General features: G+C 45.0%; 1 protein-coding gene across 1 annotated transcript; it reads left to right on the forward strand.

Annotated features, from left to right (window-relative positions):
- The first annotated feature begins 10,470 nt into the window (after positions 1-10,470).
- Positions 10,471-59,933, forward strand: LOC138487691 (nicotinamide N-methyltransferase-like). The gene is made up of 3 exons (XM_069614216.1): positions 10,471-10,664; positions 15,566-15,773; positions 52,691-59,933. Exons 1-3 carry the CDS (start codon positions 10,526-10,528, stop codon positions 53,124-53,126), a joined length of 783 nt encoding a protein of 260 aa, XP_069470317.1. The 5' UTR covers positions 10,471-10,525; the 3' UTR covers positions 53,127-59,933.
- The last annotated feature ends 12,156 nt before the right edge of the window (positions 59,934-72,089 follow it).

Here is a 72,089-nt window from a genome sequence, read left to right on the forward strand (position 1 = left end):
TTGTAGCTATTTTGCTCCTTGTTGCCTGTATAGAAAGGGAAGTGCAGTAGGCTGAAAGGGCGTCAATGAACACCCGCGCCTGGACTGTATGGGTGTTGCCAGTTCATTAATGAACACCTACCTGTGTTGTTAAGCAACATGGTGATGCATGATCATGTGAATAACTCTCTGTTTGGAGTTTAATTTCCGCCCCCTAAGACACTAAGAGGCTCATTACGAGTTAGGAGGTAGCCATGCCACTATTAGCGGCATGGCTACCCCCTTACCGGGTACCGGGCCCGGGTTCCTCAAATGAGGAATTACCTGGCCATTCCAACTTTGGAGGGCCCGGTAATTCCACATTCAAGGAACCCGGACCCAGTACATCCCCGTTCCCAGTCGAGCCCCCATAGGGCTCAATGGGAATGGGGAGCATGCTAACAACGGGCCCGTTAATAACGGGCCCGTTGTTAGCATGGTGGGCTGCTCGCGGGACCCGCTAAGGCCGCTAAAAACAGGCGGCCTTAGCGGGTCCCGCGAGCAGACCTTGTAATAGGGCGGTAAGGGGTTAACGGCTCTGGCACCTTTACCGGCGCCGTTAACCCCTTACCGCCCTCCTCGTAATGAGGCCTTTAAAAGCATAAACAATAGTATGCATAAAACAACAGTCAAATCTTGACAAAATATAATACAAAGAAGTAGTTCATACAGAATAATAGAGAGTACAATTTCTAAAAGATACTAGCTAAAAGAGTAACATTGGTTCGTTCAACCTGAGGCAGATAGTTCCACTTTCATTAAAAAGATGAGTCTAGCAAGTCTTAGCATCAAGCAGGCCTCTTACAGGCTTCACTAATAAAATTAGGGAATGCAAAAGGTATATCTTTGATGGTGGTTGACTTATACAATTTAGTGGTAGCGTTCTAATTCCCCCAGCACCCAAGCATAGCCGTAACCATCGCTTACTGATGGAGTAATGTAAACAGCATAGACACAGCAAGTGGCCCACGTTCTCCGTCTCATTCTCCTTTGTCGGTTCACATGAGGTGCACTTCTGTATTGCTGCTTTGCCTTTTAGCAGCATGACCAATTTCGGGATAACCAACAACCTAACTCGTCAAAATGTGCCATGGGGTTGATTTTCACCCCATCTACCTTGGTATAAAGATGCATATGTTTGGTCACGTGACGGACCATAGAAACTGTTTTGGCAAAGTTGATGATCTGCCTCTTACTCCTGTAGATGGGAGGACATCGGTCAAATTCCTTTTTGAAGGCCCATGGGCTTCCGGGGTACTTGGACATCATCTGTACAGAGTAACATACTGTCTCTCTCCACTCTACACTGATCTTTGTTGCATCAGCCTCCAATTCCAGGAGGCCTTCTGTAAGGTCTTCATGACATGAAAACAATGCGAATGGAGTGGTCTATATGGTGCCTACATATAATGATAATGGTAATTATGAGTTCATTTATATAGTGTTTACTCCTAAGTGTCTGTTATAATGTGTAATTCATGCCCCTTATGAAATAATCAGTTTAATGTCCTCTGATTTAACAGCAGAACACTGGGATACATTTTCCAAATGCCCTATACTTTGGAACCTGTATTGCACCTCGGACGAATTTCCAATTCCTAACCTCCACCTCCTTTATTTAATATGATCACGACTTTTGTTTGTGCATCACTTTTTACTTAACGGACCGTGCCCCCCCACCCTGCTCAATGATTTGGGAAAGAGCAGAGTTACGGTACAGGTGCAATATATTCAGCAATCCTTTATATTATTCGAGCAAAGCCTCCATTTGACAAATCCCTCCTGTGCCAGTATCTTCATATCAGTGTTAAGCAACACGATTCATTCATAGTGTCCTTTCCAGTCTTCAACATTAACGTATTTTAAGCTAAATGTATGAAACCTTGGGCTATGATATTTTGAACAGTTTTCTGATCAAAGCCCTTAAAAATCCAAAACATGAGTGTGATGGTCCAAGGGTCCCTTGCCTGTCAAGTGGTCATATTAGTTGTCAAGAAGTGCTTTGCAGAAATTAATTCAAAGTTACAAATGCCTGCATGCACCATGCTCCATTGATGGACATCAATAATTATGGTTTATTGGCATAATCAAATCCCTGAAAACCTGAAGGTAGTTGAAGAATCTTTCAGAAGAATTATTTGGAATAAATACCAGAGAAACTCTAAAAACATGTGGATGCTTTGGTTAAAGAAAAAACGACATGCTTCTCATAGATCACTAAATGTGAGGTGTGGTCTGTGCCTCAGACCCCATTGATAATGTATGTTAAGCCTAACAGATAAACACATAGCCCAACTTTGATCACAGTAAATATCTATTATGTGAACTTATGAAAAGGAGACATCAGTTTGTGATTTTGCTCATTTCGTTGGTCCTCAACACTGTATGGTGACCATCTCCTGCCTTCAGGCTCATTTTTAAAACTCTCTCTACGACTAGGACTGCAGATCCCATCTTTGATCCACAGAATATAGAACCGAAGAAACACTTTTTAAAAATAGGCATGGACCATAACACCATGCCTGCCACATATTTTTCTCTTTGTTTAGGTGTAGTATGGTACTGAAACGGTTGAAGCTTCTGCTAAACAAATTGTTTTTTTTTACCCTTTTGGCAGGACCCTGTTATGCTCACCTGGTATCCACGGGGATGCCACCCAGCCCTGGTTGGATGATTTGCACTCTTGAACCCTCTCCCGGTCCTTTGATAAGGCCTCTGGTAAAAGATGTGTCTGCAATATAGGAGAGCTGGATTGAATACCAGATTGTCTTTGTTTTCCCACCTCCCTTGACCTCAACTCCTTCCTCCCCCTTGGGCCCTCTCCTCTCCTTCATATTGTAAAAGGTGGATTCTCCATCCTGCTCCTCATGGCAGGGGCGCGTACATGTGGGAGGCAAGCAGCGACCAAGTTACTTCACTGGTGCACGCCCCCCTGTGGGAATCCAGGCCTGCTGCGACTCTGTAGGTTTGCTGCTTTACAGTCTTAATATGCAGTTCTTATGTTCCTCTTAGTTCGAATAATAATGTCTTGCTTCTTTCCTTTTAGGTATGGAAAGGTATTTTGGTGTTATTATGCAGTTTGAAGATGAGCATGGGCCGGTAGGAGAAAGCACGGTGTGCGAGATGCTGTCCGGTGAGTAATGCACAGCGTGTGGCACTGTTTCACCTTTTATATTGCGAACCTGTGTCTTTTCTCTCCTTGCAGGTTGTGATGTTCCTCGCTGAGCGCCGTAATGTTCCAGCAATGATACTGACCAGGAGATGACTACCCAGGTAAGAATTGTGTGGCTTTCTTCATTCGGGAGGAAACGTGAGTAAACACTTACTAATGCTGTCTTTCTTTCTCCTCTTTCCAGGTTATGGTATTCCAGGATGCATGCAGTGCCGGATGATGGAGTTCGTTCCTTCAGGTGAGTGGAACTGAAGTCGGCGATGGATTGAAGACAGGATACTGTTCCAGGTAAGTTTCATAGTGTTCTTTCTCTCTCTGCAGGTCCTTGGTATTAGGTAAGCTGGCATCAAAGAACTGGACACGGGGAGCGTTACGCTGCCCACAGCAGAATAACGTGAACCATGTGCTGCTCTTTGGGTGCGGTTTAAATAGTCTCAGGTAAAGTAGTCCAGGTAAAATAGTCCCAGGCCTGCCACACCCAAAGTAGTCCAGGTAAAGTAGTCCCAGGCCTGCCACACCCAAAAGACTAGACCGCATAGCTCAGTTCCTTGTAACTGAGCTATGTGTGTGCCTCCATGTTGGCTGAATCCCCCCCAAGTTAAATAGTCCCAAGTAAATAGTCCCATTCTAATGTTGGTCTTCATGATGGTCATGAGCCTGGCGCCAAAGAGATTCTTGGATGAGGTTTTATGGCCTTTGACCTGGTCCTAACTGGAAGGCTGACTTGCCAGTGAGGGCCAGGGGCAAGGGTCATGACAGCACTCCCCCCCAAGGCCCCTCTCACGGTGGCACTTCTGCCTGGTCCTGGTTTGGCTGGGTAATTCTGATGGAACTTTTTAATTAAGCGAGGTGCATGGATGTATTCACTAGGTTCCCATGATCTGTCTTGAGGGCCGTATCCCTTCCAACCATTTAAGTAATTCAGTTTAGATCTGGTGTATTTTGAGTCTAGGATATCCTTTACTTCAAACTCTGGTTCTCTGTCAACTAATACTGGTTTTGGTGGTGTTGTAACCCGAGTACCGGGTTGTACCGGTTTCAGGAGTGATACGTGAAACACAGGATGAATCTGCATAGTGAGGGGTAGGGCTAATTTAACTGCCACTGGATTTATTATGGATTCAATAGAATAAGGTCCCAGATATCAGGGATGAAAGGTATGAGTCCCTTTTATGGGCACATATTTTGATGTTAACCAGACCCTGTCTCCAATTTGATAGTCGGGGTCTTTACTACGATGTTGGTCTGTGAATTTCTTTTGTCTGTTCTTGGCTTGGAGTAAATGTTCTGCTGCTTCTTTGAAGGCCTGGGAAATAGTCATATGTAGGGTTTTAACCACTGGCATTTCCAAAAGGGTTGGGAGATCCAATTTTGTAGTACGTGGATATCTACCATATATAGTGTAGAAAGGGGTTTGTCCAGTGCTGGTGTGTAATGAATTATTATAGGCATATTCAGCTATCCATAACAAATCCTTCCAATTTCTTTCCACTTGATATAACATGTATCGTAAGTATTGCTCGAGGGTTTGGTTTGTCCTTTCTGTTTGGCCATCTGTTTGAGGATGGTGACTTGTGGATAGTCGAATGTCAATTTGGGCCATTGAACAGAATTTCCTCAAGAAGATGGATACAAACTGACTACCTCGATCTGAGATTAAGACCGATGGAAAGCCATGTAGCCGTACAATTTCCTCCAGGAACACTTTTGCTAAATTGGATGCATTTGGAAGACCCTAAAAGGAATAAAGTGTGCCATTTTAGAGAACAAGTCTACAACTACTAAGATGGTGTTGAATCATTGACTGGGAGGTAGATCTGTAATGAAATCAAGGGACAGTGTGTGCCATGGTGCGGGAGGAATTGCCAATGGTTGGAGAAGACCAGCTGGTTTCTGCTTTTGGGACTTGTTTTGTGCACACACACCACAAGATTGGATACATTGTATGATGTCTTTACGCCATGTGGGCCACCAATAGTTTCGTTTTACTTTAGCTAGAGTTTTGGCAAATCCAGGATGACCTTCAATCAGGGAGTCGTCATAACCCAAAATAACCTTCTCTTGTAAATCTTTACTTGGCAAGTATAGACGGTTCCTAAAATATGGTAACTGGTCTTTAATGGTGTAATGTTCTCGTGAGTACACCGCTGTTCTGAGAAAGTGGGATCCATTTGTCTTCTGGAATGATGGCTACTGGATCTGGAGTTATGTATACCTTTTCATCAACACCCATGCGGGACAAGGCATCAGCCTTTCCGTTTCGGACTCCTGGCCGGTAGGTGATCACATAGTCATATTCAGCGAAGTAAAGAGCCCACCGCAGTTGACGGGATGATTGAGCCTTTGCTGTTTTTAGGTATTGCAGGTTTTGATGATCAGTTATGACCATGACAGTATGTCTAGCACCAAGAAGATAGTGTTGCCATGCCTTGAAAGCTGATTTTATAGCCAAGAGTTTTTTGTCGGTGATAGCATAGTTGAGTTCAGGAGGTGAGAATGTTCATGACCAGAAGGCCACAGGGTGTAACTGGCCAGTTCATTGGTCCCTTTGTGAGAGAACAGCTCCCATAGCCATGCTAGAGGCATCTGTTTCAACTATATAAGGGAGGTCTGGGCGAGGATGCCGTAGATCTGGAGCAGATGTGAATTTCTTCTTAAGTTCTTGAAAGGCATTCTCTGCTTCTTCGGTCCAATGGAACTTTTTATTGTTTTTTCTCAATAGTGATGTAATTGGATGCACTATTTGGGAAAAATCTGGGATGAATCAGCGGTAAAAGTTTGCAAAGCCGAACATACTCTGGATTCCTTTAAATGAAGTTGGTGATGGCCAGTTAAGAATGGCATCTACCTTGTGCCTATCCATTCTGATACCTTTTGGTGTGAGGATAAAACCGAGGAACTCCACTTCGGTGACATGAAAAGAGCATTTTTCAAGTTTAGCATACAGTTTATGTTGGCAGAGTTTAATAAGGACGGAGTGGACATGCCTGACATGGTCTTCTTTGGTAGCAGACTACACTAAGATGTCATCAATGTAAAACACGGCGCAAACGTCAATTAACTCCCGCAAAACATCATTCATAAAGTACTGGAATGCAGTAGGAGCATTGCAAAGTCCAAAAGGCATTACCTGTTATTCATACAAGCCATATTTGGTACGAAAGGCGGTTTTCCATTTGTCTCCTTTCTTCCCTCGAACAAGATGGTACGCCCCCTATGGTCCAGTTTCGAATAGATTTGGGCGTCTTTGACTTGATCCAATAATTCAGGAATAACAGTTTTTTACTGTGATCTGGTTTAATGCGCGATAGTCATTGAAGTCCTCAAATCGCCTTCCTTCTTTAGTACGAAGAATAAGGGACTGGCTGCCAGTGATTTAGATGGGCGGATAAATCTATTTGCCAGGTACTGATCAAGATAAGATTTCAAATGGAGGTTTTCTGGTTCAGTAAGTGCATAGGTTCAACCAAAAGAAATTTGCGCACCAGGTATGAGGTTGATCTGACAATCGTAGGGCCTGTGCGGTGGTAGAGTATTGGTTTGTTCTTTCTGGAACACATCTTGAAAATCTTGGTATTCATTTGGTAGAGTACTAGTCACACCTAGTGCAATCGCTGCTATACTGGGAATAGCAGATGTACATAAGTCTGTTTTCTCCTTTTCTTGGTAATAACAGGTGCGAGCACAATCATCGGAAAAGGCCAACTTCTTGGCACGCCAATCTATTAGAGGGTTTGGAGCTACTAACCATGGCATCCCTAAGATTAGTCGAAACTGAGGAGCTTTGATGAGATCGAATGCAATAGATTCTGGGTGTCCATCCTGGCACAGTAGGGTTAGTGCTGCTGTGCATTGGGTTACTGGTCCGGAAGCTATTTCTGTCCCATCAACAGTAGTAACTTTTTCAGTAGTCGACTTAGAGCATAAGGGAAGCCACATCTCTGCTGCCAGATCTTGGTCTACATAATTCCCAACTGCTACGCTGTCTATGTATGCTTCGACAGCATGCATCCAAGACGGTTGTTGGTGATTGATCAAAATTACCGGTAATGCAAAGTGTGAGGTCTGTAGCTCATCCTTCTCATTCGACAAGTAGACCGCTACGCTTGCCGGGCTTGGTAGTTTTCTGACTCCTTGTTATTATCTTCCTTCTCTGTGTCTCCAACAGTTCTCCTTGATGGATTCACTGGACATTCTTTGAGGTTGTGTCCTGATTTTCCGCAATATAAGCATAATTGCTGTTGCCTTTTCTTGTCTCTTTCAGTTATAGTTAAAGGGGGCCGTACACCTCCGATTTGCATGGGTTCTACCGTGTTTTCCAATGTACAAGGAACATTATCCTTTGACCGGACATACACAGCTCGAGTGTCTAACCTTATCCGGTCCGCTTTTCGGTCTTGTAATCTGTGATCTAATTGCACCACAAGGTTGATGAATTCTCCACAGTCTTTAGGTGGGTTAACCACTTGAGCAAGGACATCCTCCCCTCGTAGACCCCGATGAAATAGTGTGGTACTTTTTTCCTCAGACCATCCAGCTTCTACGACTAGTCTGTTAAATGTTGTTATATATGTAAGCAAGTCTTGACTTCCTTGACCAAGTGACAAAAGTTTGTTGTCTAATGTTTGGCCTTGGGTATGACGAGCAAAGAGTTTTTCCATTTCCATGTAACAACGGGTTATCCTGACTTACCAATGGTACCGACCAATCCGCAGCACTGCCGCTCAGAAATGACAAGACAAAAGGAACCCGCGCTTGATCATTAGGAAAGGCCCAGGTCTGCAAAGGAAATGAAGATGACACTGGTTCATGAACGTTGCATACTTCTTGGGGTCCCCTGTAAATCGTTCAGGTGGAGCTAAAGGAAGGGTAATTTGTACTGGATTGGTGGAAGAAGTTGGTACAGGTGCTGGCGGAATGTTACCAGGCAATGGGGTCTGTCCTGCCTTTGATTGGAGCAACTGTCTACTTATTTCATCGGTTCGATCCTTAGCAACAATGAAATCCCTCCTAAGAGCATTGGTTTCTTGCAGGTCTGAATGTACTTCAGCGCGTAATTGTCCCAACAACTGAACTAACTGGTCAGTCTCTGAAGTCTCCATGACGCCCAGGTGGATAATATTATTGAGGCTTTGCGTTCTGTTACGCTTACCTGGTATCCACAGGGACGCCACCCAGCCCTGGTTGGATGATTTATCTCTCGAACCCTCTCCCGGTCCCTTGGTAAGGCCATTGGTTAAAGATGGGTCTGCAATATAGGAGAACTGGATTCAATACCAGATTGTCTTTGTTTTCCCACCTCCCGTGGCGTTAACTCCTTCCTCCCCCTTGGGCCCTCTGCTCACCTTAATATTGTAAAAGATGGATTCTCCGTCCTGCTCCTCGTGGCAGGGGCACGTAGATGTGGGGGGTGAACAGCGACCAAGTTACTTCACTGGTGCACGCCCCCCTGTGTGAATCCAGGCCTGCTGCGACTCCGTAGGTCTGCTGCTTTACAGTCTTTATATGCAGTTCTTATGTTCCTCTTAGTTTAAATAATAATGTCTTGCTTCTTTCCTTTTAGGTATGGAAAGGTATTTTGGTGTTGTCAAGCAGTTTGAAGACGAGCATGGGCCGGTAGGCGAAAGCGTGGTGTGCTCAATGCTGTCCGGTGAGTAATGCGCAATTTTCGGCGCTGTTTCGCCTTTTATATTGCTAACCTGTGTCTTTTCTCTCCTTGCAGGTTGTGATGTTCCTCGCCGAGCGCTGTAATGTTCCAGCAATGAAACTGACCAGGAGGTGACTACCCAGGTAAGAATTGTGTGGCTTTCTTCATTCGGGAGGAAACGTGAGTAAACGCTTACTAATGCTGTCTTTCTTTCTCCTCTTTCCAGGTTATGGTATTCCAGTATGCATGTGGTGCCGGATGATGGAGTTCGTACCTTCAGGTGAGTGGAACTGAAGTCAGCGATGGATTGAAGAAAGGATACTGTTCCAGGTAAGTTTCGTAGTGTACTTTCTCTCTGCAGGTCCTTGCGTTCAAGTAAGCTGGCATCAAAGAACTGGACATGGTGAGCGTTACGCTGCCCACAGCAGAATAACGCAAAGCATGTTCTGCTGTTTGGGTGCAGTTTAAATAGTCTCAGGGTAAAGTAGTCCAGGTAAAATAGTCCCAGGCCTGCCACACCCAAAGTAGTCCAGGTAAAGTAGTCCCAGGCCTGCCACCACCAAAAGACTAGACTGCATAGCTCAGTTCTTTGTAACTGAGCTATGTGTGTGCCTCCATGTTGGCTGAACCCCCCAAGTTAAATAGTCCCAAGTAAATAGTCCCATTCTAATGTTGGTCTTCAAGATGGTTATGAGCCTGGCGCCAAAGGTGCCAGGACTGACTCCTAGAGAGTCTTAGATGTGGTTTTAAGGCCTTTGACCTGGCCCTCACTGGAAGGCTGACTTGCCAGTGAGGGCCAGGGGCAAGGGTCATGACAGACCCATTATTCAGGCCAATTTTCCAAAACTCCAATATGCTTTTTTTAATTTTTGGTAAACTGTCATTTGCCTTTAGGACCTACATTTATACGTGTAGGATTTCATTTTCTAGATCTGAGGACCATCGGAATACCTGTACCCACACCTACTTTGTAGACACTTAATTTAAGAAGAATGCCTCATAACCTCTGCATGATAATGTCCCAACCCTTCAGAAGTCACTATCCTGCAGACATCCCCACCTACCAGGGAACCTTCCTGCAGTTTCATTCATTGTTTGGAATTGATGGACTCATCGAGATTTATAAAACGGGAAAAACTCTTTCAGATACCAAATAGTCTATCACCTTGCAGGGTCTTCAGGAAGAAGCAAACCATATTTAGTCACGATCATGAATGTACAATAAACACCTGTTTAATGTCCTTGGAATTTGTTCCAATGAGCAGGTAAATAAACGCCTCAGGAAAAAGTATTTTTTTTAAAGTATGTATTATTATAATATTCGATTGTTGACTATACATTTCAATTGAAGCTGTTTGTACATGGTAAAATGATGCCCAGCAGCGTGACGGTGCTTCAAGGTGCCAAAGACTGGCCAGGCACCAAGTCATAAAAATGCATTGGTGTTCAAATGGTGGAAGACAAACAAAAGCAGGGACATTTACACACACACACACACACACACACATGTACACACCGAGATGCACACACACACACAAACACAAACACACACACACACCTCTGCTAATAATCTTGTACAGGGAATAAAAACACACCCTACAACATGCTTCTAGTCAAACTGCATCGAGAGCAAGAGTGTGAGGATTGTCACAGGCAGTTGACAAGTCTGCAGACGCCGAATTGCAATTATGTCATCCTGGATATCTATCTACAAAGATCGTTTTGACTCTGAGAGAATTCTATTTGAGTTTTTCACAGAAGAGTCTGGATTTCTCCATGATGCTGTGCCACAGCTATTGAAACAAGTTGAGAGAGTCATTACTTCCGGTAGGTACAGCACATTCCTCTTTCTTTCTCTGTCGCTGTGTATTCTGGGAGTGGTTTAATGGGAAGTTCTGTGCACACCATTTCTGAATTTGTGGTTTGTAAAACTTACCACCCCATTCAGTGAACACTATATGCTATAAAAGAGACTAAAGCACCAGAGGTCAGATCAAGGCGGATTATACATTTAAAAAGGGTTTTTCAATAATTCAATGAAAGCATTAATAAAACAATACAAAATAATTTCCTGAAGTAGACGAGAAGCATATCCATTGAAAAGCAAACACTACTTAGTCTCCTGCTGACCGTTATCTGGGAGGTGTCAGGGTGTAGGCATATGAGAAGGACACAAGGGTGGCAGGTTTAACAAAGACTTTTATTACATTATAAAATGGAGGGAATTTGGAGGAACACCTTAACTGACCCTGCCTCAACAAAACTAGCAAATTAAAACAATAAGTGTCAGAATGTCCTAAAGTAAAGTCCAGCATCCTGTGTCCAAACCTAACCTATCCCTCATAAGCTAAACTAAGTATAAGGTGCTGGGGAAATGTCTCTTGGCTGTCCAACTGCAGTCCAGCTTTGAAGTTCAAAAACAAAAGTTCCAAAAGGTGTAGAAAGTAAACAGAAGATCCACAAACCTCAAGTGATTGGTTCCCTTTTCCCAGACTCTTACCAACCGTGTTGGTAGACCTGACTCTGAGGCCTTGTAAGAAGGATGGATGGCCTGGATACCGTTCCCATGCCTTCTTTGCAATTGAAAGTTCCTCAAGACTCAGGGGATTGTTTCCCTTTCCCCAGCGTCTTTCCAAACTTCTTAGCAGACCTGACTCCCAAGCCATGTAAGAAGGTTGAATTGCTTTGATACCTTCCCCAAGCCATGTTGTCGGTCCCAGACCCTTGTGAGCAGACCTGGATGTCTTTTCCAAGGTCTGCTGGGGTCCCAGATGCCTGTGAGCAGACCAGGTTTTCAGGTACTGCAACAAAGAAGAACAACCTGGATCCCTTTTCCAAGCAGTGTTGTGGGTTCCAGACCATTGTGAGCAGACACAGGTTCCAGGAATTGCGACGAAGAAGAACAACCTGGATACCTTTCCATGTTCTGTTGGGGTCCCAGACCCTAGTGAGCAGCACCGGCTTCCAGGCACTGCAATGAAGAAGAATGACCTGGATACCTTTTCCAAGCTGTGTTGTGGGTCCCAGACCCTTGTTAGCACACCCGGCTGTTACACCTTTCCTGCGATGGCAAATCCGGCGTCATTGGTCTCTGTGTGGAGATGTGTTACTAGGTAATTCTGATAGGGCAAAAGTGAACTGTTTCAACAGACTAGTTGTTCCACGTTGCCGGCAGAAGCACGTGACTGATCACCTGACGTCTCTTAAGGAATACGGAACACCGCTTTGAGGCGTTGCTTCTGTTCAATGTGATTCTCCGTAAGTTCGCAGAAGATTCTATCCTTGTGTTCTAAACCTTTGCAAGCTACCTAACTCACTCTCCTGACTCCCATTCTTTCTCTTATAGAATTGTGTCCCGTTTCGAGCTTCCCGCTTCTGTTACCTGTGTGATTCCCTTGACTTCTCCCGTTCGTTCGAGCTGGGGTTTCGGTTCAAACACCCAATCTGAGTCAGAGAAAGAATATGCTTTGCGGAAGTAAGTCCCGATCCTTTATTGATTCTTCCGTTCCTTTCTTGCTTTGGGCTATCATTAATTATTCTTTCCTTGGCAGTGATTTCTACCCTCTTCGGATTACAACGCTCCCAGCCACCCGGATTGCTCAAGGCAAAGGGTTTACTTCCAGTCACCACAGTTATTAGTAAGCGCTCTCACCCTCCCAGATTGTCATTTTCACACTCTCTTCTTCTCCCACTTACCTGTCATTCTTTCATCCTGTAGGACTCCTCCCTCAGTCTCTGCTTTGAGAAGAGCCACCCTTCCGAGAAGGCCAGTTCAAGACCTCCCGAGTCGCCACTCCAAGAAGACCGATCCCCAGACGCCCAGGGTCTTTTTCCCCAGAGGGTTTCTCTGGGGTTCGTGTTTCCCTTCGCTGGTGTCTACTTCCCAGTGTTAGGGGAGGCAGGAACTTCCGGGTGATTCTTTCCTTCTGCAGTTGATGCTTCAGTGAAGCTAAGGCTCAATCAGGTTAGTGTCTATTCCAAATTGTTCTCTTGTTGGGAATTAAGATAAACCATACCGTGTTGTAATCCTATCAGCTATAACACCGGCTTTCAGGTACTGCGACGAAGAAGACCAACCTCTATACTTTTTTTCAAGTTGTGTTGGGGTCCCAGACCCCTGTGAGCAGATCTGTACTCAATACCTCCTTCTTGATCCATTCTCCTGCCAAGTGGATTATAAAGTCATGAGTGCAAGTTTAGTGTTTCTCTTGATCACTATCAGAGTTGCACCTCTCCAGTGTGGGTTCCAGACCCTGTTCGCATGGCTTATTTTACAGTTCTCTCTGTGCCATTTCCTTTGTGTACTATCTGGCCAAGGTCTCTAAACACTGTTCACCAGTGTAAAGTTTTTGTCCCTTCTTATTGTGACTTGGGATGTCTTCTCCCAACCTGGGTCCCATCCCCCTTTATCGTGCTGCTGTGCATCAGGAAATGTTTAGGTGTCTTGCTCCTCAAGACCTCTGGTGTTCTCTGGGTCTCCCTAACCCTGGGCTGAGCCGCCCCAATACTGGTAGGGTTTTTCCAGTTGCTGACTGATTGCTAGGAACTTCTGCGACATCTCCGGCTACCTGCAGCCTTCTCTGGCCTTCCTTGAGTCTCTACAGCAGCCTGACAATGGGTCTTCTACACTCTGTCTGTCTCCACTCTCAGCGCCACCACATCCTCCTCTGCGAGAATTTTCCTGCTTCTTTGCATATTTGTGGGCACTTTCCTCTCCCCAACTGCGTCTGCTTCTCTGGTCCAAATTCGTTTGCATAGCTGGCCGCGCTACCGGTCCATGCTGGCATGTAGAAGACACCATTGTTCTGTTCCCTCTTCTCTTCTGAATGACAGTGGGTCAATCGGCGGATTTAAACAACTAAACCACATGCCTTGGTTCTTAGCATTGATCCTCATTGCTCTTGGCCATTTCTTCATGTCAGTACTGTTGTTGCATAACTTATGAATGTTTTCCGTCTCATTCATCTCTAGTTGTGACGTGCATCAGAAGTACATTGGAGTAGCTGATGGCAGGGAAGCAAAGGTTTTATAGGGAGGGCAGGAGGGTCAATGGGATTTGACATCCAGCCGCTAATTACCACCCTCAGGGGGAATATAGGGTAGCGGCCTCACCTCACTGGCTTCATGGAAAGAGGCTCCCCAATATAAAGTAGTAACACTACTTTGGGATTCGTCACAGAGTTTTCTCACATATTTAATGTGTAGGCTGGGACAATTGGTAAGGAGATTTACATATGTACTCGTTTCAAAGATTCTTAGACAAAGCTAAGAACAATATCACAGACTAATTGAAAAGCAAGTTTACAAATACCTTATCAACCAAAGTTGAACACTCTGAAAAATGGACAACAATTATAGGTATAGCTTTCTTGGCTTATGAATTGTTAGTTGAATTATAGTGACATGCATGAGTGAGTGAGCAATTAAAAGGGTACACCCACACACACACTAACACACGCATGATGATTTATACACACTTGCTATTACTCAAATTAAGTATATGAGTGTGTAGGTACACACAAGTCACTTAGAAAAGGGAGCGAAGTGAGTTTAATGAGTGGGTGGTGTGACACACACTCTGCCATACACTTACCTGCACTCACACACTCATTCAAACACTGAGACAAACTTATATGTATCTGAGTGAAAGACTGGGAAAGTGGCCGTAAAGCTTCAGCAGCAGCACTAGGCAGAAACCAGGCATTGATGCTGACATTTTCTTCACCCAGTGCAAATGTTGGCTTAATACCTGGCTTTGAGGATGACCAACTCATGAATTATGCAAAAGCTCTCCTGGCAAGGTATGGTGTACAAACCCAAACAGAATACGCATTGTGAAGCTCCTTGCAAATATTTGGGGTTGCCACCTACCGTGACCTTAATTTGCATGATGCATCAGTGGATTTTCTCTGCTTTTACATTATGCGCACGTAGGCCATGGCTGATGTAGCAGGATTTCTGTGTTCTGCTTAGAACGGGCTTTGATACTTTCAGCACAGTGCCCATATCCTATTATGTGTTTACATTTATTTTCTAACCTGTCAGCAAATAGCACAGAAACATGATTTGGTTAATTGCTGCTTTTCCAGTATTTAGTGGCTTCTAGTCTAGGCGCAGTTGTCAGACCACACTGTCCACCCATCACAGGTTACGCAACCATAAGCTTCCCTAAAGGCCGCTGTTCAGTTGCTGTTATATTCAAAACAACTCTTTCATTTCTTGCACATTATTCTTAAGGTGTTTTTCTGGCAGTGGCTTACTTGATACACTTGATTGTCCCATAATGTTTATGCAGTCTTTAGCATTTTATAATCTGATCAAATAACATCTTTCTTTTCATTCAATATTTCATAATTGCAGCATTCAACTAGTTTCACTCAACCCACACCTTTCCTGTCCTTTCAAAAGAAATGGAAATGTAACACTGGTCCAAAAAGTCAATTGTAGAATGCAAACTCATTTTAGTGGTTTGCGGATAAACAAAGAAATGTGCTGACTCACCTCACAGTTTGGTCAATAAACCTCTTTGAACCCAGTTTCCCAACACTGGTTCCAACACATTTTGCTTCTATAAATATTTTATAATGAGTGTTAATATGTTAACTACTTTAACCTCTTATGTCATAATCACTTATTGTCAATATAACACATGCACAACACTGATAACATACATTTAGCAGAAATTATTAAAATTAATTTTTACTGTTCAATGATATTTTCTTCCTCAGTCCCTCTGAAAGGGGACCTTTTGATCGCCTATGGGATAAGCACAGGTATCCATCTCCTTTTCGCTGCATGCAACAATTTTAAGGAGATCATTGTTGTGGATTTTCTAGACCGTAACATCCAACTAATAGAAAAGTGGCTGAAGAATGATCCAACAACATTCAGCTGGAAGGGTGCCATTGAGTATCTTTATGAAAATGAAGAAGAGAGGTAAGAAACTCCCACCTTAGCAACACCTAGTGGTGTATAAACTATTGGTATGTGTAATGGTAAATGGCAAATAAGTATGAATACACATAAGTGTATTTCCTCCTGTTGTATGATTCATTGAAAGGTGAACATGCTGTGTTTGCCAGTGTTGCAACTGTTGTCTCTGCTGTCATTTTAAAAACACTGTTATAGATGCCTGGTGTTTCAAGTACGGTGCACGGGCAGTCCAGGAAATGGGATGGGTAGGGGATCAGGAGTAGGGATGGGACTCCAGAGGGGGAGAAAGTGTTGAGTGTATCAATCAGTGATAGGTGACTGGTTCTTTAAAGAGTGGCGTCTTCAGGTCCTTCTTGAAGTGTAATATGGAGGCAGCCAGTCTTGTCTTCATTGGAAACTTGTTCAAGAGAGAGGGTGCATAGCAGTAAAAGGCCTGTTTCCTGTTTTTGTTCTCTTTTTCCTGTTTCCAGCCTGGCAATTTTTTGGCTTATGATCGTGCACTGGCCTGTGGAGATAACAGGTTTCTTGGCTAAGTTCAGTTGTGTTTTGGTTGTTGCAGGCAACCATGAACATGATGCTTGCTTGAAGGGGCAGGCAGTGCAGATCCTCAGGAAATGGTGTGATGTTGTTGAATGTTCTTATTCGTGAGTGTAGACAAGCTGCAGCATGTTGATGGCTTTCACAGGGGAAAAGGTGAAATGTGGGACTCCAGTAAGGACGGCATTGCCGACATGCAGGTGGGTGGTAACCAGTGCTTGGAGAACTATTCTGAAATGCAGGGCATTGATGAAAGGATTTGTGAAGAATCATGCAGAGTCATCACTGATTTCCCCGACAAGGATCTCCACCCATGTGGCCAGGGGACAGCAGACGCTACCTGATCCTGACCCTGGGGGTGGTATTATGAGGGAGGATCACATGGGAGGAGTCAGCTGTCGGGAGAAACTGGTGACCCCATCAGGGGGGATGCGATATTCTTCCCTTTCTAAAGAAGACTATCTCATAATTCCTATTTTCTTGATGGCTTGTTGTCACCATACACATCCATCTCATTGTAAAACCCAGAAACCCCTCCTTTCAAATCACTCTAGTACAGATATCATTCATACTACATACATACAAAACACCACACCTAACTTGTCCTGATTCTAATGTTTTTCTAAGTAAAGGTTCTAAATAATACCACTTTACAAACTTTAGAAATCGTATGGACTCCAACTTCCATAAAGCCTCAAGTACTGAGATGAGAACAGGGAGGAAGGAGTTGATACAGATTAAAGAAAACTTAAAGCTGAATGAATGGACTAGTTGTTTTGAAGAACCACGAGTGTGCAGGACATTTAAAAATGGTATCTGCACTTGAGATGAAGGCAGATTCAGAGAAGGAAGCGGTATGGGAAAGGACCGTGCTGGAGGAGATAGAAAATGCAGGCAATTCCAGACAGCAGGTAGCAATTGCAAGAGCTAGATACCGGCGTGGTGTAAGACCAGAAGAGATGATGCGTGCACTGTTGGTGGACTGTCAGAACACCAGCAGCAGCAACAGGCCTACTGGAGATGCGGTCATGCCCAGAAGTAGCAGTATGCGGTCCCGGTCACATAGAGAAGCCAGCGGGCGAGCGTTGACCTGCAGGTAAAGCTGGATGAAGGTCTGCAGTTTAAAGGAGTCCATCCTAGAGAGGAAGCTTTATCGCAAAGATGTGCCATGGCTCTGGAATGCTACAAATACCGATGTGTCTGCCCAGAACCATAGGGGACCCCAGGTCGTGGTAACATGCATGTAAGCCAATAAACCAAATAAGAGTATTTGAATACCAAACAAATAAAGTACAAAAGCAGAACTTGAACAAGTACCCATTATGAGATGTCGATGTGGGGAAAGTTGGAGCAAGTGTAACCCTTTAACAAATAAATACTAAAGAACTAATCACAATGGCACAACTTGAACTAGTCCCCAAGCATGAGATGTCAATGTGGGAAAAGTTGGAACAAGTAATATCTCAAGCCAATAAAAATAGAAACACAGTGAAGTAATGCAATTGTGCTATACTAAAGGACAATGAACCTGAGAAGAAGCCCTGGTAAAAGGAACACACCAGGCTGTGAACATTTGGGGGCACTATACAGGTAGAGAAGTATACAGGTGGGTCTGCAAGACCCTACAAAGGAATTCCTGGCAGGAGAGTATACCAGGGAATCCACTTAAAGTATATGGAAGTATAAGGCATTGTGGCAAGCTACCTGGCAGTGCAGTATACCAGGGGATCTAAACAACCTAATAGAGGATTCTTGGCATGAGAGTATATCAGGTAATCCACGAAAAGTAAATGAAAGTCATCAATAGTGCTATGCGTACCATCAACCTAACCACGAAAGAAGTCACATTTGCACAACCCTCCCACCTTGGTTGGCATGAGATGCCCACTATGACACACAGGCCACCTCAAGGCAACTAATCGGGGGGAGAGTGTTAGGAAGTTTGCGGATAGGTAAAGGGAATTAGGATCACTGCAAAGAGGGTTAGGAAGAGGTTATGGACAGAGGGGGTTCAACAGTAAGCTCAACATTCCAAACTACACATATTCACTTAGTGTAAGCAATTGGATACACTCAGCTCCTAACACTGATATGTCCAAACATGAAAAGGTCACTGAGCGGGCTGTACCATTTGGCTTGATACCTGGCCTGTCACTCCTTATCAATGTCCCCTGCCCATATACCACATCCTGTTGTATATGTATAGTACAGAGTTACCCACACCTGAATAATACTACGCCAGTCTTATACTCTTTGTCTCATAAATATCATAATGCATACACACAGGTATCACTACAAAAAGCCAGGAGGCTTGGATCAATGTTGCACATTCCTTGGTTTCCTGTATGCATCCCACCTCTCACCATATGCCCAGCCCAACACTCTTACACGTGTGTTTCCAGCATCTCATGAACTGCACTTTTCCTGCAACATATCATGAACTGCACTTTACTTTGTCCACACCCACGTGTCATTGGTTGCTCAGTTCAGTAACAACACTTATTCCCCCCTTTAGTCTGAAGGAGGAATTTAACCGGAGTCACTGTAGTATCCCTCTTTGTGTGTCAAAGAGAAAATGAAAACTGAAGATGATCATCATTCTTTTCTGGTTAGAACTGCAAACAAAAAAGAAACCCCACAACGGTGGTAATGCAGCTATGTTTTCTCAGGATCCTAAACATAAATGTAACACAACTAAGGCACACAGAAAACAGGTTTTCGTGGCCTCTGATCTCATGCACAAGTTTACAGGCAGATGATTTTGGGCATTTAACTCCCCCACGCCGCTGGCATGGAAAACCCTTCCGCAGAGCAGAGCACTGTTTCACCGCCGCCGCAAGGGACTCCAGAAATCTTCCTTCTGCAGTAGCTAGCTCTCAGGTCTCCGAAATCATTGCTACGACCTGGGAAACATTCAGCATAAAGAAAGCACACATGCAGCTTTGGCGTGCTCTGTGTCCTCCTCCAAGCTCATGAGTCTTCCGGTGTGAATCACAAGCACTCAGGATGGCACCCTGCCTGGATGTATTGTGCGCCACGTTTGCGCCACAGCCTTCTGTCGTCCCACACTGGTATTGAACTCTCCTGGCGGGGGCTACTCTACCCCTTCAGCCCCCTATCCTCACAAAAGTATACAACATTTTTGGCAAGATACCTGGCAGAAGATTATACCATGGGATCTGAAGAATCGATTAGAGAATGCCTGGAAGCAGAGTATACCAGGAGGTCCATTAACGTTGTATAAAGAAACAAACTTATTTTACAAATAATATGGTAAAGAAGTTTACCGGAGACTCAGGGAAGTGCATGGAAAAGATCTTAATAAATATATTTACTAAGTATTTGAAGTTATAATGTTTAACAAAGATGTTTTCATTTTGAGACCAAATTATCTGTCAGATGAGTATATCAGGTAATCTGCCAAAATACAAAAGAGGAGAAAGGAAACCTTATTTGGAATTTCTTATTTGAAAACAATCTCCCTTTTGTTAAATCTGTGCAAAGAAACTTAGGAAGAGCTAAATGTTCTTTTTGTACAACAACTTTTCTGAACCGAGTTTAAAGAACCAAGGAAAATGTTGTTTGAAAGAGATAGCTTTTGCCAATGGAAGTGATACAGGAAAGGACCATGCCTAAGGAGATCAAGAAAGAAGGAAAATCCAGGCAGCAGCTCGCAATTGCAAGAGGTACATTTTTTGGCCTGGCACAAGACCAGAAGAGATACTGCTAGCGCTGTTGGAATATCATTGGAACACCAGCAGCAGCAGCAGAGCTACCAGAAACGCGGTCATGCGCGAGAGCAGCAGTCTTTGGTCCTGGTCATGGAGAGAAGCCCGGGGTTGAGTGTGGAGCTACAGGGAGAGCTAGAGGAAGGTCTGCAGTGTGAAGAAGACCATACCAAAGAGGAAGCTTCATCACAACAACGTGCCGTGGGTCGGGAATGCTCCGAAATACCATAGCCATAGGGGAGCCTAGGGCGTGCTGACAGGCATGTAAGCCAATGAACCAAATAAGAATATTTGAATACCAAACAAATAAAGCACAGAAGCAGAACTTGAACAAGTCCCCATATATGAGATGCCGATGTGGGGAAAGATAGAGTAAGTGTAAATCTAAACAAATACATGCTAGTGAAATAAATACAGCGGCAGAACTTGAAAAAGTCCACATGCATGAGATGTCAATGTGGGGAAAGTTGGAACAAGTAATTCCACAAGCAAATAAAAATATAAACACAATGAAGTACTACAACTGTGCTATACTAAAGGTCAGTGAAACTGAGAAGATGTCCTGGTGAAAGGAACATACCAGGCAGTGAACATTTTGGGGTGAAGATCCCTGGCAGAGAACTATACGATGGGATCTGCAAGACCCGCGAAAGAGATTCCTGGCAGGAGAGCATACTAGGTAATCCACTTAAAGTATATGGAAGTATACGGCACTGTGGACAGATACCTGGCAGGGGAGTATACTAGGGGATCTAAAGCACCTAATAGAGGATTCCTGGCAGGAGAGTATACCAGGTAATCCATTCAAAGTATATGAAAGTATAATACATTGTGGCAAGATACCTGGCAGAAGAGTATACCAGGGGATATGAAGAAACTACTTGAACATTTCTGGCAGTGGAGTATACCATCAGGTCCATTAAAGTTTTATAAAGAAAAATACTCATTTTTTAGAAAGCATATGGTAATTAAGTGTACCAGAGACTGTGGGAAGCGCATAGGAAAGATTGTTATGAATAAATGTACCAAGCATTTGAAGTTGTAAAGTTGAACATAGGCCTTTTCATTTTGAAATTACATTATTTTGCAGAGGAGTATATCAAGTAATCCACCAAAATACAAAAGAGGTTTAAGGAAACCTTATATGGAATTTCTCATCTGAAACAGATCTTCCTTTAGTGAACTCAGTGCAAAGAAACTTAGCAAGATAGCAAGAGCTAAATGTTCTAGAACATATTGTTTGCATAAGAACTTTTCTGACCTGAGTATAAAAAACCAAAGGCACTGTTTTTTGAAAGAGACACTTTTGGCATCCTCAAGAAGCTGTCGTTTGAAAGACACGTTTGCCATCCTAACTAAATATCCAGGGGAATGGAACCACCCTCTGGATCCAAGGCTTCTGTTGGATTTATCTATTTGTTTTAATTATGAACACTTTTAGTCAAACATAAGTTAGCTTCATTTCCGTGTACCCTTAGTTGATCATTTCTAGTGTGAGGGTCAGATTAGTATGGTTTGGACAGAAGGCCATTTTTATAAATTTGATGACATAACACAGACTGATGTTTACTTTTAGTTTCCTAGGTAGAGAAACTTTCTTTAGGCTAGGGGCAGAGAGGCCTTCATACAACCCTTTTGGTTTTAATAAAGATGTGTGATGACAACCTCTCATTTCTGACGCCTCACAGCTTCATTTTGCAGAGGAGTGCAAGCTTGTACAATGCTTCTTGGTTCTTCTTAGAAATATGTGGTGCAAATAAAATGTCCCTGTCTATAGTAAAGCTGCAATATTTTGCACTGGGTGGGAGTTGAGGCGTGAATCCATCAAGCTTCATGCCAGGCAACCGATTCTGCATGGTTGGTGGGGTTTTCTAAGAGGATTTGCCCTTTGTAAGGTTGAACTTTAGGTAGAAATAGATATAGCAATAGGGTGGTGTTATTCTTAACAACATTTCAACTGGTTGGATGCAAAAAGCAAAGAAAAATACAACTTAAATAACACATCCCAGCTAATCATCAATTTCCTTTTTTGATGTATCTTCAAATAACGGATATGCAGTTGATTAAAAATTAAATAGTGATACAAGATTTGCAAAGTAATCCCATGCTCACCAGCGGTAAATATCTTTGAACAATTTATTATTCATATAGAGTGGATAATGTCCCGTAATAATGTGTATTATTTGCTTTCAGCTGAATACAATTTACCCAGTATTGGGTTGGTTGTTTTGTTTGTGAACATAATCTGTAATTTTTTATCAGACTGCCTTTTTTGCTCTCTCTCTCTCTTTCGCTATCTCACTCTCTATTTCCAGTCTCTCACTCTCTAAGTGTCTCTCACTCATTTACGTGTTACTCTTCATCAGTATTTAATCCAGTTTTAGTTGAATTGTAAGAGTACACTTCAGATATTGCTTGTGTTTTAATTTTAAGTATAAGAAAGTAAAGGATGCATTAGGCAGTAAGTTGAAGACTCGAGAAGGCGGCGCGCAAGGGAGGAGGTGGGAGAGCATAGGATTCCCAAGGGAGGTTATAGAACCAACTAAGGCACTCTAACAAATAAATAAACCCCATTCCAAAATGTGGTCTACAGTAAACTGTACACCAATATAGATTCCAAAACAGCAGGATTAACTTGCTTATATGTGTATATTTACTTATTTGAAGACTAATGTCATGGAACCTGCAGAAACAACAACAGATACACCACTTGTTGTCTCTGCCCCCTGTGGCTTCTCCTCGACTACTGTGATGTATTTACTTCTCATCCATTTTAAGAATGTTTCCATTTGGAACTGAAAATGTTCAGACTGAGAGCGTGGAGAGAGGGATAGAGAGGGAGAGAGAGAGAGAAAGAGAGACAGAGAGAGAGAGAGAGAGAGAGAGCGAGAGAGAGAGACAGTAAAAGGATGAAGGAAGAGCAAAAAAGAGATGCTGCGGCATCTTTGCATACATCCTACTTAAAGGTTGCTTTATTTAACTTACCTATTTCTGCAACTGACTGGAAGAGGTCTTTCTAAAATATGTGCTGGCAGTCTACAGCTCACTTTTTTCCAAAGAGGCTTGGACATATAAGTGTTTGGGACATGATGGGCTGCCAGAATATGAAGATGGGAGTGAAGTAAATGCATTTGACGCTACCATTATCAAATTAGACATGCACTTTGAAGGGATGGAACATAAGAGATTGACCTTTTACTATTTTCAAACCAGTGAACAGAAGGAAAGACAGACCATTGATGAATTTGTAAAAGCCCTCATGGGGTTTGCTTTAAAATGTGAATTTGGACATTGTCATTAAGAGCATTTAAGAGACAACTGATGATAAAGTGTGCAAACAATTTCATTAGGGAAGAACTGTGGAAGGAGCATGATCCCACGTTGGATAGGGCAATTGACATAGCTAAGCAAGCAGAACAAACTGAATCCTGCATCAAGAAACTTGAAAGTGACACTATAATGGACTTGAGGGAAGCCAATTGTAACGCTCACCTGATTCCCGCAGAGGCGCCGGTCTTGACTGGGCGAATACCGTATCTTCAAAGGTGATGTGTAACACACGGTTGGCTCTTTGGGCTGGACCTCTGTGCACTGTATGTCTGACTCGAAGAGTGAGATGTCTGCAGATAGAAAATATGGGATTCATGAACTGGGGTTATTGGGTGTCTCTCTCTTCTTCCCTTTCTCTTCTCCTGTAGTACCCCAAAGGTTAACGCTCTCACCTTAGGTAAGTGAACGCCGAGCTCTCCATCTGCCTCGGGGCAGGGTGCCGTAACCAGTTTCTTCACTGGATAAGGGTGCAGGCCTCTTGACCTCAGAGGACTGCTGTCCGTCGTTTACTGCACAAAGGGTAAGTTCCGAGTATTTCAAATGTCTTTAAAAGTCTTTTGTAATGATGTCTCTTGTTTTGCAGGGTTCCGGCGATGGCGGATGACGGGCTGAAGTGAGTTGAGGATGGAACCCGTGTGAGGAATAGCAGCGCCTGGAAGCACGTAAGTAAGCGCTTGTTGCTTCACGATGCGCACTAACTGTCCTTTTATCTTGCAGGTACAAGTTCGGAGCTGCTGAAGGGTGCCGGAATACCCACTGGGTTCGGCGTGGGAAGGAGTAATGGCATGTGAGTAATAAAGTTACCCAATGTCTTTAAACGCACCTTCTTTTGTCTGTCAGATGCGGGATGCAGCGCCGAAGGCCTCCGGAGCGTTCGAAGAGTTGGTAAGCTTTTGTCTTTCAGAAGCCGGAATGCAGTGTGAAGACCTCCGGAGCACGCGAAGAGTAGGTAAGCCTTTGTCTTTCAGATGCCGGAATGCAGCGCAAGGCGTTGGTGACAGCCGATGGACCAGGTAAGAGATGCGCTGTCACTGAAGACCGTAGTGCTAACCTGTTCTTTCTTGTCTTTATAGGTGTTGCTGAAGACTGGATTCAGGATGGTAAGCCTTTTTCCCTTAGGCCCAGGATCAGATGCAGAAGACACGATGAGCGTTCTGCTGCAGAGGATGCAGAATAACGCAAAGCAAGATTCATCCATCGGGTGTGGTTTAAATAGCCTCCTGTAGTGCTTAGGTGTCTCCTTCCACAGCCTCGCCTAGGTAAGAAAAGAGTTCCTGCTTTCCAGAAGAGTTCCAGTGTTCTGAACCTAGGGAGTGGCTCCTGCCCCACCCAACAGGAAAAGTAGTCCCAAACAGAAGAGGATCAGAGGCTCAACTGGCAGGTAAGTAAGCAGCATGGTCTTCTGCAGGTAAGTCCACCCAAGCATTGTGAGCCCGGCGCTTCCAGCGCTGGGACTGGGCATATTTATGAGCCTGGTGCCACTGGCGCCAGGACAGGGTCCAAAAGGTCCCAATTGGGACTGGTTGGCACTCGGAACCTGAGTTATGGGTCTGCTTCCAAGGGAGTTGGGTGAGTCCTGACCTTTTGGAAGCAGAGATCATGACACCAATACAGTGACATGAGTGGTCAAGCAGTATGGCAGTAGAGGCAATAGTATGGGACAGTGACAAGATGCAAGTTGTCGGTACAAAGATAGAGCGTGTAGAAGACAATTTAGTGCTAGAAGAGACCCACACAACATTTTGCTAAATAGAAAAGTGGCAGAAGATACAACCTATAATATCAAGGGATGTTATCAATGCAGAAGCACCAGCATTTAGCCATGGACAAAGAATATATTGCTGTGCATGTTGAATGAAGAGTGTCACAGGAGAGGTCATTTAGCGGGATGTTGAAGCTGTGTCAAGAATCACAGTGGTGGAGTGAATGAAATACCAGGTGAAAATGAAATAGAAAGAATATTTGAAGGAGTATATGAAGTTAATGTTGTTTATACAGTTGATGGTGGTAAGATAAAGAACCACATACAGCATTAGAATGAATGGAACTGGAATGTACATGTTAGTTGACAGTGGTACTGACTATAATGTAGTGAATAGCAAGACCTGGAGGTCCGAACTGAAGTCCACATTGTAAGAGTCTAGCATCTGAGACACATGAATATAGGTATTATAGGAGAGTTAGAAGCAAAGCTGGAATTTCAAGACAGATGTAAGAGTTCAATTATATATGTGACCAGCTTTGAGGTAAATCTACTTTCATGGGGCAGTCAAGCATAACTTGGGATACAATTAGATTCTAATGCTATGAAAAAAGTATACAGCATAACAGGGGAAATTCAAACCAAGGTCGGGCATGAAATGGGTGAAATTGCAGATTGGGTTCTAGCAGAATTTAACAATAAAAGAGGATGTTTCAAAGGGTTTGTGCACACAATCAGATTGAGAGATGAAACACTATCTGTAGTGGCAAAATACATTATTGACAGTATCCTTGGCATTGTGGAGGGAAGTAGAGGGAGAAATAATGAAGTGACAAACTGACCGAACAATAGGGCCTACTGATGCTTCAGAGTGGGTTAGTCCCATTGTAATGGTGAGAAAATCCAGATGCATCGACTTGAGAGAATAACATAAAAAATATTGTTTCAGGGAGTTTTCCATTACCTAAAATCAATGAATTGGTGTTGGAGATATAAGATACAAAGATGTTTCAATATTAGACCTTACATTAGCATATCATCAGGTGCAGTTACATCCTCCATCTTCATAATGTACTACATTCATTACACATGTAGGATTTCCAAGTGTGTGAGCATGATTTATGGTTTGGTATCTGCCGCTAGTGTTTTTAAAAAATTATTCACAAGATGCTTAATGGACTGAGAGGAGGAAAGTTTTATTAAGATTATATATTGGTCTGTGATTGTGATAAGAAAAAACTCGATGACAGATTGAGTGAAGTGTTAGAGCGATTAGGTGAGTTACTGCTGGTCAAGATATGTGTAGGATCAGACTCGCAAGGATAGGTTGCTGGTGATGGGTGGGTCATAGTGAGGATAAGCTGTGCTTTGTGACATGGGAGTGATGCATTCTGGTGCCTGTGGTGCATTACATGTGCCTGCACTTCTGTGCCCAAATTGTGCTGGTGTGTCCTCCCGTGAACACATGTGGTACATGCCATTCGTGGGCACCAACTCTTGCATGCAGATTGTGTCCCTTCATTTGCATGGTGTCTGTGGGCCATGCACTGGTGACAGTGAACACCTCCCCACATGCCCCAGTACACATTCAATATGGTGTGTATGTTGATCCTTTTAATCATCCAGTAGCCAGGTACGCTGTCCACCTTAACGTGCCGTGTACCCAGGAAGAGTGCTATTGCACAGGACCATGGAGTCATGTGTTGAACCCGGGAAGTGTGCGCAGCAGTTTGTGATTGTCAGGTCTGCATCACATACGACCTGCACATGTATTGAGTGATACAGCTTTCCATTCTGATACACCTCCTCTTTGGCAATAGCTCAATGTGTTTGCAGTCCACTGATCCCAATACATTAGGCATGCCTGCAAGGGCATGGAAGCAGACCTTGGTGGCTTTCACCTGGGCCTGCGTCATTGGTAGGGCATCCAGGACCTGCACAAGCACTTTTGAAAGAACTGACTGGCTGGGAGATGCCATGCAGCTCCACGACTGTGTGCTGGAATGTGCCCATTGTTCCTCTGCATCCTCTGCCTCCTCCTCCTATTCCTTCGCCTCTCGGTCTGTTGCCACTTTTGCACCTCCTGCTCATAGAGCTCCATGTCCATGACTGCTGCTACGAGTGGCAGCATGGTTGTATAGGAAGGTGCTTGTGGTGTGGGTGTGACCCTTTTCAGGAGTCCCTGTGCTCACTGTGTGCAGCTGAGTCAATTGGGAGCACCTGTTCCTGCACACCTGGGCATGGTTACTGCATGCTCCATGGTGCCATTGTTTCCATCACATTTTTCCATGTGGCATCTGCATTTTTGTGCCAGTGTTTCTGGGAAGTCTGCTGTAGTAATGCTGTCTTCTTTCCATGGTGCTGGAGTTTACGGCACTGGTTCATGAGGGTAACGCAGTTTCAGTTACCTGTGCTTACGGCAGTGGTAGCACTGTGTATGCTGTTACCAGCAACATTGTTATCAGCATCGAGTCTTGTAGTGCAGCGGTGCGGAATGAGTCCCTGTAAACCAAATTACCGGCACGTTGTTTCTGGACCGCCACACTTGTAGTGAGGGCCAATATCTGTGACTCAGCAACCTAGCCATCCTGCTCCTACTTGACCAGTCAGCAGCACATTGTTAGTATGACAGAGAGATTCTGAATACGAATTGAAATGATAATCAACTCAATGGATTTGAAAAAAAGAATTATTATTGATATAATTATATTTTCAAATCAATAGACTGAAAAGATCACAAACGTATTGGCAGTCACTCCTGCCATCTGTCTTTATGCACAAGAAGAGCATACAAATAGCTGCAAATTTAGTGCATATGTCTGAAGTCCACGTAATGCTATTTGTGAAAAGTGTATTGAGAAGGAGAAGAAATCTTGGAAATGCATGACTCATCCACTAATCATCCCTCTTGTCAGGCAGGGGGGAGTAAGAAATTAAAAGAAGTGCTGGATAGAGGACCCACTGCGAAGCCCAGAATTGGCAACAAAGATGGCCGTCAGCCGGAGTGCCAGATAACGTTGTGGTACACCCTTGCAGGTTGCCGGGTTGCGAAACGCTGCATGGGCGCACTGTACAAACCTGCATCGGGGTGCGAGCACTCTCTGGAAGATTTTCGGCCCCAACGTGTGCAGCGATGTGCGGTGGAGCACATGCAGGGCAAGGAGCAGAGTGCCACGATGTGGACACCGCAGTGGGTGGTGCTTGCGCCTGATCAGAGGAGGAGTTGGAGAAGATCTCGTGATCTGGAGGGGCCCTACAGGGCAGGAGTACTGGAAGCTACGTGGGACTTGCAAGCCTCGTCCTAGCGATGAGTGGGTCTCCCTCCCACTTTGTGGCTAGACGGGTCAGCCCGAGCTGTGCTGCGCGTGAGCAACAAGAGAAAGCGTGGTAGGTGAAGGCAATTCCCTTCCCCCCACATATTCATAACAACATTTCCCATTATGACCGGAACATTGGAGCAGCAGCAGAACGCTAGCTAGTTGCTACCAGTTAATAGGTGCAACAGATGGGAGAGGTACAGTCATAATGTGAAGGCCAGGTGAGTATGAATGATTCCCCTTTCACCTGACGGGCAGGATGCTGCGCCCTGCTGTTGGGAGTGCCTGGGTGGATTGTGCAGCTTGGAAGTGCTGCAAGACATCAGTGGAAGCAGCGACTTGGCAGGAGCATTAAGCCCCCTCTCCACGTCTTTCATGCATAGCTAATACTGCATTACACACAGGACAAAAAGATAGCACCTGGAGGCTGTGAAAGGTGCTGCACATAGACTGTGTCGATTACAAGGGGACGCACACATGAAGTAAAGGAGCCCAACTAGGAGCTAAAACACTTCCATAAATACAAACAGTGAAACTGTAACAGAAGACACAAGGCTGGCAGACGTGGGGTGAACAGTAAGAGGCGTGCAGCACATCTGACACAAGTTACAGTGAAGGGCATAGCCATGTGAATCCTGGTTAGACTAATAAAGTACTTCTAGCTTTTTTTCCCACAAATACACCACTAACGATCCAGTAATACAAACACCCAGTGTGGACCCAATAACTCCCTGGGGCCCCACACATGTCATCCAAAGCACCAAGGCAGAAATCCAAACAGCCCGCGCTGGATAACTTTGTGAAAACTTTGTGAAAACAGAATGGAATAAGCAGGGAATGATCAGCAGATCCTAGCGGCAATCGCTGACCTTAAATCTACACTAGAATACAAAATCGACGAAATTAGCCTGGATATTAACCTCTTGAGGCTAGATGTGAGAGTGCTGTCGGACAGAATGGGGTCATTCGAGAAACAGGTAGACACAAACACGACACAGCTCCTGGACTCCATGAAAATAGCATCCATAATGCAGCAACAAATATAGAACCTGGAGGGGAGAGTGGAAGATGCGAAGGGGAGAGCCCAGAGAAACAATATTAGGATTGTAGGCCTTCCTGAAGGGAACAAAGGAGCGAACCCTATGAATTTTAGAGAAAACATGTTACTGCAAAAAATAGGCCCTGGGTGCCTGACGCAAAGCTTCACAGTAGAACTAGCACATAGGTCCCTAGCTCACAAACCTCTGCCAGGGGCACCTCTGCGTCCCTTAATCGTGAGGATCCCGAATTACAAAGGCCGAGAAAAAAATCATGGACTTTTTTAGGTCAGGAGGCACGATACAGCAAGCTTCAGCAAAAATCATGGCGTACCCCGACTACACCCTCGAGGTACAAAAATCCAGAATGCAATTTGGCTCTATCAAGAGGATACTACACAGGTCCACTCTGAAATATATGCTGTTGTATCCGGCAAGACTTAAAATAAAGGACATGCTGTCTTCTTTGATACCCTGAGGACGCCCACAAGTGGATGGATGGAGAGCGCCTGCCGTCGAGGACGGATGAGAAGTTTGACGAGACAGCTAAGAAGTAACCTATTGACTTCAAACTGGCCCGACAAATGTCGGCATTGAACTCAAGGCTCATGATGCTCAGAGACACAGGAGCTAACACTGTGCACCCCCTGGAGTCACAGTGGCAGACGTGGTGAGGAACAGACATCTCCCCATGAACAAGGTTGGTTTCGTATACTAGTGGTTCCTTATCCGCCTGCTGCACAACCGGCATCCTAGGCGGACAGGTTTGGTCGGTGCGGAAGTGAGAAGTGGGGATGCATGAGCATGGGAAATATAGCTGGGCAATTGTTGGGGGGTTACGGGAAGTTGAGGGTGGGAGGAGCAGGGAGGAGGGTAGGGAAGTTGGGGTTTTGGGGAAATATTTGGAGCTGTCACAGTCGCTAGACATATTGAAGACATGAGAAAGAAATGCGTGCTGCTTAGAGCGAACCGAACCAATGGCAGGGGACCTTAGAATGATTACGTGAAATGTCAGGGGATTGAATAACTACATCAAAAGGAACCGCATAATGACATACTTACACCGACAGAAGGTGGATGTTGACCTCGTACAGGAAACACACCTAACGCCAGAAAGACACACAGTCCTTCTCTCCAAATGGAGAGGACGAAAACAGAAGAGAGCAGGGAAACTCTATACTCTGGACCAGAGTATTATTGTACCACAGAAATCTGGAAAGATTGTCCAGAGAACAAAACTGTGTTGCTTACAATTGTATCAATTTTATTTAGTCATTATACAGGCATTTGACAATTGATCAATTAATGACACAGTGCTTTAAAGAACATGTTATTTCATATCACAACAATGGAGGTACATATAAAACATGGCTAAAAATTAGTCCATCACACAACCCATTCACAGTGCAGCCTTCAACCCGTACAACATTCAACGTGACAATCATCCAAACAACACTAGCTAAAAAATTACAAAGTTAATTCATACTAGGGAGCGAGCAAAATCCTCACCTCCCATTTGATGATTTTAATAAAAAAATTTGATTTTGTGAAATTAATAAAACACACAATAGAAAAAGTTATTAAAACAATCTATCTCAAGGGCAGATCTAGAGATGAACATGTAGTGTAGATCACATCCCTTGGAGGCAAGACTCAACCGGTTTCGCCGTGGTATGTCTATTGTACAACATCTTCATCAGGAGGCATGGAACAGAAGACTCACATAGTGAGCCAGGCACTGGCACGATAAATGAACGAGGTGTATATGCTGGAGAAAACGCCCTGCAGTACGCTAGGGTTGTCCATAGGCTGTCAGAACAGCAAGGCTGTGCTTAATGATGCCCATAATAGTGGACTCTGGTGGAAGGACCTGCTGGGCCCAGGGTACGGGCAAAGGACATTAGTCAGCTTAGAAGGCCTGGGTTAACAGAAGCGGGACGCGCTGGTGTAGGAAATCAGGAAGCTGTAAACATTAGCAGCCAGCCTGCTACTGAAGGACTGCTCCGTCACGTCCTGCAGGCAGCGCCGCGCGCGAGTAGCACAGATTGTCAATCACGTGACCAGGTGAGGTAACATGACAGGGTTGCCCTACAAAGCTTACGCTAGAGGGGTACTCATATGGATTGCCCCGTCAGTTTCCTTTCGAATCATCCAAATGGTAACAGACAAAGAGGGTAGGATGGTCTTGGTCCATGGCTTCTTAGTGAAATGCAAGATGTGCTTTGTCAATACCTATGCCCTGAACCACAATGCTGTAGGGTTTTTCGATGCTTTGTACCCCAAATTAGGCCCTTATAGGCACAGCACGATGATCTAGGTATTTTAACTGTATGTAAGATCCTACGCATGACAGGGCTGATTCTAAATACACACATCCGGCCCCACCAGCTAAAGCACTCAATACATTAGTAGAAGCCTATGACCTAGTAGACATTGGGTATAGTCTTCACCCGCAGACCTGGTGATATTCTTACTGTGTAGTTGCACTCTAGACTAGATGATATTTTCACAGGGGTGGAAACTGTGATTCTGGAAATGCATCAGAGAGACTGGGCTTCTGAACCCTTGTCCTTTATTGCCTTATCATGTATGTTCTGACTTGTTTTTCCGCGCAAGAGTTCACGTGGGACTCCTGGTGGAGCAGCTCTTCCTGTATTTGGTTTGGTAAACAGACCCTTGGGATACCCTTATGGCACCCATGGGTGGGAGTACGACCCTGTACTCCTAGTGTATGTTTTTGGGCACCTGTCTGTGGCCCACAGAGCAGGGTACGGGCTGGTGTCAGCTCCGTGCTGAATTGACATGTGCCCTGTGCATCCTCCATTTTGGGATGCCCAGGCACTGTCATTGGAATCAGTGGAATCCTTATAGGAAACACGATGGCCCCTGTGGCCTCTTGCTTTCTATCACCTGTAACCTTCTTTCCTGAAGTCCCGGGAAGCCCTGACTCTGTCCCTTACCCCTGACTGGCTGTCGGGTGGAAGTTCCATATGGCGTTGCGAGGAAGTCCAGGCCAGACTGGCAAGCGCCTTCCCAATGACTGTATGTTTTGGGTACGCCCGTGGGGTGGGACCTGGGTGAATGGAGTGTGTGACATATACACATTCTATGTTATGTGTGTCTAGTATCTGGTGGTTGACACAATGACTGACACAGCCCTGCCCGAAACTGGTATGAATGCAGTGTGTAGTGCTGAATGACTGAGTACTTGTCAGAATCTGCATTCTGTGTTGTGAGTGTCTAGATGGAGAAGAATGGCCTGAATGCACAGTGTGCCTGATTGGCTGACTGACTGCCTGAATGCCATTCTGAATGATTGGTTGCCTGAGTGTGACCCAACAGAGTGAATGGGAGTTCAACAGTATATCTGGGGGCCTCTCACTGCTAGAAATCATTCAGAAGCTGAGGTGATACTTCATGCTTATTCTTGAAGCCGAGCCAGAAGAAGAAGGTGAACCGCTGTTCCCTTCTGTGTAACCTGAAAGCTGCGGTGGCTTCAAGATCTGATCCAAGAGTGGACCTGTTAAGGAAACCTCTCCCCGAGCTACGAGGGATCACCCTGTACCAGCTGATCTTTGCCAATGCTCCCTGGTAGACAGACCTACGAAAGGCTGCCAACGGAGAAGGGAACTGCCGAGGAGAACGAAGAGAAGCACTGGACAGCCATCCACCACCGACGACCACTGTCACCGACAGGAGCCGCAGTGCTCCCTTTGCCTAAGATAATTTGATCCAAGGACTCCCTTGTTCATCCTCGACGACCGCTTTCATCCTGCCGGAGAAAGTCAAGGCTCCCGACGACCGAGAAGAATCCGCCAATGGGTTTCCCGCCACCCGAAGACCTCAGAGACGCTGATGAAGCTACTGAATCCGGCCATGGTTACGTCCCATTCGCCAAAGTTCTTCACTAACTCTTTGCGGCAACGAACCATTGTCGTTGAGGTGCACCACATGCCTCCACTGTTGCAGGATGTTCTCGATCACTCATCTACGAGCACCGCAAGGACCGAATCTGCTGCCTCTTTGACAACATTCACCTTTTCTTCATCTTGGAAGTTCGACGACATGTGGCTCCTGCTTGAAAGGAAGTGCATTCAAGAAGGGCCTGTCAATTCCCCATCGAAGGAGTCTACACGAACAGGTACATTGGTGTTGCAGAACTATTAGAAAGACCTGAGACTATATTAAGTATAACTAGACTGGGCTTGTCAAATACGCTTTATTTACAAGTTGCCCAGGTGGGGGATACTCACAAAGAACAGTCTCTTAAACGTGGGATAGACTGTTCTGCCATTGCTTGATTTAACCTTGCTTTCTTTCCGTGTCAATCATTGATTCATCTTGCCACCTGATTCGTATGTCATTTGAACTGTTAGCAGTTGATGCATTTTAAAGGAATCGATAGTTAAGAGTGGTACCACATAGACCTGTATATATTTGCCATTATAGTATTGCCAGAGTACAGAGTGTGTTATTGTGATTGTGTATATAATGTGAACCTTATTTATATAAAGACTGTATTTTAACTAATACAGTGTTTGGATATTCCTTTGTGGGTGCTTGGGGACTACATTGTACTTAAGAACCAGCCCACATCACCTCCTGAGAGCTGAAGACTTTGATTGCTCGACTTTGCTACCACATAGAGAATCTTGGCTGGGGTCCTCTGTGCTTCTCCTCTGCCATATAGAGAGCAGGAGTGAAGACACCCCCCTCGGGTCCTTTACAGTCTGTGTAGTGCGCCTGTGTTGTGTGCACCTGATTACAGCAAGCCCTTTATCATACAAACTGACACATCCGACACCAGAATTGAAGATGTCTTGTCCCAGTTGGATGACAAAGGAAGGGAACATCCGATCATATTCATCAGTAGACAACTCAAGGGTAGAGAACCTAGGTGGGCTACTGTTGAAAAGGAATGTTTCAGTATAGTTTGGAGTCTTAGGTGTTTTAGGCAGTACCTTACAGGGTCTACCTTCAATGTCCAATCAGACCATAAGCACCTAAGTGGCTTATGCAGATGAAGGGTGAAAACCCGAAACTGCTCAAGTGGTCCATTAGCCTGCAATGGCTAGACTTCACCATAGAGCATAGACCATGGAAGAGTCATGATAATGCAGATGGCCATACCAGAAGGTATGTTGACCGTCTGGATGAGAGCGTCAATCTTGTGGGAGATTAGACACCCTAAGCTCAGTCTGGGGGGGGCGACTCTGATGCTGGAAATGCTTCAGAGGGACAGGGCCTCAGAATCCTTGCCCTTTACTACCTTATCATGTATGTTCTGACTTGTTTTCCACGCAGGAGTTCACGTGGGTCTCCTGGCGGTGCGGCTCTTCCAGTATTTTATTTGGTGAACAGATCCTTGGCATACCCTTATGGCACCCATGGGTGGGAGTACAACCCTGTACTCCTAGTGTATGTTTTTGGGCACCTGTGTGTGGCCCACAGAGCAGGTTATGGGCTGGTGGCAGCTCCATGGGAGCTCGGAATTGGGCGGTAAGGGATTACCGGCACCAGTGCCCTTACCGGTACCAGTAATCCCTTACCGCCCGGGTCGTAATGAGGCCCAATCACTGAGACAGCCCTGCCCGAAACTGATATGAATGCAGTGAGTAGTGCTGAATGGCTGGGTACTAGTCCGAATCCAAATTTTGTGTTGTCATGGTCTGGATGGAGAAGAATGGCCTGAATGCACGGTGCGCCTTATTGGCTGATGGAATGCTTGAGTGCCCTTATGAATGATTGGTTGCCTGAGTGTAACTCAGCAGAGTAAATGGGAGATCAACAGTATATCTGGGGGTCTCTCACTGCTAGAAATCGTTCGGAAGCTGAAGTGATACTTGATGCTTATTCTCGAAGCCGAGCCGGAAGAAGAAGGTGAGCCGCAGTTCCCTTCTGTGTAATCTCAAAGCTGCTGTGCCTTCAAGAACTGATCCAAGAGAGGACTTGGTAAGGAGACCTCTCCCCAAACTACGAGGGACCATTGTGCACCAGGTGATCTTTGCCAAAGCTCACTGGTAGACAGACCTACGAAAGGCTGCCGACCAGAAAAGGGGACTGCCAAGGAGAACGACGAGAAGCACCGGACAGCCGCCCACCGCCGCCGACTGCCATCGCCGACCGGAGCAGCAGTGCTCCCTTTGCCTAAGAACATTTGATCCATGGACTCCCTTGTTCATCCTCGTCGAGCACTTTCATCCTGCTGGAGAATTCAAGGCTGCCAGCGTTCGAGGAGAATCTGCCGGTGGGTTTCCCGCCACTCGAAGACCTCAGAGACACCGACAAAGCTACTGAAGCTCACCGTGGTCACGTCCCGTTCGCCGTCGCCAGGCGCTGATTACTCGACTCCCTTGCTGCACCAAAGTTCTTCACTAACTCTTTGCAACAAGGCACCATCGTTGTCGAGGTGCTCTGCACACCTCCCCAGTTGCAGGACGTCCTCGATCACTCATCTACGAGCACCGAAAGGACCGAAGCTGCTGTCTCAACAACATCGTTCACCTTTTCTTCATCTCAGAAGTTCGGCGACCCGTGGCTCTTGCATGAAAGGGAGTGCACTTAAGAAGGGCCCGTCGATTCCCTGACGAAGAAGTCTACAACACCAGGCACATTGGGGTTACAGAACTATTAGAAAGACCCGAGACTATATGAAGTATAACTGGACTGGGCTTGTCAAATACGCTTTATATACAGGTTGCCCAGGTGGGGGAATCCTCACACAGAACGGTCTCTTAAACATGGGATAGACTGTTCTGCCAGACTGTACAAAGTGTTTTATTGTGATTGTGTCCATAACGTGAACCTTATTTATATAAAGACTGTGTTTTAACTAATACAGTGTGTGGACATTTCTTTGTGGGTGCTTGGGACTACACTGTACTTAAGAACCAGCCTGCATTACCTCCTGAGAGCTGAAGCCTTTGATTGCTCGACTTTGCTGCCGCATAGAGCATCTTGGCTGGGCTCCTCTGTGCTTCTCCTCTGCCATATAGAGGGCAGGAGTACAGACACCCCCCTCCAGTCCTTTACAAAAACTATGGGTGAAATTACACAAGCAGATTACAAAGCAAAAGTACTATCGGATCACGCGCTGCTACTGATCACATGGAAGATAATCCCTCCAAGAGCCCATATTCCGACGTGGAGGCTTAGAGGGTGTGATGCTGGAAATGCATTGCAGGGACAGGGCCTCCATGCCCTTGTTCTGTAGTCCTTTTTCATGTATATTCTGTGTTATTTTCTGCCCAACAGTCCATGTGGGACTCCTGGCAGTGCAGATCTTTCTCTTTTTGGTTTGGTGTACAAATCTTGGGATACCCTTTTGACACCCATGGGTGGCAGTACAACCCTGTGTATGTTTCCGGGCGCCTCTGTGTGGCCCACAGAGCAGGGTATGGGCTGGTGGCAGTTCCATGCTGAATTTGACAGGTGATCTGAGTTTCCTCCATTTTGGGATACCCAGGCCCTGCCATTGGAATGAGTTGATTCCTGATAGCAGACAAGATGGCCCCTGTGGCCTCTTGCTTTCTGTTGCCTATTAACTTGTTTTTCCCAAAGTCCTGGGAAGCCCTAATTCCGTCCCTTCCCCTTGACTGGCTGCTGGGTGGAATTTCCATATATGGTATTGTGGGGAAGTCCAGGCCAGACTGGCTGGAGCCTTCCCAGTGACTGTATGTTGTGGGTACACCCTTGGGGTGGGACCTGGCTGCATATAGTGAATGACCAATATGCACTTCTCTGGGTGTCTAGTTTCTGATATGTGACACAAAGACTGAGACAGCCCTGCCGGAAACTGGTATGAATGCAGTGTGTAGTGCTGAATGGCTGGGTACTTGTCCCAAAACACAATCCTTGTTGTGAGTGTCTGAGATGGAGGAGAATGGCCTGAATGCACTGTATGCCTGATTGGCTTCCTGATTGCTGAATGCCCTTTTGAGTGATTGGTTGCCTGAGTGTGACCCAGCAGAATTAGTGATAGTCCAAACAATATATCTGGGGGCCTCCCACTGCTAGAAATCATTCAGAAGCTGAAGTTGATACTTGATGCTTATCCTTGAAGCCCAGCTGGAAGAAGAAGACTTGCTGCTGCATTTTCATGGACCCGTTCTGAAATCTGTCGAGTTTATCGAGGACTGATTAGGCAACCTCTTCCCGAACTCCGAGGGAACATCGAGCACCACTAGCCTTCGCAGAAGCTCCCAAGAAGTCAGACCCTCGACAGGCTGCCGAGGACTGCCGAGGAGAATGAAGAGAAGCATCAGACATTCCGTCCACCATCGTCGACCAGGGTTCGCAGGTTTGCTATAACCGCTGCAGGCCCATCAAAGCCGTGTTGCCCCAAACCGGGATCTGCTTGACGCCGTGCCACTGACGACCGGATCTGCAACACTCCATTGATTAAGACAATTGAATCCAAGGGCTCCCTCGCCAGCACCGCCGACCGCTTTGTCCTGCCAGAGTTTTGACTGCCTACATGCAGAGGAGAATCCGCCGATGGGTTTCCCGCCACCCGAAGACCTCAGAGACACCAGACGAGTCGACGGTCTTGCTGGGCCAAAGTTCTTCATAGACTCTTTGCAGTAAGAATCTATCGATGCTGGGGTGCACCACATGCCTCGTCTTTGAAGGATGTCCACGACCGATCGTCGACGAGCACCGCCAGGGACAAAGCTGCTACCTCAAGGCCATCAAACTTTTTTTTCATCAAGGACCATCAATGCCGAGTTCACCTCCTTTGAGGACTATCGATGATCTGTGGCTCCTGCCTTAAAGGGAGTCACTCAAGAAGTATCCATCAACGCCTCTTCGAAGAACTATGCTATTCCAGGTACATTGGGGTGGTAGAAACATTTTAGAAGGAAATACGACTCATTGAACAATATATGGACTGGGCTTGTAGTATATCCTTATGTGCAAAACAAAAGAGTTGATGGCTGGAAGGTTTAGAATGAATCTTAACCTCTTGCATTGCTCTGGGCAACCCTTCAGACCATCGTTCTTCGCCTGCCAAGCCATTACAGAAGGGGAAAGACCATATGCAAATCAGGCTTGGCCCTACCCCCAAAGGGGAAGTCCAGCCCGAACTGCTAGGTCACATCCCTTCTGCACGAGACCACAAGCATCCCCAGACATGTTTCAACCTTGTTGGGCGTCATCAGTGAGGAGTAGCTTGGGTCTCTAGGCCCAGCAGGCACCGGACCCATGTCTGGGCATACCCGTCCCACTCGGGGTGACAAGAGCAAAACAAAAGAGGTGATGGCTGGAAGGTTTAGAATTAATCTTAACCTCTGGCATTGCTCTGGGCAACCCTCCAGACCATCGTTCTTCGCCTGCCAAGCCATTACAGAAGGGGAAAGACCATATGCAAATCAGGCTTGGCCTCACCCCCAAAGGGGTGGTCCAGCCCGAACTGCTAGGTCACATCCCTTCTGCACGAGACCACAAGCATCCCCAGACATGTTTCAACCTTGTTGGGCGTCATCAGTGAGGAGTAGCTTGGGTCTCTAGGCCCAGCAGGCATGGGACCCACGTCTTGGCATACCCGTCCCACTCGGGGTGACAAGAGCAAAACAAAAGAGGTGATGGCTGGAAGGTTTAGAATGAATCTTAACCTCTGTCATTGCTCTGGGCAACCCTCCAGACCATCGTTCTTCGCCTGCCAAGCCATTACAGAAGGGGAAAGACGATATGCAAATCAGGCTTGGCCCCACCCCCAAAGGGGTAGTCCAGCCCGAACTGCTAGGTCACATCGCTTCTGTACGAGACCACAAGCATCCCCAGACAGGTTTCAACCTTGTTGGGCGTCATCGGTGAGGAGTTGCTTGGGTCTCTAGGCCCAGCAGGCACGGGACCCAAGTCTGGGCATACCCGTCCCACTCGGGTTGACAAGAGCAAAACAAAAGAGGTGATGGCTGGAATGTTTCGAATGAATCTTAACCTCTGGCATTGCTCTGGGCAACCCTCCAGACCATCGTCCTTCGCCTGCCAAGCCATTACAGAAGGGGAAAGAGCATATGCACATCAGGCTTGGCCCCACCCCCAAAGGGGAAGTCCAGCCCGAACTGCTAGGTCACATCGCTTCTGCACGAGACCACAAGCATCCCCACACAAGGTTCAACCTTGTTGGGTGTCATCAGTGAGGAGTAGCTTGGGTCTCTAGGCCCAGCAGGCACGGGACCCACGTCTGGGCATACCCGTCCCACTCGGGGTGACAAGACCAAAACCAAAGAGGTGATGGCTGGTAGGTTTAAAATGAATCTTACCCTCTGGCATTGCTCTGGGCAACCCTCCAGACCATCGTTCTTCGCCTGCCAAGCCATTACAGAAGGGGAAAGACCATATGCAAATCAGGCTTGGCCCCACCCCCAAAGGGGTAGTCCAGCCCGAACTGCTAGGTCACATCCCTTCTGCACGTGTCCACCAGCATCCCCAGACATGTTTCAGCCTTGTTGGGCGTCATCAGTGAGGATTAGCTTGGGTCTCTAGGCCCAGCAGGCACGGGACCCATGTCTGGGCATACCCGTCCCACTCGGGGTGACAAGAGCAAAACAAAAGAGGTGATGGCTGGAAGGTTTAGAATGAATCTTAACCTCTGGCATTGCTCTGGGCAACCCTCCAGACCATCGTTCTTCGCCTGCCAAGCCATTACAGAAGGGGAAAGACCATATGCAAGAGGGTATGTGAGAGAGGGTATGCCCAGACTTGGGTCCCTTGCTCGCTGCACCATAGGGAACCAGGCTGCATCTCACTGAGGAGGTCCAACAAGGCAGAAACATGTCTGGGATTGCTTATTTTTCTGTGCAGAGGGGACCTGACCTAGCAGTTCGGGCTGGGCTGCTACCAATGGTGGCGGCAGCTGACTGATTTGCACATGGCTAGACCCCTTTTGCAATGGCGCAAACAGGCTAAAAAACAGTGGTGTGGAAGGTTGCCCAGAGCAATTGCCAGTGGTTCAGATTCATTCGAAACCTTCCACCCATCACTTTTGTGCTCACAGTATATCCTTATGTTGCAGGTTGCCCAGGTGGGGGGATCTCCGCACAGAACTGTGTCTAGGTAATGGGGGCAGTATTCTACCTATTGTTTTAACCAACTGCTTTCCTCCTATGTCTATTGTTGATTCCCTTTATTAATTGATTTGTGTGACATTTCACCAAAGTAAAATTGATGCACTTTATTGAAATCTAATATTAATTGTACCACGTAGAACTGTGTATATTTGCCATTGTAGATTAACTGAGCACAAAGTGAGTTATTGTGATTGTGTATATAACCTTGAACCTGAATTATATAAAGACTGTGTTTTCACTAATACAGTGTGTGGACATTCCTTTGTTGGGGTTTGGGGACTACAATGTACTTAAGAGCCAGCCTGCATCACCTCCTGAGAGCTTAAGCCTTGGTTGCTCGACTTCACTAAAACATAGAGAATCTTGGCACGGGTCCTCTGTGCTTCTCCTTTGCCATATAGAGAGCAGGAGTACAGACACCCCTCCTCCAGTCCTTTACACTGGTGGTAGTGGTGGGATCTTTATAATTTTAAGAATCAGTGTATAACCTTGCCTTTTACAAAATACCTCCCTCCAGTCTTTGCAAAGGGGGGGGCCCTTAGGGATACTGTATTTAGAGAACTTCTTCGTGAAGGTATAGTAGACTACTTCTCACACAACACAGGCAGCGTAGAGTCAGTGCAAATATTATGGGAGGCATTTATGGTAATGATACGGGGACTGGCTATATCCAAGATAGGTGGAATAATGAAAGAATTGGCGAGGGCAGGAGACGCATTGGAGGAAGTGAAACAACGTGCAGGGGATACAAAAGCCTGCACTTCAGAATCCAATACAATAAAACATTGGGACAGGCTAAGTAGACTAAGTTACTCAAAATATGGACAGAAACAACACACTGAAGAAGACACACCGGGCAGACTGCTCGCTTGGTTGTATAAGAATGATACGCAGCATCACACGATTGGTACAGTGGAGGGGGACGATGGTACCTTGCGTGTAACGCAAACCGAGATCAATTAGAGTTTTGCAGTTTATTATACGTCTATGAATGCCGATGTAGTGAAGGTATCAGACATGGAGGAAGCCCTCATGCAAATAGAACTTCCAACCTTAGATGCCAGAGCAGCAGCTGAACTACTGCAGGGGCCCATAAACATAGAAGAATTAGTTGCCACAATCAGGGAACTCCCTACAGGCAAGAGGCTAGACACCGATGCGTTGCCTAGCAAGTTTTATAAAGAATACATTAAAGAGGTAACACCTCCATTATTGGCCTTGTTAAGTGAGGCGTTCGCGGTAGGAGCCCTCTTGACATTGCGAAGGGAATCTATTATTATACCCCTTCCTAAGCCCAACAACCAGACACGGACCTTGGGTTATATAGACTGCTCTCCCTATTAAATCAGGATGGGAAGATACTAACTGGGTTGCTGGCGAATAGGTTAAAAACCTCAATAGCCACACTAATGCACTCAGACCAGACAGTAAACCTGCCGGGGAGGAGCATTACATGCAACCTGCATAGGTTGCATCATATAATAGACCAAACCAAGGACAGTACGGACCCTTACGTGGTGGCTTCACTCGATGCAATCAAGGCGTTTGATTCAGTGAGATGGAAGTGGCTGGTGATCACGCTGAAGAAGTTTGGGATAGGCCCCAATTATATCTAATTAATCCAATTATTAGTCAGGATCAAAACAGGTAACCAAATTTCAGAACAATGGATATTAGGAAGGGAACAAGACAAGGGTTTAAATCCATACTCATACCTTACCAACCAAACAGGCTTCTTCGATCAGCCAATCAGACTTTGCTGATCGTTCCTCAATTCCAGCGAGCATGAGCTTTAGGTAGATCCTGCTCTGTGAAAACCCTTCTGTTTCAATTCCTGACATGCAACCTCACTCTCAGAGCCTTGACGCTGTTTGGTTTTGCTGCACTCTATAAATATCAATACAATACAATACAAGGATGCTCTTGTTCACCTATGCTTTTTGTCCTAGCGCTAGAACCAGTAGCTGCGTATCTCCGGAAGGAATTCAAGGAAGCAGGGATTCATGTTCAGGGCGAGTGGCATTCGGTATCTCTGTATGCCGATGACATGCTGCTATACCTACAACATGAAACTAATCTAGAATATCTACTAGAATTATTGGAACGCTATGCAGAACTGTCAGGCATTAGAGTAAGTACACAAAAGTCGAGTCTGTTTCCAATGGCAGGATATGGTGGTACGACAACAAGATTGCTTCCTGTAATCCCGATTAAGTGGACGAATGGCACGTTCTGCTATCTGGGAGTGGAAGTCTACCATGACCCTAGAGATGAACCTGCACACAAAATGCGGAGGGTTGTTAAGGGGCTGTCACCGGTGGCCATTACAAAACACAATCCATTGCAAACCTCAGTCCAGAGGAGTGTTACTCAAAATCTGAGCACCTACAGACACAGAGGATCATGTCTGCAAGGCAACCTGTCATCCGTCACTGCAAGTCCAGGTTCAGTGAACCAGAACTGAACATGCTGGCTGACACCCTTGTGGAGCATGCAGATGAAGTATTCTGAACAGATCTGCGGTGCCAAGCCCAAATACAGAAGAAGGCCATATGGGACGATGAGGCCCGTAAAGTCTCGGCAGTGGGGACATCACCCGGACTGTGCAAGACTATAAGAAGAGGTGGGATGACCTACGTCTCCATGTCTGCAACCTCCTTGCCACAGAGCAAGGCCAGGGCCTGGCCACAGGAGGGGACGCACCATCCCCCATTAAACTGCAGGCGTGGGAGGAGACGTGCAGCACCGTCCTGCACATGGAGGCCATAGAGGGAGTTGAAGATGCTGAGGCGGGATCTGCGACATCCGAAGATGCCGGTGAGTGTCCGTAACCCCAAAGTCACATGACACATCTTGTGGCCCCAATGCTAATGAGCAGGTCCATATGTCAAGTATGTGGCACATGATCCCTGCTGCCTTTCCACCCACCACAACCTCGTTTCGCACATGTAAAATGTACCTGTCAGCACCACCAAAACCAAAATCCACTGCCACACCCCACATGTCCCCTGTATTGGCCACACAAATAGCATCTGCAAGCACACAGACACACATCACCCAGGCAATGTCCAACTGCTGTCATCACTGCCGTGCCACCACATGACCAAAGCCACTTCATGACAAGATGCACACATCAATGACACCTGTCGCACACTTTCCCACTGAATCACCTTCAACACAGCAACAGCCACAAGTGAAACACATCCATTTCACAATCAAAGTCAACATGTCACACAGCTCGTGTGGCATGCCAATAACACCCAAACCAGTAATCACCATTGGCTGCACTAAAAATATGCACCCACACTGCATCCCCACCCATTCCATGCCATGCCCACCACCATGTCCATGACAATGCACATGACTCTGACTGTACTAGCATTGATGTCTGTCTGATGGATCCACACCCATTACTGATGCCCTGCCTCACTGTCCCCCACAGGCACCTCATCTGACAGTGAAGGGGAACATACAACCACATCCAGGGGCACTGGAGCACGGCCCCGTGGCAGGAAATCCACCACCTCGAGCCAGGAGCCAAGCGCATCCACCACAAGACCAGAGCGAGGCCCCTTGCCAGCCACCAACACCTGCTGCCAAGCAGCCACCAACACCTGCTGCCTAGCAGCCTAGGCAGACACCAACACCTGCTGCCAAGCAGCCATGCAAGCAGGATGAACATGTTACCCCTGACCCCAGCCAGCAGGGTGAACCTGTTTCCCCCAACCCCAGCCAGCAGGATGAACCTGTTACCCCTGACCCCAGCAAGCAGGATGAGCCTGTTTCCCCCGACCCCAGCCACCAGGAATAGCCTAGCATCCAGCCAGCAGGATGAACCTGCAACAGCAATACAAGTGTCTGGAATCCACAGCATTGTGGAGGCCAGTGTGCTGGATGCACTCAGTGATGGTATCCACGTGGATGATGCAGTGTTCAGTCCCACAGACGCTAGGAGCCCACCACCCATGCCACTACCTGGACTCCGTCATATATGGGACATTGAGGGGAGCCTCACCAGGATGGAGGAAAGGCAGTAGGCAATGAACGCATTTGTGACCCAGTACCTCACTAAGGCATAATTCACGCACCAGACCTGCAGGACACATCACAGAAGACTGCAAGAATGCTGGGCCAAGCCACGGAGTGGGTATACCACCTGGCGAGGCGTGTGAGGGAGGGCAATAATACCATGTCTTCAATGGCAGAGTCCATCAATCTGTTGGTGAACGCAATAGCAGAACAACGCCACATCATCACCCCTCTTGCCCCATTCTCAAGCACAACACCAACAAGTTCCATCCGAAGTAGCCCTGTGTGTCGTTCACAGCGGCTAAATCGCATGCCAGAGGGGCACCCCCATCAACCTAAATGGGGGCGTAAATAGGCCAAGGTCCTTGTGCATGTGGGGAGGGAGTAGTGGGGAGGTGGTGTGAGGGCAGTTTGGGAGGGGGCGTGGGGCAGTTGGGGAGGGGTTGTGGGGTCAGTACAACAGGGTAGTAGTGGTAGGCAATGTCATACACAACTGTACATAGTCAATCCTGTTGCAATACACTTGGTGTTTCAAACAAACATGACTGGACATTGCTTAGTTATTGTGAGTGTATTTAATCATGTTCAGTGTCCAGTGCTCAGTGAAATCCATGTCCAGTGCTCAGTGTGACCCATGCCCAGTGCCGTGTCTCTAACAGTCCATCAAAAGTAATGTTGAATTAACTCTTGCCGTGTGGCAGGTGCATCATTGCCATTGTGGCGTTGAGTATTTCCTACATCTTCCTCATCTTCATCCTTGTCCTCTGGTGGCATCATGTCCATGTCAGGGGGCAGGGGGACATTGCGCCGGATGCACATGTTGTACAGCATGGTACATACCAGCATGATTTTCCCATCTTCTGTGGCCCGTAAATGAGTGCTCCCCCCAGTCTGCTGAGGCAGCAGAACCTAGCCATCAACAGACCAAACGTCTGCTCGATGGTGCAGCAAGTGCGTACATGTGCACAGTTGTAGGCATCTTTGTGCCTGTCGTGTGGTTGTCTGATGGGGGTCATGAGCCATGGCATCAGGGGATACCCGGCATCACCTGCAAGGGAGCAAGAGAAAGGGTACTTGTGATTTATTTGGTCATTCCATGTCGGCACAGGCTGTACAGTGTTCATTTGAAAAGTCAACTGAGCAGAGGGATGTATTACTGTACATGGCATGTGTTATTGGCTATGAACCCGGTAAGTGAACTTAAGGCAGATGCGTGGGGGTGGGGGGGTTAGGTGCAGTTCTGTCACATGGGGCATTCACTGTGAACCTGCACTCTCACAAATCAAGTACAGCTGACAACAATGCACTTATATCTCATTTATGTGTTAGGGATGAAAGTGGACTGTGCCTATACAGTGGCAACTTACACATTTGCCTAATTTGAATTTGTTATACAGTGGTCTTCTTGGTATGCATTCTACATCTACAGGTCTTCATGTACATATCCATCGACATATATGACTAGGTCAGATATCCATTGGTAGTATGTATCACGGGTAAATGGTTAAGTAACAAGATTACAGCTCGGTGGGTGTTAGCATGGTTGAATGTAGCTACATTCGTTGAGGCCCGTACCTCTCAATCATGTATTAGTGGTAGTCAAGGTTAGTGGAATTCTTGGATTTTGGAATTCACACATTCTACTTGAAGGTGTCCCTGAAGGACATGACAGGCATACTGACCAGCGGTGTACCTGTGGAATGTGAGTGCAGTCACTATTATTTCAGTGTGGCAGATAGTTTTCTCTCTGGCTGAACATCATTACTAGTGAATTACTGAATTACTGTACTGTGTTTTTGAATGTAATTCATTGACACTACTTAGTGAAGCATTGTGGTACATGTGGTTTCAATTTTGTAATGATCCTAATACATGTGCTAATGGGAGCACTGTGTCTGTTCAATGCAAGGAGACACGGCTGGGAAGGACTTGTGCTTCGGCATGCTATGACTGTGTTGCACATTCAGTTACATTAACAAAATACCAAGTTTGAAGGCACTCATTACACTGTGTTTGGTCATGTTCCATTCTATGTGTGAGGTTTGATGTTGTGCAGGTTGCAAATGATGAGGTTGCTTGGTGTTATTCCTCATCTAGCCTATTCAGTCTCTGTGCACTTCAATCAATACTTGGTAATGGTTATTGCATATTGCAGAAGGAGTGATGATGGATTCATGCATGCAGTGTGCACATCTGCTCTTTATGCATGCCATGCTGTGCTATGTTTGAACATTTCTCATGGCCTTGTAGTTAGGCTCACACAGGAGGCAGGTTGCCTATGCAGTTCACTGCCCCCCACCCCAATTCAACACTCCTCATGGCCCTGTGGTTAGACTCACCCAGCAGCCAGGTTGCCTATGCTGTTCACTGCCCCCCAATTCAAAACTCCCCATGTCCCTGTGGTTAGACTCACCCAGCAGGCAGGTTCCCTATGCTGTTCACTGCCCCACCCTCATTTCAACTCTCCTCATGGCCCTGTGGTTAGACTCACCCAACAGCCAGGTTGCCTTTGCTGTTCACCACCCCACCCCTATTTAACTCTCCTCATGGCCCTGTGGTTAGACTCATCCAGTAGCCAGGTTGCCTATGCTGTTCTCTGCCCCCTCCCTTATTCAACATTCCTCATGGCCTTGTGGTTAGAGTCACCCAGCAGCCAGGTACGATGTCCAGCGTGTCGTTCAATGTAGTGGGGCAGCATCGAGTTGTGCAGCGCCATGGAGTCATGTGTGGAGACATGGGGCCTCATTACGACCCTGGCGCTAAGGGATTACCGGTACCCGTACCGGTAATCCCTTAGCGCCTGATTACGAGGTCCCTTTGCGGGTTGGAGACTTTAACACCTGCTTTTTGCAGGCATTAAAAACAAACCCTCCAAAGGGACCTTGGTGCTAAGTACGGTGCCGCAATTTGCGGCACCGTACTTAGCGCCTTCCCCATTCCCATTGAGCCCTATGGGGCAAAAATGGGAATGGGGAAGGGCCATGGCGGCATGGAGAATTACCGCCCCGCCAACCTCGGAATGGGGCGGTAATTCCCCATTCCGCCATGGCGGAGTCGGTAAGTTACCGGCATGGACCATGGTCGTAATGAGGGACCAGGGTCGTAATGAGGCCCCATGGTCTCATGTGCAGCAATGTGTGATTATTCTATGGGCATATCACACACCATCTGTACATTGAGAGAACGGTACAGCTTCTGTTGCGGTACACTACCTCCATAGCATGCCGGACAACCAGATCCACGTGTGTGCAGTCGGCCGCACCGATTACATTAGGCATGCCTGCAAGTGCATGGAATGCTATTTTAGTTGCATCCACCTCCTTCGTAGTCTGTGGTAAACGAATGTGGTCATGTACGTGGGACATGAGTGCATCTAGCACCTAGGTGAACACACAGGAGAAACAGGGTTGGGAGATTCCATGCAGCTGACCCACTGTGTGCTGATAAGTGCCTGTGGCAAGGAAATGTAGCCTGTGGCTGTTTGGATATTTATTAGGCTCACCAGGTCTTCATGTATGAGGTCCAAAATCGTGGTGATGGTGTCCCTGTCCAGCCGGTACAGGGTGCGGATCAAAGCAGGGGTGAGATTGAATGGGGTGGCCCTTAGGCAATGGATTGCTGGTTGCCTGCAGTGTACAACTGCCTGCACATTGTGTATCTGCTGGGCCATCATGGCCCTCCTTCTCCTCATGCGCCTCCGTTGCATCCTCTGCCTCCTCAATGAGTAGCTATGCAAGCATGTCCTCCAGCTACAGTACTGCTAGTGCTAATGGCAGCATTGTGGATTTGGAAGGGGTGTGGTCCTTTTGTGCTGTGCCACAGTCCATTACCTCCACCTGTGCTGATTGTGAGCACTTGTGGCACGTTTCTACACCGTCCAGATTCCTATTAATTCATGGTCCACGATGCAGGTGTTTCCGGCATCATTGTACCCGTTATTACCAGCATGTGCATGCCTGTGGTTGCATGTCCGTACACCTCTTAATGTGGACTTACTTGCGCCATGCCGGTATTACTAGCACGGCTGCTGCTTGTCAATGCTGATACCGCCAACGGTGTGGCCGGGCACGGCAGGTCCCTGCCTATGCCGGTCACACCGGTATCGCGACTTGGACTACACCTGTCCGGTAAAGTTTGCTGGTACGTTAGAGAGAGGCCTATCAATGCAATTTGGGAATCACAAAATGCAGTTCCGGACCAGCGGACCTGCTAAGTTGATACACCTGTATAGTGGGAGAGAGGCCTATCAAATTTGAGACACCTGTACAGTGGGAGAGAGGCCTGTCAATGCAGTTTAGAGTCGGACTACACCTGTCCGGTAACGTTTGCCGGTACGTTAATAACAGCAACGCTATTTCCGGACCGGCATACTTGTAATGAGGCCCATTGACAGTTGGAGAACTATGCTTCACAAACTGTTTGAAGATTAGTAAGAACATACAAGGGGGGACCCACTGGTTTGGGGCCTATAGCAGGATGCAAAATGACCTTGAAGTATGGTTGTTTAATGAAGGTTGAACCTGCAGAGTGACACTACTTACTGTGACAGCTGGGGAAGGGGGAGGGACAGTGCTTTAAGTGGGCCGGGGCCTGCCGGGGCTGGGCCCCGGCAGTCTCTATAAAGTGGAGCTGAGCCGGGGCCCTGCCGGGGCCCCCGAGGCCCAAACAACATTGGTGGTGGCACTTCTGTCAGTTAGTGTAAGTTCCTCTGATGACCCCTCATCAGGGTCATCAGAGGAAGTTACTGTCCCTTTGTTTGCCCTCCCCAGGTCACTGACCCTCCTGAACCCGCGGGCTCCATGATCTAATATGCAGATTAGATCACGGAGCCCACAGGTTGGCAGAGGGTGAAAGACGTCTCGGGCTCTGTGATCTATCTGCTCTGAGCAGAGATCACTGAGCCCGAGGCGCCTTTCACCGTTGGCAAAGCTTTATAAAAGATGCCTTGAACTGTGTACGTTTCAAGCCATCTTTTATAGATGTAGAAATAGTTCCATGTTCATAAAAACGGCTTGAAACGTACACAATTCAAGGCATCTTTTATAAAGCTTTGTCGACGGACAAAGCCATCTTGGGTTTTGTCCGTCATCAACGCTTTAAAAAAGATGCCTTGAATTGTGCACGTTTCAAGCCGTCTTTTATAAACATAGTAATATGTTATTAATGTCTATGCTTATAAAAGGTGGCTTGAAAAGTACACAAACCATCTTAAGGTAAGCACACACGTGTGCGTAAATTACTGTGGTTTGTGCACTTTTAAAGCCACCTTTTATAAACATAGAAATATGTAACATTGCTACGTTTATAAAAGATGGCTTGAAAAGTACACAAACCATAGTAGTACGCATACAAACATATAAATGCTCGCAAACATTTACATATTTGTTTGTGCACCTTACTATGAGTTGTGCACTTTTAGGCCATGCCCACAATGAAAGCCACATCCCCAAATGAGGGCCCCCCTCAACTTCTTACCCCACTTAAAGCACGGGGGAGGGACAAGAGGGGAGGGAACCTGAGCATGTTTGCAGATGTAAAATAATGAACAGTTATGTGTCATGGCTTAAGTTGCAAATTAATAAAAACAAATTTAAATGTTAATGTTAATGTTAAAGGACATTTGTACCGTGCACTATCACCACCGGAGTGGTCCCCTGACTCTCTGAAAGAGGAGGGGAGGTTGAGTTAGTGGGAGGAAACAGAAAAAGTGCAAGAGAGCAGTGATGTGCTGTTGGCGGCCTCAGCCCGGTGGTCCATTGGCTGGGCCTGGGGTGTTTGCGGCCGGTAGTCGTTGTGTACTGTTGTGCGAGTCTATCTGTGTTTTTGTTTTGTTGTTGCAATGTAGTGAAGTTTGTGAGGTTTGTTGTGCTGTAGGTTTTGGTTATGTTTGGTTTGGAGTTTGAGAGGTGTATGCAGAAGGGAAATTGTTAGTGGGGTTGGTTAGTTTGCATCTCTGTCCTGAATTGAGGCGCTCGGCTTGCGTAGCCTCCCCTGATGCGCCTCTTTCCTGATCTGGGTCCGTCTGGCATACAAGATTCCTTACTCCTCTAGCCCCCACCTCTATCATGCTCTCTCATACCCCCCTGTCCTCCCTTCATACTCCTGTGGCCAGTGCACCTGCCAATGTCAACATCTCAGGTAGTGTGGTGATTGCCAACATCTTGACAACACTGTGGTACCTGGCGGTAACTAAGGGGCGGGCCAAAGTGTTGGTGGGGCTGACTGGGGTAGTTGACTCAGTCTCCGTGCGTGTCGCCTGTGTTCCAGTCTATCCGGTGTCACCCGTCCAGGTGCCGTGGGAGCTTCCCTGTCGGTTCGGGGTTGTCCGTGTCCTTTCCAGTTTAGTCATCCTTTTTCCTGTTTCAGTTTTCAGTTTTTAGTCTGTGGTGTTGAAGAGCCAGGTTTTTAGTGATTTCCTGAATTTTAGGTGATCTTCGGTGTTACTTTTTTCTTTTAGGATGTTGTTCCAGGTTTTTGCAGCTAAGTGGTAGAAGGAGGTGCCTCCAAGTTTTTTCTTAAGGTATGGTTTGAGTTTCCAGGCGTATTTCGTTGCTTGATCAGAGGGGTCTCGTTGGTTTTTAGACTGTTATTTTCTTTTGTAGGAATTCTGCTCCTTGTCTGCGGCTTGCCCTGTGCGTTATGCACATTGTTTTGAAGGTGATGCAATGTTTTACTGGGAGCCAGTGTAGTGTTTTTTAGGGCTGGAGGGATGTGGTCCCTTCTGGATAGTTTGAGAAGTAGTCTTGCTGCTGCATTTTGGATCCGTTGCAGTTTCTTCAGGAGGTATTCTGGTATTCCGAGGTAGAGGCTGTTTGCATAGTCGATTTTTGACATGATTATGGCGACGATAGTGAGTGTTTTGTGCGTGGAGGAGAGGAAAGGTAGAATTCTTCTTACCGTATGGAGGAGGAAAAGAATTTCTTCACTGTTGCATTTATTTGTGGTTCTAGGGTTAGGGTGTTGTCCCAGATTTTTTACTAAAAATGCAGTTCCAGACCAGCGGACCTGCTAAGTTGATACACTTGCATAGTGGGAGAGAGGCCTATCAAATTTGAGATACCTGTACAGTGAGAGAGAGGCCTATCAATGCAGTTATGGGATCACACAATGCAATTTGGGCACAGAGGCTCTGCTAAGTTTGAGACACCTGTATATTGGGAGTGAGGCCTATCAATGCAGTTTGGGGATCACACAATGCAATTTGGGGTAACGTGGGGTGATCACATTGTTAAATATTGGTTTTGCCAAGTGGTCAGGTTTATAGGGTAGAGATGTACCTCTCCCCAACCCAAGCCACCCTACCTTACTGGTCCTTGTAGTTGTTGGTTGACGGCTGGCCACTGGCGAGAGGGGACAGAGACCAGGAAGAGGGTGTGGGGCAGGAGAGGGATGCTCCGGGGGCCTGGGTCCCTAGTCATTGGCCCAAAACACAAACGAGTGCCCAGAGATGGGCTGCCTCACCTCCGCCGGCTTCCTTGCAGTGGATGCAGGGGCCGGTGTGAGGTGGGTCGCTAGTCCCTTTCCACCAGGGCTCGAGGCCCAATCAGACCAGGGATGGGCATGTCAGGAGGTGGGAGGGGACAGAGACCAGGAAGAGGGTGTGGGCTGGGAGAGGGACGCCTCGGGGGCATGGGGGCCTAGTCTTTGGCCCAAAACACAAATGTGTGCCCAGAGATGGGCTGCCTCACCTCACGCCGGCTTCCTTGCAGTGGATGCAGGGGCCGGTGTGAGGTGGGTCGCTAGACCCTTTCCACCAGGGCTTGAGGCCCAATCAGAGCGGGGATGGACGGGTCGGGACAGCGGGAGGGGACAGAGACCAGGAAGAGGGTGCGGGGCGGGAGAGGGACGCTTCGGGGGCCTGGGGGCCTAGTCTTTGGCCCAAAACACAAACGAGTGCCCAGAGATGGATAAAGATATTTAGCGCTACTCTTTTGCAATATCTCTGTGTGCCAGATGGTTGAAGACATTATGAAAGACATTCAACAAAACATGGATTTGAAAGAAAAAAAAATGATATATTACATTTCCAAAGCATGCGTGTGAAAGCAGGAACATACAATGATACACACACTAAATCGCTCCTTCCATCAGTCCTTAGGCACAAGATGATCATGACACTTGAACAATGCATATAGCTGCAAAGTAATAAGTTTTATATTTTATTTTAGGGAAAAGTGGTTTGAGAGGGAGGAGAAATCCAGAAAAATCATCAAACGAGCTGTGAAAGCTGAATTTACAGAAAAGGCCATGCACCCTCCCCCATCTCTCCCACAGGCCGATTGCCTCTTCAGCCCCTTTTTCCTAAATCACCTGTGTCCGACCAAGGAGGCCTTCGCCACCAGTGTGAAAAATATGTCATTGCTGGTGAAAGTCGGGGGACACATGCTGATGCATGTGTTTATAGGCGCCACCTTTTACATGCAGGGGAACTTCAAGCTTCCAATGCTCTGCATCGACGAGGAGTCTGTGAAGAAGGGCGTGAGCAAATCAGGCTTCGTTATTTTGGAAACTGAGATGAACAAAAGAGTAAACGATAATAAGTTTTCTATCTTTGATTTTACAGCTATCATGTTCCTTCTTGTCTCTAAAGAAAGGGATGTGTAATGGGAGGAAATGGCAGCAAACCAAACCCACACCTGCAATGTATGGGCTCAGTCCACTCAATAATAAGCAGCTGCATAATATACTTGAAGATTATGATTACGTTTTAAAATGCTCTGATCATTTATATCCATTCTGTTTTGCCTTCAGCTCGCCTCTTTTTAGTTTGACGTCGATTTAGTGCTTATTAATATCCATCAGACCATTTCATCATATCAGTACATAAAATAATAAATGATTGTTTCTGGAAATGTCTTAGATTCTCATATTGAACTTAATCTAATGTACTGGTGCAAATAAAGAGACATGCAGCCAACTTCAATGCCACAGGGCCATTTGCAATTGATACGCAGGGCTCTAACGCTGGGTTAATGCCCGCAGCCATGGGAGGACAGTGGAGTCTAGAGTAATGGATAATTACTGCTATGATGGTGGGGAAGCCACCTCTGATTCAAAGGGTCACACACTTGCCTGTGGTGCAAGAGGCACACGTGTATCACAAGTGTTTCACAAATAATTCACTATTTCCAAAATAACGTTTTACCCCATCCTATTTTGAAAAAAAAAAATGTTAATCTGACAGATTCAAACTTTACCATCTCGAAAAATTGAGTTTTTGAAATAAAGAGGTGACTAATTCAATATTTACTGCAATGGCTTTCACGTACTTACCTTTTACATTTACATTTTACAGAACTCTCCAATTGTAATCAAAGTTAAGCATAGCTAACGTGAAAGAAGCAAAGGGCTGCTGCCCACATTCAGTGTGTAATGAGAAATTAATGCTTTATGAGAAGCCCACCTAGGGGTACTATGAATATCATGAAAAGGAAGCCCACCCCCCTTGGCCCAAGAGGTGGATATTCCCTTGGAGTCAATGAAGGAACACAGCATATCGGTAGAACCATATGCCATGAAAATAGCTGGACAAACCCAGCTGATAAGAGCAGGATTGGATTCTTTCTGTCACTGGTGGGCCAGACCAAAAGCCACAAACATGGTGACTGAAACCCTAAATGGAGAAATGTTGAAGAGTTAAAATATCACTGATCTTCCAACAGTCAGAGACGAAAAGGGACCTGCAAACCCGAGGGACAGTTCTGAGTATGAGAAAGAACCTCACTCTCCTCATGAAGGTAAAAGTCAGGTATCACCTTAGGGACAACACAAAGGGAATGTCAAAAGATGTAAACCCTTTAGAAAGAAGCGAATGTAAGGTTCAGTGCAAAGCAGAATTCCTGGATTCCATTTCTTATAGCCAATGGATAGACTAAGAAAATGAACTTGGTTGACAGATGTCTTCAAGGATCCACAGAGCAGTAGAAGCGTAGTTTGCCTAAGGGCCCTTAGGACTAAGTGGGACTTCATCCTGTATTTGCAATGGTGAAATTCATTGAATACCTTCTGAGTTCCCATGTTTCTGTGAATGCATTAATGGCCGCCATCAGGACCCCGAGGGTGGACACAGACCTGAAAGGAAATCTTCCTTGAGGAATTCAAGGATCCACAGAGGGTCACAGAAAAAAAGAGGCAATATCATCAAGGAAAAATATGTAGAAATGTATTCCAGTGGTGGGCATGTAATTTGAGTGTGGACGGGCAGTGTGAATGTTGGAAGGAGGTGGATAACTTTCTGATCAAGCACTGTGCCTGAAGTCACAGTTGTTTTAGTTGTTGAACCATCAACCTAACATGCAGGATGGAACTGTCTGGAAAAAGTGGAAAGTAAACTTGGAGTTAGGGAGGAACAGCTCCGGCTCTGCTAACATTGACCTTTCCAAGGGGAACCGTACTTCTTCTGCCATGTAAAAACCAAAAAAGTCACCTCTCTCCTAATCTTGTGCCAGGTTCTGGGAATAAGTGGAGTGGTATGAAAGACAAACAAGAGGACCTTCAACCATACCAAGAATATGAAATCGAACTCCAAGGGAGACAGGGTCAGCAGTAATGAAATTACATTTTGTGAGAGAGTGGTTGTCCCATGAGGTGAGCAGATCTACCTGTGTGGAAATGAAATATTTGCATATCATCGACATCATTTCCGTCCTGATAGGGAATTCCATGGAGATAGGAAAGATATTGCCTGTGTGTCTGCTTTCACATTCACCACTCTGATGTTTAAGAGGCAGATAGAAAAGAGATGCAGCCCTGCCCAAAAGCAAATTTGATGAGGCCTTCTCTGTCCTTGCCATAGAACAGGGGTCTGCAACATAAGGCTCTCCAGATTACAGCTCTCATGTTCCTTAACCATTGACTTTGCTGCATAAAGCTCATGGGAGGTGCTCTAAGAAACATCTGCAGAGCCAAAGGTTGCAGACCCCTGTCCTAGAAAGACTCACTCTTTCTCTTCACGTAAGCATGGGTTTTCTGTGTGGACAAGATCCACTCTCCACTCCATGGAATACTCAAATATCATTACAGCAAACAGGATACTAATCTGAAAACTAGTGCTACTCATCCTTGATTTTTCAAAGGTGTACATCATTATTGATCAAAAGCTACTAACATCTTTTACACTGGTTAGATCCTCCCTGCTGAGCCCTCACCTGAATGATGTCTTCCTGTCCAACACAATAAATACTAGAAACAGGTTAAACCAGCTCCATACCTCCCACTTAATTAATTATTAGATTACAGAGTGCAAGAGGGCTTCTTGCTTGTCCATCTCCATTTTAATGAATGCACGTGCCGACCAGCAGACATCATCAGGAGCTTTAAACAGGAGTACCGGATGTCCGCACATGATACCCAGCTTATAGTGCGTACCAGGCAAGTAAAGTTTAGTCAATTCAGAAAGCTTTATTCACTGTTCAATTCCCTTCTGGGTTGCTTCAAAGTAATGTGATGATGGGTAAAAAAACAAAGCAAACCTGTACTGAATGGCAAGACATCAGAAATCCTTGCCACATGAATTGAGCCTGTCAAATCACAACCTGGGAATACTCTTTGATGACAAGCTCTGATTGCATTACCAGAATAATCATCTTTCCGAAAGCCTAAAACCACTACCTTCAACTTGGCCGAAACATTACTCACCATGAGTATGCAAACACCCTCTGCATTCACCTTCAACAATCCTCTTCATTCAATTTTTGGAGCAGGCTAAACACAGCAGCCATATTCCACTATGACTTCAAAGTCCATTGCCAGACTTTGCAGTCATTGCCACAACTGTTGCTGCCTTAACTCCATAAAATCCCTGTCTCCTCCTGGAATAAATTCAAGAATTTCTGTCTCATTTACAAGTCGTGTCATGACCAAAGTACAATTCCTCTTTGAAATTGAATTATTTGTAGAACATTTGTCCAACCCTAAGTATTTTCTAATGCCTTAATGCTCATGATTGCCAAATCATGCAAGCACTGATTGGGTTGACAATGGTTCCTATGCCAAGCCTTCCTCCACTGCAACTGTTTGCAACTTGGACAAGAACAGGACTACCACCCATTCCATCACCTATTATTATTATTATTATTATTATTATTATTATTATTATTATAATGATTACTAGAGAATATTTTGAGCACAGAGCTAGCTTCAGGAAGCAACAGATCACTTTCCAATCATAGGTGGGATGAACACACTGAGGGAAGCACAGAAAGAATAAGGAGCATGACGCTAACAAGAGAGGTTGAGAGTGGGTCATTGGCAGCAAGAGATCTACAAGCAACCGGTGGGGGGGGGGCATTGGGAAGAATATTACTGTATCTCAGGTAGAGTGGGGAGTGCAGGGTGTCTGGACCTAGGTGGTAAGAAGAAGCCATTCTTTGAAGAGGAAGGTCTTCACTCTTTCCTGAACTGTAGAAATTATGGGGCAAGTCTGATGTTGATGGGGAGGAGGTTCCAAAGTCTTGGAACATAGACAGGGAAGGCCTGTCTTCTGTTTCTTTCCTTCCTGCACTGTCACAATTAAAGTCTGCATATTTCCTTACTTCTGCTGGATCGCAAATATTCGGAGATGCTGAGTTTCTCAGTGAGGTTGCATGGGGACTTCAGGATGACAGCCCATCCTAAAGATGTATTTGTTTGCTTACTTAATCCAATCCCTTCTGTATTTTCGCTCCTTTCTCATTCTGCCGTTTTTCATATCATTTTCAGATTTTTATCTTGTTTCTAGCCACTGTGCTCCCAAGTGACCAAATGTGGAGTGATCCAATCATTCATTAATATTGATATTGATATTTTATTTCTAACGCACTCGTACACAAGTGTTTCAGAACGCGAATATATTTAAATTAAGGTTCTGGGTCTCATTTTAAAAGCATAATTATTCTCACAGAATTTGCATTTGTATGATTCTGCAGATGTCTTTAGGATTTACAGGTTTACTGATCGAAGGAACCAGAATCTGGGTGGTCCCAGTTGCCCTGCCCTTTTTGTACCTTGGCCAGCAAACAAATGGTAAAACTGGGTGCAATGTTTGTGCATGGCGGCCGGCATTACAATGAATCCCTTTGGGTTGTGCCTGCTGTTTGCTTCACAATCTCTTGATTTAGCATTGGACATACCTGAGGTCTCTCTGATGTTTCATAATGCTTGCATTTTATGTCCATGTTTGCCACTGGTTGGCATTAGAATGTACACTCACAATACCTGTTGGGTCAGTAACATTTGTACATTTCTGAAAACGTCTGTATGTAATGTTTGGAATTAAGGACTAGTTGAGAGTCTAGAATACCCATTTCACTATACCAAAGTCTACTAGATACTCCTAGATACATTTCCTGTATCCACATCTCCAAGGCACCTGTCCACTTCGCTATCCATAAAGCGTGGTACCCCAAATACCAATTTGTATCAGCCTTTGTTTTTATGGCTACTCACACATTATTTATCCAGGTACACTACCAGGGTAACACTTGCACCTCAATGCAACCCCTCTCCTCCTAGTGAAATACTTTGCCGTTATCCCATTTGTCCTCAAGTTACTTTTAAAACGGCATAACTCGCATGCTTGCAGCTAAAGAGCACTTCTTTTCATCATTCTATTTTCAATACCTAATATCGGCACTTACATCGGTAGTTGGATTGTTTACATCTTTTCGCGCATGCGCGAGTGATGTCACAACATCGTCTGACGCCGCTAACGCATGCGCGAATGTCGTCATAGCTACAATTATTATAAATGCACGGCCGTGTATTTACAAGCTCATTCAGGTGCAGTTCCCGACCGCATCTGGACGCCTCTCACCTTGCCGGTTCTTATTTAGTAAGTACTTCTTTTAGCCAACATCATTTGGCTTATTCTCTGATACCTTTTAGCATACTAATTTCTTGGATCTACAATTTCCTTTTATAGACTAGAAGATACTTGGCTTGAACAAGATTACTTTTTAAGATTTCTGCATCTCGTACTTGTCAGATGTTTGGAGCTTCTTCGGCAGTCTCCAACCGCTACATCCATCATTTTATGCTCAATTTGGGCTTTTTTTGGTAAAATGATGACTCTTCATTCCCATAAACACTATTCATCCTCACTTTTCTCTAACAGGCACGTTATCATTAATTCGTGCACTTTCCATATTAACCCTTCTTTCCATCATCCTTGATTTGGATATTCACTCTTCCCACCGAATGTAATACAATTTTTAGTATACCGCGCACTTAGCATAAGGATAGGACCTACTAGCCCACATATGGCACATATAAATATAAAATGTGTAGAAACTTCACACCATTCAATCAAACGTTCATACAATGGAATACCGCTCCACGTCAGTATTCGCTCTTCTCATGATGAGTAACTACTGGGTCACTAATGAAGACAGATGACAGGATGTTTTGTCACAAATAAGGCATAATGCCTTTTAACTGGATATCATGATTTCTTACTTTGATGTTAAATGGATTTACAAAAATTGCTTCAAACAAATACTAATGTATTGTTGTATGTATTCTTCTTTGTAGACTTTAATTTGTTGAATATGCTGCCCCTGATGGAGAGTGTACATAACTCGAAACGCGTTGGGCCTACCAAGATACAAATAAAAAGCAAAAATTGTTTTTTTTATGAAACACAAATTTATCATTGAATTCTTTATTGAAATCGCCTTCATAAGAGTCTATAAGTGATTATAATTGCTTTAAAATTTGTATACTTAATCTCCATTAGGCCATTTTTTGGCCTCTTAGAAAGTGTGCAGTGGACGTAGCTATCCTCCTTGGATTCCTCTCTTGTTCTCTGTATGCATCCAGCCTAGATACCAAGGCTGTGTCTTTCTCCCCCGCACCTTGAACAATTTAACATAATGCTTATTTTTTTGTTTACTTTTTACTGAACTATATTGACCTTGGTGTGCAAGTGTATTCACCCGTGTTGGTAACCAGCAAAATCAGAAGCAGGTGGAGAGGCTGGACGTTTTCCTGCACAGACTATGAAAACACACGGACTGGATGTTATGATTCACGCCCCCCCCCACCCCTCCATCTAATGAAGCCATACAAAATTGTCCGGATCATAAAATACTGGCAGAGAGCTAGTCACCTGTTTAATGACAATCTCATCCCTCAATCAAAATGAGGTCCTCTGTGAGTGGAGCAGATGATGGACAGTACTGCAAAGCCATGTCATGAAACAAGCCATGTATGGAGTGATCTCTATTTTTTTTAAATCATGTATGTGCAATAACTATGAAAATTCAAAAGCACTCACAGGTCTCTTTCAGATTGCCATGACACGCCACATGAATCATTCCTGTTTCCTATGTCACTTCAATATTATAGATTTCACTATGAAATGGTCAATGCAATGTCAAGTTTTAATGGTTTATTCCGTCCCATTGTTCAAATACATACAAGATTAAACAATAACTGGTTGACACTATATTCATTTTGAGACAGGTGATGGTGTTGAAAAAAATGATAAAGTAAACAGCGGTAAAGGAGGGATTTCCCCTTACTCGTCTTTGGTAGGTCAAGTTTTGAATTTGAATGGACGAGTATGTTAAAGCTTGTCGAGGCGTGTTATTTCGGTCATTATGTGTTGATAGAATTAAATATATCAAATGCTAAAAACAATATGTTTTAATATAAAGGGTGTGGCACTCATTTTCTATGCACAGGGTTAAGATTTAGATTACGATTGTAGCAACATCTATATTTGCCCCTGAATCGATTGGGGGAACAGGTGGGGGTGGGGGGATTGTGGAGACTAGCTCCCTGACAAGATGGCTGCATAATGCAAGGGCTTAGGTGGCAGCTCAGGGATAGGTCCTCAATGATACAGACCTCTGGTGTTTCTCATGCTATGACCCAGAGCTGCAGATGCAGGGACATGCACAAGCATCCATGACTCCAGCCATGCCCATGAAATTCCCCCCTCAATAACCCAATGCGACCTACACAATGCCACAGAAGCAATGCCCGCAGCAGCATGATGGCTCCACTTAGATAAATTCGGTCTTGCAGAAGCCTTTCTTTATCAGATTATTATACACAAACCCCAGAGCAACAGATATTTCTAATAATCAAATATCCAACACTTTCACAATAGCCGCAAGAATGAGGCAAGGATGCCCAGTGTCTCCCTTGCTGTTTTTCCTAGCACTGGAAAGCCTTTCGATGCCTCGCCGAAGCAGTACGGAGATAAATGCAGAGGTGCTACCAAATGATGCTTTACACATTCACCTTCTAATGTTTGTAGATCCAGAACTTCCATGCAAGCCCTTATAAATACAGTAGGTTTCTTCTCATTGTTGTCAGGTTTCAAAATATATGTGCCCAAGTGTGAGGCACTTCTCATCTCTCGTGTTGCTACGAAGTCTGATATACACAATTAGTCTTTGGGTCCAAAGGGAGGGACTATCTAGGGATTAAGTTTATTTCTGGACAAGTGATCATAATGATTGCACCACGTGATGAATCCTGTGACATCATCACATATCCCTAGCCTGAGATCTCCTCCCACGTGGCCAGGGTAGGCATCCACTACCTGATCCTGAACCTGGGGGTGCTTTTATGAGGGAGGATCACATGGGAGGAGATGGCTGTCCGGGAGATGTGGTGACCCCATCAGGAGAGATTCGGTATCCATCACTTATAAATGAGAAGACCCTATAATACCAAACCTCCTGGTGGCATTATGTCACTATGCAAATCCTCCAATTACAAACCTCTAAAAACCTTTCTTAACACATATCCTAGGCTGAAAACCATACACACCTCATATGTACATAAAACTCACATAACATCTCCTGTCTGAAATGGTTTTGTAATAAATAAAAAACCCATAGAAAATCACCTTGGAAGTCCTATTAATCCTATGGACTCCAACTCCCATAATACCTCAAGTATTAAGATGAGGAAGAGGAAGAAGTAATTGGTACGGATTACAGGAAACCCTAAACTCAGCATGCAGACTAGTTGTTTCAATGTGGATCAGCTGCATGGGACATTTAAAGATGGTTTTCACTTTCAAATGAAAGGCAGAATAAAGAGAAGCAACGTGGGTGAAGTGGGAAGCAGAACAGCAGGTGAAGGCAGATGCACAGGAACGAGCCATTCTGAAAGAGGCAAGTGCTTTAATGCTGCTGCTTGTCAGTACATTTTATTGGAGAAGCAGGAGGCCTAGGGGAGTGTGGCAGGTGGCGGGGAAAAGCTGCAAAGGTACCGTTGACAGCAAGAAGGCTGTCAAAGAGGCATTCATGCCAAACATCAGCAAATTTACCGGCAAGTGAGTGCGAGGCCAGGTGGGGAAGTTGAAAAACGTTCTGCCAAGCAGGAGACACCATTTGCTAGCTAAGTCTTCACTGACACATTTAGACACCGCTGACTGAGCCCAGTGACAGTGCAGACCCCGGGATATACTGACAGGTACATGACAAAATAAGTGTGCATTTGCAATATAGATCCAGTAAAGTAGAAAGACAGAATTTGCACCATTCCTAATGCCTGAGATAGCATTTTGAGGAAAGTTGGAGAGAATGTAATTACATGCAGATGAATGCTAATGAAGAAGCTGAAGGACAAAATGTGCACAAGTCTCCATAAATAGGAGGTTCATATGGGAAAGTTGGAGCAAGCATTGTCATAAGCAAATAGACACTGATATAGAAGTTAAAAGACAGAACATGAACAAGTCTTCATTTATGGGATGCCCATATGGGGAAGCTTTGAACAATTAGTGTCTAAAGTTAATGAAGTATAAATGGTGCACAAGTACAACTGTGCTACACTAGGAAACAAAGAGAAGATTGAAAAAAAAGCCCTGTTGAATGAGACATATCAGGCAATGAGCCTTTTGTGGAGAAAGATACCTGGGAGGAGAGTACACCAGAGTAGCTATAAAACCCAGAAGGGGATTCCTGGTAAGTAAACCAGGGAGTCACTTGAAGGGTTTGAAATAAAAGAACATTGTGAAGAGATACCTGGCAGGAGAGCATACCAGGGGATGTAAAGAATCTATTGAAGAATTCCTGGCAGGGGAGTATACGAGGAAGCCATCTGTGAAGCAGTTGTGTAAAAGCGACACTTTGCCATCTGTGAAGCATCATTAAAACAGTTGTGGAAAAGGAAAACTTATGAGAGCCGTGAGAAATTGTTATACGGAAGAGACATTCTTGCCCTCCTTAAAGAAACATTGGGTAAAATACATTTTCATCATCCTTCCTGAAATAATCCAAGGGGAAGGGAATCACCCCTTTAATCCAAGGACGTCTTTCATTGGAAGAACCCCTTTTTTTGTCAGCATTTTCTCTATTTGTTTTACATTTAAACATTTTTTGTTTAAACCTAAATCAGAGACGTTTTTCCCTACACTTTTTAGTTGTTCATTTATAGTCTGAGAGTCCGACATGTTTTTAAATCTAAATTCAAAGAAAGCCACACACGAAGAACCTGCACCTATCATAGAAGCACTTGTTTACAGGCGTGTTATAAATGACTTATCATATCATAATATCATACACACACAAGGTCCCTCACAACGACTCTCTGCATCACCAAACTTGTGTCTAGAGGGAGAGGACATAGACGAAGCAAGTGTAATAGCAGATTCATCTGTCACACAAAATGAGGTGCAGGCACAATTGCCATTGCTACAGTTCACCATGAAAGTGCTGTTGAGAATGAGCGGAAAAATATTGGAAGAAGTCACTCCAGGAACCACACTTAAATTGATAGCAAATGGTGTGGGTCATGAACTGGATGCCTTGATTGCAGAAGCAGACTTATTAGAACACTGTTCTGAGCAACCTTTAGAAGTTAACAATACACCAGCACCTGGACAAGTAGAAGAAAGAACAGACCAGGAGGAATACAATGTGGATATTCATGATGCCTCCTCACTGTTTCTCAGGGGAAAGCAAAGAAGACAAAAGGAGTAATGTTAAAGACAACAAGCTGGCAATTTACCTAAAACAAAAGTAATGGTGCTGCATGCCACTATAAATAACATCTCTGAGGTAACATCAACCATTAAGAAGATTAACAAAAAGGTTAATAAGAAGAAGTGGGGCGTCAGATCAAATGGTATACTGACAAGCTGGTTCATCAATGAAAAAAACAAGTATCAGATTAACAATTGTATCATTATTAAATGTTAGCGACCAGCTAAACCTGGAAAATACTGGTAGTTCAACTCAGGATATGTCTAGAGCATCAATTATAGAAAAGGTGAAAGTAGCTCCTGCTATTCCTAAGGAGAAAGAAAAACAATGTGGATAAACCATCTACAATCAATGGGGTGGAGCTAAGCAAAGGACAACCAGTTTTTATGATCAAGCGGATGGCCCAAGGCTTGGCTAAATGAAATCTGCATATACGTAGAGCACACTTCCTGAGTATGCTACGTTTAATTTTACTACTATGAATTTTGGATACTAAGGGTTTTGAGTATATTGAACAATTAAATGCCAAAATCACCAATTCAGCTTAGTACATTGTAGTACGCCTGAAACAGCGGACATGATTTGAATGTATAACAGCAGATCACTAGAATTAGGGTACAAGTTGGATGCAGCAGAAGACCCAGTACCCATGATCGGCAATCAGACTCAGACCATGTGGAATCTTCTAGAGTGTGTTAAGGTTACAGGTGTTAATGTGGAATAAGGGCAGCACTGATACTTTACAGGAGAACATACTGGGTGTACAATGGCTGATCGAATCTAACGTACAGAAGGGACCAACTAAGAACTGAATTTGAACACTCTGCACTTGGAATACACAGGGTTTTGTATACTTTATGAGCAAAGAAGGCTCACTTAGATGGCACTTAAAGAAAGACATTTTCCTTTAACAGGAAAGCTGGCTGAACGCTGTACTCAATATATGTGGATATCAAATATTTGAGGTATTAACAAAAAAAGTGTTAAAGGGATGCCCGTATGGGGGATTGGTGATTTTGTATAACTGTTGTAAGAATAAATACCTTTAGTGAAAACCCATCGGTGTTGGCAGTGAGAGTGAGCTTTCCAAGGAGTGAAAAAGCCTAGTAGTAATTAGCTTCTACGACCCCCTGGGAAACCACCATATGGAAAGCATAATGGAAACAGTTTCTGAGATAATCAGTGGAGCCAATGTATTGGGGGACAATACGTCCATCATTATTGGTAGGGATTTCAATGCATGATGTAGCTGTCAAAGTGAAATCCAGGAGACTGAATTTGTTAATATTGTCTCTGATATGAAGTTGAAAGTCGTTAATCAGAACGATATCCACTGGTGTGATTTTCTGTCTGATTGGGTGAGTGGTGATCAGCCAGGACAACAAACATGGACACGAGATACCAACACTGCAATGTTGGATTACCATTTTACTAATGAATCTGTGATACCGAACATTAGGAAGTTAAGGGCTACAGAAAATGAATTTAGTGAACATTCTCTATTAGCATTCACCCTAGAAGGTTGGGAAGTATGGGACAAATTGACACAAGTGGGGGATTTAGAAGTAAACCCGAGAACGACATTTGTGATGCCATCTTTGATGTTATGGGTGTTAGTCTTAGCAGTGCACGGTGGTGGCGCGAGTTATGGGTGCTTAGCTTACCATAACTATTGAATTTCGTGGTCTTTTCGGTTTTACCTGTAACAATGACGTCCCTGTAACAACGTTTTTTGATAGAATTTCAAAGGTTTTGACTAGTGCAACTTAACCATAAAATCCCTTTAACAATGTTTTTTGTTGGTTTATTTCATAGGATTTTAGTAGGGCAGTGGAACCAGAAAGTTCCTTCAGTGTACATTTTTCAGTGAAGGTGGTATATTTTTAGTAGGACAACTTAATCATAACATCCCTTTAACAATGCTTTTTGTTGGTTTATTTCATAGGTTTAGGGTAGTGGATCCAGAAAGCTCCTTCAGTATAGATTTTCAGTGAAGGTGATAGGTTTTTAGTCGCGCAACTTAACCATAACGTCCCTTTAACAATGTTCTTTGTTAGTGAATTTCATAGGTTTTTACTAGGGCACTTGAACCATCATGTTGCTGCAGGCTACTTTTTTTCAATAAAGGGGAAATGTTTTTAGTAGTGCCACTTAACCATAACGTCCCTTTAACAATGTTTTTTCTTACTGAATTTCGTAGGGTTTTAGTAGGGCACTTTAACCATAACATTCGTATATTATAGTTTTTTGATGAAAGGTGACAGGGTTTCAGTTGCTCAAGTGAACCATAGCGTCCCTGTAACAATGTTTCTTTCAGTGAATTGCATTTGTTTTTTACAGCATACACTTACTTTGTAAAGATGTACTGTACAACATACTGAAGCCTGTGATAGGCACAAAGGTTGGAAACACAGCGTCCATTTGTGCAGATCGGGCAGAGCCCAACATGCCCAGAAAGGGAGGGGTGGTCAAAAAAAAGTAGTAACATGCAGCAAAGACAAAAAACATATACATCCAGCAGCAAGGGCGTGAATGGGAAGGGAAAATGCATTAGCTGTACAAAATCTGTACTTTTGCAACAAAGTGCACAAAGGCGTAGGGTATGCAGCATAATGGAAAGCACAAACAAGAGAAGTAACGTTTGCCTTCATCAATGTTACCGCACACCTGCTCCACAATAAAACAAAGAACAAAGAGGATGAGGAGCAAATGACAATTATCGAGAACAGAGCGTCAGAGCAACGTGGTAAGTACACAAAAGTTTATGTTGTAATTGCACAGGTCCGGTAGTGTGCAATAGTATGAAAGCGTGATGTTTTTTGTTTGTGCGCAGCCATGGCTTCCACCCTGGAATGGATGGAGGAGAATTTTCCGCATGAAGAAATGAGCGATGATGATATGCCCATTGTTACCTGCCGCATTGTGAAAAGGGAAAGAGTTACTGCAAGGGCAAGCACCCTGGAATGGCTCAAGGAGAATGTCCTTCATGACCAAATGAGTGAGCATAGTAACCCCATATGTAGGGAACTCGGTAGGAAAAGGAACACAATCACAATGTAATACTTCATGTGAATGAACCACATTTGTCGTCTTTTAACAGAACATACCGGAATGCAAATCAGGACACCAGAAGCGGGACCTTTTCCACAAGAACATACGGCCACCGAAGCTAAAGTGAATGCTGGACATATGCAAGTTGACCACCTGGATGCCAAAATCGATCAGTTGCTCCTCCAATTTGCCACCTTGAGAAAGTTTGTAGAGGAACACATAATCACTGCCAAACGCGCCTGCCTTCTCCATTTTCCAGCCCCCCTTCCATGCAAATTGAGTGTCATGAGAGACGCTTCAATGAGACCTCCATCCCTTCTTCCCCTCACCAGCAGCTTTGTGAAATGGGAAAATGCCCAATATATGTATCTGTTTCTTCCATTTCCGAACAGTCGCTATGAATTTGTGCTAATAAAGATTGATATGTTAATTTGTACTGATTGTGTATGTCCCTTTTTGTTTTCGTTTAACAAGGCCATTGTAAGTGTGAAGGGCACAGCTGTAATGGGGATGATTGCAAGTAAGAAAAAGGAAGGAGGCGGACGGCCGCTGCACCTGGGTTTCCTATGCACAATCACAATGAACCATCTGTAGGACGCCACTACGGGCACCATGTTTGCATGCACACACCTGCCTGTAAATAGTTGCATGAGCATCCGTTTATCTGTGGCACAACTGTGCACATGCGTATATCGACCTGTGATGCCTGGAAACACTGTACATAGGGAACATATGTGAATAAAAGTGTAATGTTGTTGTAGTAGCTGGAAGCGTGCACCCACGTCCTGCAAGTATTTTGGCACCTAAACAATCCACCTACTGTATGGTGCTCACAGCAAGCATAGGTAGAACTGTGCAATGTGCGTGTGACATATGTTTAAGTAGTCTGGGGATGGCAAGCGTATACAAGAGTATACATAGGAGAACTATGCACATGGTCACAAAGTATAACGGGCAATGTACATCCGGCAGACAGACAAGCTTGCAAATGGAGAACAATGGCGATGTCACCATCGTAACTGATCAACAGTGCACATGATCCCTTATTTGGCAGATGTGCCCCAGATCCGTACAGCTCGAAAGAGGACATTTTTCCCACACTGTAAGGAGTGTTACAGTGATAATGCACCCTGACAGATATCCTCCACTCTTCCTTTTATATATAGATTTTGTAGGGAAATAGTTAGTGCCACTTTGCTGTGTCACATGCTCCACATCAACCCTATAAATGGGTGCACTCCCCCAAGTGCTCTGTTTGGCTTTCTGGAGAAGACCACTGGTGCACATTGGTTGGGGAAGAAATTGCTTTCTCACCAACTGAACCTGCAAACTACTTCTGCAAGTAATGGCCACCAGGGTGTCTGCTACTACCTCTGATTCAGAAGCTCCCACTTCCTCACCACCAACACCTCCTTCTGAAAGTCCTGAGAAAGGGGACAGAAGTCATAATGTGGCGGGACATTGAAAAGGAAAAGACAATAAAGTGGAAGGAATTCCCATTGCCTACAGCCAGCGTCAATCCTGGGTGTGGAAACTATTTAGGACCGTTGGAGATGTGCCAAAATCTCAAGCAAACCTGGTGCAGTGCATTGAGTGCAACATAGTACTCAGCCGCAGAAAACCTACTATGGCACCACCTCCATGTGGTGGCCCCTGAAAGCTAACCACCAGGCAGCTATTTGGAGGGTAGTAGGTTATTGTCCTCTACAGCGTCCTCCACATCTGCTACTGCCACCACTAGGGACACTCCAGTGGGCCAACGTGTTCCGCAAGCAGCCGTTGATGACATACACAGTGCAACAGACTCCTACCTTTCAAAGGTCCCTGTATTGTGCATATACTGCGACGTGGTACTGTGTAGGGGAGAACATTTACAAAGTGCTTTTGAGGCTTCTGTCTGGGAGCATGGCAAACAATGCCCCCTACCCAAGTAAAGTACACTGCACATCTTCTGCTCTCCACGTACAATTTCTTATCCCTGTGGTTGGTACCCTCTGCCAAATCTCCCTTCCCTGCTGGCTTTTCTGGCGTGTCTTATAACAAAGGGAAAAATGCTAACCAGCCAGAAGGTGTGGGGAACATAAAGGCGTTTTCCAGAGCCACCTTACACTGTTCAAAAATAGAAGTTGAATGCAAGCATGCAGGCGGTGACGCTGCCTATAAGCGCTGCGTACAGAGACAGCAACAATGGGCGGCGGGACGCCATCAAAAGCAGTGTACGCATTTGCTAAAAGAATTGGTGGCTCTTAAAAGAGCCTTTTTGTGCTGGGTGTATTTTCAACGGTAAAAGCAGTGAACAACCACAGGGACAATGATTCCAACACTTGCAGGAAGGACTGCACAGCATTTTGGATATTACGCAGAAAGATCTAATTGCCAGCATCAGTCAGATGAACGCCATGTTCCTTCTGCTGAACGTAATGACTTCATTGTGGAAGGAAAACATGCCAAAGTCATGCAAAAAAGCATTAAAAAATGCAAACAGCCTTGTTCACATTGCGCTTTCTCCATTTGTGGGCCACAGAAGGAAGAACCCAGCCACATCTGTCTCTGGGCAATGAGAGAAAAAATTATGTGAGACAGAAACATTTCCATGAGTTGCCGAAATGTCTCCTTCATTGCAAACTGCAGTGAAATGCCAGTAACACGCCCTAAACTGTTCCCTCCACAATGAAGAACAATAATGTTTGGATGAGCAAACGTCAACAAAGTGGCACAAAGAGGATACATGGAACCACTTCATCCCACGTACTCCGTACCAGTGCACATTAACATTATGGAAACCAAGGTGTACTGCTAGTGCACAACATTCTGCGTAAACTTGTACCCAATGTAGCCACGAGTTGTCCAATAGCCATATAGTCTGCCTACTTAATTGCACACCCGTCCCCACAGCCATGTCCACTCCTATTGGCAAACAGATGTTCTGGCACAATCTGTTGCTACACACCATACCCACACATTGATAGTGACCAATATCAACTCCTGCACAGTCCCATTTCCATTGCAACCACCCTGAAAAGACCCAGATGTAGCACGTGCGCAACCCCAAAAGGCACGGCTTTCGCCAACATATTTCCCTGTATACGGGGTTGCACAAACACATTTTAAGCACCATAGAAAGTATGCGCGTCTTCGTAGAAATTGTTCAAAGTATTTTTTCCTAATTTTGCTAAAGGGAAGTGTAAAAAAACACCTTTTTGTGTGCTCCTTGTTAAGAGTTCCTCTCGGCTTGTCCTCCGTACATTACTACATGTCTGTCTGCAGCGTACATTGCACATAGTGCAACAGATTACTAATTGCAATAGGGGGAAAAATATTCCACTGCCACTGACAAACATCACACTACAAGCGCTAATATTGCTATGGGCACAAAAGAACATGACGCTAACAAGAGAGGTTGAGAGTGGGTCATTGGCAGCAAGAGATCTACAAGCAACCGGTGGGGGGGGCATTGGGAAGAATATTACTGTGTCTCAGGTAGAGTGGGGAGTGCAGGGTGTCTGGACCTACGTGGTAAGAAGAAGCCATTCTTTGAAGAGGAAGGTCTTCACTCTTTCCTGAACTGTAGAAATTATGGGGCAAGTCTGATGTTGATGGGGAGGAGGTTCCAAAGTCTTGGAACATAGACAGGGAAGGCCTGTCTTCTGTTTCTTTCCTTCCTGCACTGTCACAATTAAAGTCTGCATATTTCCTTACTTCTGCTGGATCGCAAATATTCGGAGATGCTGAGTTTCTCAGTGAGGTTGCATGGGGACTTCAGGATGACAGCCCATCCTAAAGATGTATTTGTTTGCTTACTTAATCCAATCCCTTCTGTATTTTCGCTCCTTTCTCATTCTGCCGTCTTTCATATCATTTTCAGATTTTTATCTTGTTTCTAGCCACTGTGCTCCCAAGTGACCAAGTGTGGAGTGATCCAATCATTCATTAATATTGATATTGATATTTTATTTCTAACGCACTCGTACACAAGTGTTTCAGAACGCGAATATATTTAAATTAAGGTTCTGGGTCTCATTTTAAAAGCATAATTATTCTCACAGAATTTGCATTTGTATGATTCTGCAGATGTCTTTAGGATTTACAGGTTTACTGATCGAAGGAACCAGAATCTGGGTGGTCCCAGTTGCCCTGCCCTTTTTGTACCTTGGCCAGCAAACAAATGGTAAAACTGGGTGCAATGTTTGTGCATGGCGGCCGGCATTACAATGAATCCCTTTGGGTTGTGCCTGCTGTTTGCTTCACAATCTCTTGATTTAGCATTGGACATACCTGAGGTCTCTCTGATGTTTCATAATGCTTGCATTTTATGTCCATGTTTGCCACTGGTTGGCATTAGAATGTACACTCACAATACCTGTTGGGTCAGTAACATTTGTACATTTCTGAAAACGTCTGTATGTAATGTTTGGAATTAAGGACTAGTTGAGAGTCTAGAATACCCATTTCACTATACCAAAGTCTACTAGATACTCCTAGATACATTTCCTGTATCCACATCTCCAAGGCACCTGTCCACTTCGCTATCCATAAAGCGTGGTACCCCAAATACCAATTTGTATCAGCCTTTGTTTTTATGGCTACTCACACATTATTTATCCAGGTACACTAACAGGGTAACACTTGCACCTCAATGCAACCCCTCTCCTCCTAGTGAAATACTTAGCCGTTATCCCATTTGTCCTCAAGTTACTTTTAAAACGGCATAACTCGCATGCTTGCAGCTAAAGAGCACTTCTTTTCATCATTCTATTTTCAATACCTAATATCGGCACTTACATCGGTAGTTGGATTGTTTATATCTTTTCGCGCATGCGCGAGTGATGTCACAACATCGTCTGACGCCGCTAACGCATGCGCGAATGTCGTCATAGCTACAATTATTATAAATGCACGGCCGTGTATTTACAAGCTCATTCAGGTGCAGTTCCCGACCGCATCTGGACGCCTCTCACCTTGCCGGTTCTTATTTAGTAAGTACTTCTTTTAGCCAACATCATTTGGCTTATTCTCTGATACCTTTTAGCATACTAATTTCTTGGATCTACAATTTCCTTTTATAGACTAGAAGATACTTGGCTTGAACAAGATTACTTTTTAAGATTTCTGCATCTCGTACTTGTCAGATGTTTGGAGCTTCTCCGGCAGTCTCCAACCGCTACATCCATCATTTTATGCTCAATTTGGGCTTTTTTTGGTAAAATGATGACTCTTCATTCCCATAAACACTATTCATCCTCACTTTTCTCTAACAGGCACGTTATCATTAATTCGTGCACTTTCCATATTAACCCTTCTTTCCATCATCCTTGATTTGGATATTCACTCTTCCCACCGAATGTAATACAATTTTTAGTATACCGCGCACTGAGCATAAGGATAGGACCTACTAGCCCACATATGGCACATATAAATATAAAATGTGTAGAAACTTCACACCATTCAATCAAACGTTCATACAATGGAATACCGCTCCACGTCAGTATTCGCTCTTCTCATGATGAGTAACTACTGGGTCACTAATGAAGACAGATGACAGGATGTTTTGTCACAAATAAGGCATAATGCCTTTTAACTGGATATCATG

Source organism: Ambystoma mexicanum, chromosome 9, assembly GCF_040938575.1.
Source record: "Ambystoma mexicanum isolate Mex_15411 chromosome 9, UKY_AmexF1_1, whole genome shotgun sequence".
In the NCBI taxonomy this organism is placed as follows: Eukaryota; Metazoa; Chordata; class Amphibia; order Caudata; family Ambystomatidae; genus Ambystoma; species Ambystoma mexicanum.

Bases quoted from the DNA above. Each gene is read 5' to 3' on its own strand.
- LOC138487691 (XM_069614216.1), top strand. From the start codon at position 10,526: ATGTCATCCTGGATATCTATCTACAAAGATCGTTTTGACTCTGAGAGA. The intron at 10,665-15,565 runs GTAGGTACAGCA...TTTCTTCCTCAG, and splicing joins TGAGAGAGTCATTACTTCCG to TCCCTCTGAAAGGGGACCTT. The intron at 15,774-52,690 runs GTAAGAAACTCC...ATTTTATTTTAG, and splicing joins TATGAAAATGAAGAAGAGAG to GGAAAAGTGGTTTGAGAGGG.